General features: G+C 41.7%; 1 protein-coding gene across 2 annotated transcripts; it reads right to left on the reverse strand.

Annotated features, from left to right (window-relative positions):
* Window positions 1-16146: 16146 nt before the first annotated feature.
* On the reverse strand, window positions 16147-53645 carry MYL3 (myosin light chain 3). 2 transcript variants are annotated; one of them, XM_033011450.2, is made up of 8 exons: window positions 53590-53645; window positions 53042-53181; window positions 29788-29815; window positions 24472-24621; window positions 23121-23294; window positions 21299-21376; window positions 19758-19793; window positions 16147-16250 (listed from the first exon to the last, which is right to left on the reverse strand). In XM_033011450.2, exons 2-7 carry the CDS (start codon window positions 53162-53164, stop codon window positions 19765-19767), a joined length of 582 nt encoding a protein of 193 aa, XP_032867341.1. In that variant the 5' UTR covers window positions 53165-53181; window positions 53590-53645; the 3' UTR covers window positions 16147-16250; window positions 19758-19764. The 2 variants fall into 2 exon arrangements, with proteins under 2 accessions (XP_032867341.1, XP_032867350.1); XM_033011459.2 differs by lacking the exons at window positions 53042-53181; window positions 53590-53645 and adding an exon at window positions 42337-42397.
* Between the last annotated feature and the right edge of the window lie 18444 nt (window positions 53646-72089).

Genomic DNA, 72089 nt, shown 5'->3' on the forward strand with positions numbered 1-72089 from the left:
TGAGTTACCTGAAATTTGCCCTTGGCCCTTGCCATTAGTCCTGTGAGAATCAGGATCCTTGGCAGCATATATCTATGTTAAGGAAGTCAAACTGAGTCTTGGCGCTCAACTGTGATGGGAGGTTGGACGTCTGGTGCACAGGCATTCACAGGTAGACACCTAAATGTGGGCGTCTAGATGTGGATCTGGCTCTAAGACAAGTACCTAAGTTAGCAAACTAATCCTTCTGAGCCTCCTCTATAATTAATAGAGATTCTCTTAAGAGGGTAATTCAGAACAATTAATTAGATCCCTCCTCTGAATCACTCTTTGAAAGAACCTGTCTCTCTTCATTGATTATAGCGTGACATTAGGGTATCTAGACTCTTAATGCTGGCCCTAATTTAGACATCGGACTTTTTTGGGATCACTGCTACAGCAGTATATATCCCAAATGATGCACACGTGCTTAGGAAAATCTCTACCAGTTTCTTTCCCTGGGGAATGGAAAGTTCTGTTGTTATTTTAGTTTCATTCCCACCCACTGCAAGGATGGGATATAAAACTAAGTACATGTTTGGCTGTAGCCTTTGTGCTGTCCAAGACTGATCCAAACCTCATCAGTTTTTAAGGTAGATTTGTCCTGACTGGGGTGACACTTGAATCAGCCTACAAGATCAAAGATAAAAGGGAAGGCAGCCAAAGACAAATTTAGAAATATAATCAGCTAGCCATAGCTACATTCTTAATTAAATTGCTACAGGCCAACAGCCGCTCTTTAGGGAGTCTCTAAACTCTAACACATGCTCCTATATTACAGTAGTAAAACCAAGGAATAATTTTGCTCGACAATAGCTTTCCTGTGTGCATTGAAATGGCCTAATATACTTTCGTGCCTGAATTTAGTGGTTTGAGGGTAAATATATAACTGTGAGTTTTTCTTTTTTTTCCTTTTTTTTTTTTTTTCTCCTGGTCTTCCAACCATGATGTCAAAGTAAGGGAAAATATTTTGTAAAAACCCAAATTAACAAACCACAAGAAATCCATATGGTATTTCCCCTCATCCTCCCCACTGTCTAAGTCCTGCAGCTGTGAAATCCAAAGCATACCTTTTCTCCACAAATACACCTCTCTGGACGTCACTACCACAGACCTTAAACCAAAACTGATGGCACAGGCAGAGAAGGCAGCAATGACCTCTTTTAGAAGGAGCTACCTATAAAAAGGCTTGAAGTGTCCCATTCTTTCAAATTGTAAGGGATTACAGCAAGGGGAGATCAAGTGAGGGAAGGCCAAGGGAAGGGGTTCAGCATAACCCAGAAGATATAATTTAAGCTTTCTGAAGTGAGGCCCTACTTCTCAGAAAGTAGCTGGACATAACCTACTGATGGAAAGGAAAGAAAGAATATTTTATTTTTTCTTCGCTTCTGCACACAGCCTTTGCTTTTCTATGTTAAATCTTTATCTCAGCTCATGAGTTTCTTATTGTATTTTCTCCCCTTGTCCTGTTGAGAAGGAGGAGTGATAGAGCCACTTGGTGGGCACATGGTTGCCAGACATGGTCAATGACCACAACTGTGCAAAGCCTGACTCTGTCTTTTTGACTAGCTACTCATAGGTACCAGCAGGCTGCTGTTTGGTCCCCACAAAGCCCTGTCTTCTCCGGGCTGCACAAACCCAGTTCCCTCAGCTTCCTCCCACGGGACAAGTTCTCCAGTTCCCAACCGTCGTGGTGGCTCTCTACTGAGGTTGCTCCAGATTCAGTCTAAGTTTTGATCCAAAACAACAACCTATACTCACTCCATCTTTCACTTGATAGATACTTGTCCTACCCATAACATTTTTTTTCCAGAAAATACAAGAAAACTTAAGCCTGAGATACAGATGTCTAGTTAAAAAGCCTTCCTCCACTTACCTTGCTTTGCTACAGGTCCCTACGCTCCAGCCTTCTGAACTGTATCTGAATATCCCTTAGGCTAAGATGAACCAAGTTTAGGCAGACCACTTTTAGCTGTCTAAAGTTACTAATTACAAACCTCTCTCATAGTATCACAACCATCTATAAATACCTGGGAACAAGTATTCCATTGCATTGCTGCAATGAAGGTTTTAGCCTTCTTTAGAAGTTATGAAAATGCCTACAGGTAATGTCATCCTGCCATCCCATGGCAAACTGAAAATTCTGGGAACTTGCGCAAAAATACACTTAAAAGTCAATAGCATGCCAGCTGTAAATGGACTCTCAAATAAGCACTCAAATTCATGCCTGCCAATCTCTTTTCCTTACATGCTTTCCCACTCAACACCTTCTGTCAAAAGCAGAAAAGCTCAATGAAGGAAGGAGGTGAACTCCACCAAAGCAGCACACAGTACATTTGAATTCTCCCTTTTGAAACATCTGGTTATTTCATTAAGTGTTAAATAATAGAGGATTTGTACATCTCCCAGTCTCTCACATCTCTGAATGGCTTCCTTCCTATTGACAAATCTGCTTTTTCGCAGATCGTACTGAAATTTTATCTTAGTGTGATGTATATGCGTGTGTGTGTAAAATAGCTTTAGGCTACAGTAAGTGTTTTTAAAAAGCAGAGTAAAATAGGAGAGTTATTTCTGGAGAGAAGCCAAAAGAGACTGGCATGCTCAGATGCAGAGTTTTTTCAGAGGTCAAGTAGGTGAGTATTGGGTGGCCAAGGGCTGTGGAAAGGTCTCAACAACTAGGAGAGGTTCAGCAAACCAGTTCAGTGGCCAGTTCAGCTGTGTTGCTCTGCCTAGCTTGTGTGGTCATAGAGAAAAGAGAAGTAGTGACAATGAAGTCCCCTGTCGCTGCTGCCTCCATCACCCCAAGTCATACCAAGGATGTGGCCAGGTGGGCAGCACCACCAAAAATTGAGGGGAAGGCAATCGAAGAGGTCAGCATGAGCTAGGTGTAAATGGCTTCTGGCTGCTACCTGTGGCTTTCTGCAACAGAGATCCGCACCAGCTGCCAAACCCACCTGGCTTTTTTGGGGAAAAATATGCCCACATTAAGCTCTTAAATAGCTGCAGATGGTGAATGGAGCCCCAGTGTCTGCAGTGTCAACACATACAGCTGAGTTAGTTTCCCTTCTCCCTCCTTACAATCAGCAGTGGGGATTTTAGGGAATAATTCCTCTGACTTACCTTCAACACAGACTTTAGGACAAGAAGAACCATACTCCAGTTTATTAAACATACTGAACACATCTCTGATGACAATAAAAAGAATTCAGAGTATCTAGCTCGAGTGGAAATGTTGACTTTTAGTCACATAAATCCCATAACAAATACTTCATGACAGCTATTATATATTTCTGTCCTGCAGGAGTCTGTCCAAGGACGTTTATTCTGTGTTTTGCCATCCTGTAGCCGACATGAGAAATTAAATCTGCAGAGCATTATTAGAGGATATTATTCTTAGAAATTGCCACCTTTGTGTGAGGGGACATTCATTCCCATGCATGTGGCAGGCAGAGCTGTACCTCAGCGAGTCCTCAATACATCTCTGATTCAGCCAATTGTTTGCCAGATGCTGATTACAATCACTGTCCACATCTTTTATTATACAGATGCAGATAATCAGGAATCATATAAAAATTATCAAACCCCCTAAATCAACCCACGCCATACAGAAATGGGATGATGAGCACACCTGGAAAGAACATGGCAATAGAGGACAGGAATAAAAACTGGCTTTCAGCAACACACACTTGTGCTAGTTTCCCTTAGATTTTTGTCAATGTCTGCCCTTCAAGAAAGCCAGTAAGTAATCACCAGTTTCAATAGTACCAATTTACACTCGCAGCTAAGTCAATAATTGCATATATTTGGATTTTTATTTATATCAGTGAGATGAAACCTTCAGAAGGCTTCATAGGTAGGAAGGGACTCATGGCAAATGGTTCCTGACCCCACTTCAGATAACTACTCAATTCATGTTTAATTCAAACAAGTCTGTAATACAAATGGTTCCTCTGTCCACATGCAGAAGTCAAAAAATATCCCTCTTAACAAAATTCCTGTGTCAAATTCAGGATCCCTACAACCTCAAATCAAGAGCCTTAAAAAAGAACATGCACCGTAAGAAGGAAATAAAAGGCAGCCTGGATATTGGCAATGTCAGAAGTCCCTGTAGGGAGAAAAAATAACAGAAAGAAAATAAAACAGTGGGAAATTGTCTCCTGAGCTGAACCACTGTCAGTTCAGTAGCAGGAATTTCTACTTTTGTCCCTGTATTTGGATCAGACTCAAGCACAAGAAATAGCCTCGCCTTGGACAGCCTTTCATTTAACTGAGGTAAAAACTTTCCATCCTTCAGTGACAAACTATGGCACAGGCAGACTCAGTGTCATGCCCATGGCAAGGTGCTCTCTTTGCTCCACAGAGCCCTCAGGTATCTTCTCCCTTGATGCATGAGGCAGCCTGGAAGAAAGGATGCTCTGATGTCAAGTCCCACGCTGGAGCTCAGCCTACGAGTGGAGCTCTGTGGAGATGGTGCCCACCAGCACACATGTAGCTTCTTTGAAGCCCTTGAAGCTCCATCAGCCCAGTCAGCTGCACCTACTGCTTGGAAAAGATGGAGAAGGAAGGAGGGACACAAAGGTATAAAATTCTGGCTGTGGGAAAGGTGAGGGATGAGCCTGCCATGTGTGGTTTGGGTACTGTGGACGTGACTGGCAAGCCTTTGCAATTATTTGGCAAGCCAGGAGTAAGGTCTTGACCATAGGAGCTAAAGCATAAATTAGTGTGTGTGTGTCCCTGCATAGTGGAGGCTTTCCGAGGTTTCTGTGGCTGGGGAATATTTATTGGGTAAAAAGAAGGACAGAGGTAAGACTGGGATTGCAAGAAGCCCCTCCAAGTCTAAAACATTTGCCCATCCTTGGGAAAAATTTGTGCTTGTCTGTCTGGTTATATCCCCACATACTTATTTTTATCTTTTTTGTTTGTTTGTTTCTTTTTCTCCTGCAGGGTTTTGTGAGAGAGGTCACCCACTGGGGAGGGGAAGGAGGGAAAAGAAGGGTCTGTCTTTTGTTTATGCAGCATTCAAGGAGGCTAGGGGCATCTAGCCCTCTTGCAAAAAAACCCAACTAAAATGGAGCCAACATATCTTTAATGGTGGCACTGGGAGTGGGTGGTGGAACATTTTTGGGTGTCTTCAGAAGCTGTTGTCTTTGGCTATGCTGCCCTGTCTCTGGACACTTCCCGTCTTTCTGAGGTTTTGTTAGTTTATAGAGTATCTATGTTGGACTTGAGGTTCACCCGGGAAATTGGTTCTTGCTGTAGTCAGCAAAAGTGAAGACAATTAAAAAAAAGGACAATCTTAGGCTCCCTGCCCAACAACCCACCTCCTCATGAAGCCTCTAGAGCTCTGTTTCCCCAAAGAATTTTCTGGAATAGATGTGCTCTTAGGGATTACAGGCAATTTATTTCTGGCACTTTGTTTTAAAGAGCTTTCCAACCCTAAACTTGCAGACGTCCCACAGACCCAGTTCCCCCCTTTCTACCACACACCTCCTCTTTGGCAAGAAGGAAGCCTGAAATTTCCCTTTTACATTGCAGGCACCATTTTGTCCTTCGTTATAGCTCAGCCAGTGCAGGACCAGACCAAGTGTCTGCAAAATGGGAAAGATTTGAGGTGAGGGTCATGATTTGCTAAACACCGTGGCTGGGCTGAATGTCTCCTATAACCTGGTCTGCCACACTGTGTTTCAGACATCATGTCTTGCTCAGGATGTATCTTGGGCATCATATACCTGTGCTGGATCTCACCAGCCTTACCCTATGAGCAAGACTATGCCACAGGCTGTCACTCCTGCTTGTATAAATGCAAAGGTAGACACAGACCACTATACTGTGACTATCCAGCCTCAGGTACCTACAGAGAAATGCACATAAACAGACATAGCTGTCAAATCCTCTCCCTTCCCAAATATATTTTCGATCATGGATGGGATCCAGACACAGGCACAGACACACTTTGACAGAGACACATGCAAAATTGGATCTAAAGCCGTATGTAGTCTTATACAAGCAAGCATCTAACTCAGATAAGTACATGTTGTGTGAGTACTGGTGTCCCGAATAGATGTTTCTAGGTAATCTCATTTTATTGATGATAGCTATAAAGGGGTTTTCTAGAAACGAGGATATGTTCACTGAAAAGTTTGATGCTAGTGTACTAGATGTGATTAGAAACTAATCGCCCAAAGCTGCCCATCAAGAAATTCCATTTCTTTTTCACCTATCCCAGGATGGCAGCAGTAAATGCAGCCAGCTAGAGAAGTCTTCAATAAATTAATGTGGGAAAGGTCTGCCACGAATTGACAGGTACCTGGTACAATCCCTCCCTTCCCACAGGGAGATGACAGCAATGTCATTTCCATTTCCTCGTGGAATTATTCCTGGGAGCAAAGCGTCCTCTGAATTTGATTATGTTCTTTATCCTACACCTTTTCCCCGTGGGTTTTATGAGTAGGAGCAGCTCATTAGATCTCTGAGGTGATCTTAGTCAAAGCTGTTTTACACAAAACCATGTGGCTCAAATTATTCTTGTGTGTTCCCATAAATCATGGCTGTATTTTCATCCTCACAGACCTTTATTTAGCTTTTTAGATGGTTTCTGTATTTTAAGCTCTGTCCGGGAGCAGCATGAAATTGCCAACACAGCCTAGGGCACACACTTTGCCACCCACAAATCTGTATGCCATGAACCAAGTCTAACCTTGCAACTTCTTGAAACAGTATTTTTGGCCTCTGCTAGAAATATAAACCAGTCCCCTGTGGCACATATATTCAGTTATCTTCTGGGGTTTTACATTTCAAATCTTTGCTTTTATGGCTAAACTGGGCATTGGAGCAGAATTTGGCATCTTGATGTTATTTCTGTATTATTTATTAATGTTTACCTAATTGCATTTTTTGCAGTGCTTGTGTACCTAAAAACAGGGTTTGGACAGTAGTCAGTATTTCTTAAGTATTTACCCTGGCTCTGAAGCAGGCTCCAGCTTTGACCTTGGAAGGAATCACTTTAATCCATCACCCCTGTTCTAAATAGCAGCAATGGGAAGTTGGCTCCAATGTACGTATGTGTCAGTGCCTTATAGCAGAGGCTCCTAGGCCTCCAAACCCATTTATCATAATCACTATATCGTTAGCTATGGACGAAGAGTCTCTTTTAACAGAAACAGTCTGTTTCTTTAGGACAAGGAAAACTTCAGTGTGGTCGCAGGTGTCCTACAATTCCCTGAGCAGCCACAGCATCCTTCTAAATTCAGCAGCAATAATTCTTCCAATTATTCTCCTCCCAGAAAAAGCCCCCACAGTTGATGAAATAGGGCCAAACTGAGTTCATAACATGGGTGTCATACTAATATTGGTATTTATTAATTCTGGTTCTATCTGATATTACATTCACTGAAGACTGCAGTGCTGCAGAGGTATCATTATATACACATTTCTGCTTTACCTGTGCACTCACTGCCATCGTCTTTGACACTGCTGTGAATAAAGTCCTGTTATTTGCATTTGTAATGGGAGGGAAAAGCATTTAACATGATGTCAGATGCATCATCCCCTCTGTGCACATAGCCAAAGAGTTTACTATTTCCTAAATTCACTAGCTTGGTGCTTAATCTAGATTTCATTCATCTCTGAAACTCTGCATCTCTCAGGCTTACAGCAGGGGAGCTTTGATCAGGCCACTTCGCCACTGTGCAGAGACTACAGCAATAAAAAATAAGCAGGCTTGTCTGTGTAATTATCCTCACAGCTTCCACTGGCAGAGCTGCACCAGACAGCACTCACACCTCCTCGGGCTACCGAAAAACATGCATAAAGGGAAAACCAAACATAAACACAGCTCACTGCATCAGCTCATGAGTTGAATCAGCTCCCTTCAGCCCAGTGGTCGTGCTTATTCTGGAAGGTAAAATTCTCCATTATATCCCTTGCAGCAAGTGTGGAAACCAATCCCACTGCTGTCTGCAGGGTACTCAGAAACAAGAGGCTCTGGTCCCCGAGGGATAGCATCCTCCCCTAAGGGGTGGCATCAGAGCACTCTGGAGCAGGGAAGATATCCTCTGGGAATGCCTCTGAGCAGGGACCTTGGGCACATGGTTGGAGATGATGCAGTTTCCAGCCTGCCTTTTCGTGGTGACCTTTCTTCGGGTGATGAAATGCACAGCGGGCAACGCTCACACTTCGCTGATGAGAGGGACGTGGCAATGGGAGTCAGCTGTAATCTGGATGCAGGAGAGGTGCAAAGAAATGTGTCAGAAAGCAAAACTTCGCCCTATGAGGATGTTGATCACTTTTCACAGGCTTGAATTCATCCCCACTCTCCAAAACACAAATGTCAAATTACTCTACTGCTCCTTACTAACAATTTTGCCTCAGAAAGTCATGGAAATCTGGGATTCGCTTTGAAAAATTTCCCTCTGTAATTCTTCATCCAGTTTCTACACACCTTAACATTGCTTAAAATGGTATTTTTTTTGTCAATTACTCACTTTTCTGTTTGATGGTGTCATGAATCATTGGGCAAACATCGTAAATATGCATTGTGATGAAAACAATGGTTTTGAAAGAAACTAGACTGTAAATGGAACAGTGAAGAAATTGTCTTTTTGTTCTGTTTTGGTCCAGCATCAAGCACAGCCTGATCCCAGTCAATGGCTGTAATCTCCGGCAAGAACAATCATTATTAGGGATTTATAAATTAATAGCAATTAATCATGAGTAGTAGTTACTAATAGTGTCTCTGTTCATTCTGGGCTTTCCTCATCATGTTTGTGGTACTGGAATGTATTAATGAAATATTTTTCATTTTCTAGCTGTCTCCTACATGCAAACATCAGCTTTCTCTCTCCACTTTTTTTTTTTTTTTTTTTTCAAAATGCATCACTCCATTTGTTGGACAGTAAAAGAATGGACTCTTCTGGGCTTTTGGGGAATTGTGAATTTCTGAACAAAAGAAAAAAAAAATAATCTTCTAAGAGGACTTGCCAGAGGAAGAGATGTCTGCAGTCCACTGCCACGGTGTTTCTTTTACCTCCTGTTGTTCCACTCCCATCTGCTGCCTTTGGTGTCTGTGTCAGCATGTGTGTCCCAGATGACACAACCTGAAGGAAATTTTTGGGGACCTCCATAGTCCAACACTAAGATTGCTTCAGTACAACAGGGACTTGAAGATATGTTTGCCTGCAGATAGTTTATTAATAAGATATCAGTACTGCTGATGCTTCAGCAATACCCACATGTGATGGGTAGGATTCAGTCCCATTGGGTTGTCCCAGGGCTACTCAGTTTCTCCCAAGTGCCGTTTTTATACAAAGAATTACATCACTATTATAAAATTTGCCTCTTAAAACTGGGGATGTATGCAACCCCCTGAAAGGTCCAGTCTCCACTATAGAGGAAATGCTTCACCTGACCCAACCCCAAAATATCAAACAAACATGTACTCTATCCACAAGGCAAAAAAAATCAGCAGAACATCTTAGGAACCTCCAGGAGGTTGGTGGGGTTTTTTGATTTTTTTTTTTTTTTTTTGGTGAGAATATAGACAATATTATATATCTGGGATATCTGGGACCTTGGAGAAATCTTCATAAAGTTTACTCAGGGTCTGAATCTAGGCAGAAGTTTGTTTTGGATTGCTCTGCTATAGAGACAATAAATCATCTGTACAGACTAAACCTGGATTTTAGTTTCTAAATTCAGTACTTGGAAGGACTGAATATTTTTCCTTGCTGACTATGGCGGGTGCCCCAATCTCCATGTCTTTATTGTAAGTGTCTGAGTTAAATGAGGTCATTTCTGTTTCATTCACACACTGGTGTTGTAATAGTCTTTATGGGAATTTAGCATCCACAGCTATTTATGTGCTTTAGAAACATATCTGTACATACTTGGGAGAAAAGAGTGAACTAACCCCCCTACCATTAAAATCAGCAGTGACTTTTCAGGCTTGAGTACCCTGTGAGAATAAATAAATCCCACTAACTAACAGCACAGAGACATGAGATGGATTGAGGCAATCAAAAATATAACTATATTATTCTCTGCACACCATAAGCACTTCATTTCCCTTCAAGAAATACTCGATTCCCAAAGACAGGCTTTGCATGGATTTACTCTGTGACTGTTTATGGTTTCTTGAAACATCTCGGCACATTCCAAATATTTTGTTCCCATTATTTACCAACCCTCAGCATTTACAAATGACAGTGGAGAAGATTCAGCTGCAGCTTCTGCACCTCCAGAAGTTTTCTTTCTGCAGTTGCTTTGACTGAGGTAAAGAGCTTCTTAGAGCTTCTTTTTTTTTTTTTTTTTTTTTTTTTTCCCCTTGTTTTAAAGGTTTCTTTGGTGGGCGATGCACTAAAATACAGGCAGTCTGGCAGGAGTCAGACCTGACAAAACATCATCCAACAATGAGCTCCTCAAAACTAAAATATTCAGCAGAAACATCCCTCTTTAAGTTTTCAGGTTGCTCAACTCAAATGATATGAAAACTCTTATGTACCACAGCTGTGATTTTTCACACTGGTGGAAGTGATGATGGATTGAGGATACATCTGCCTAGATCAGGACAGGACACCCTGAGGCTGTTATGTTTTCTTAATTGGGAATTTGGTCCATTCTCTCAATGAGTGCATCCTCATGCAGTTAGAAGTTTTGAAATACAGTGCAAATGTGAAGAGATTTGGAAAGGGTTGCCAAAGGACTTTCAAGTAGTGTCTCTTTTTTTGAGTATTTGTGCATGTGAGTTTGTCTATGAGTGCACCTGGAAGAGGCTCACAAACTTACATGCACAGATTTTTCTTCCAGACCAACCCTGAGTGTGAAACTGTGATACTCTCACTCTGTCTGGTGTGCATGACACCGAGTGTGCGGAGTTTCTATTCTTACACCTGCTTCACAGAAGCTACAGAACAATACTAACGATGTTTTATTTCTGGCAAGCCAGCATGAAATTCGAATGGAAGACAACGGTGATGCCCCATAAGTCTACCTAAACCATGTGAAGTTCTTCAGAAGTTCTGAGCTGGTTTGAAGACAGTGAGTTTACACTGGAGAAGTACTTTGTGTTGCACGACCATGGGTTTTGGGGTTGTTTGTTTGTTTGTTTGGTTGGTTGGTTGGTTGTTTTTTTTTTTTTTTAAAATCTGCTACTAGGCTCCCAAAATCCTAGTATCATCAAACTTGAAACTTCATTCCAGAAACGTCAAACCACATTTTGAGAGATTCTGTGTGAGCCTGTGCTATGTGTTTGTGTGCTTTCTCCTATGCAACCATTGAGTCTTCCTGCTGGGAACAGAAGCACAACTTCAAATTCTGGTGCTGTCCCAAATGACACACAGTTGCTTCAATTCAGTATAGGTCTACCTCCACACATATATACTTTTCTTTCTTCATTTCTCCTGTCTTTTATCTTTGGCATGCATCATAACTCTCCCGTGGCACTTTTATTACAGGAAAGTGAAGGAATTCATGGAACAGCTAGTTCAGAAACACAGGCACTTTTGGATTTATAAATGAAAACATTCATTTTGCTGTTCTGCTCAGCTTTTGACACATTTCAACAACTTAACCAGATAAATGGGAGAAGAAGGATAGATGAACACAAGCTACATAAGAAACTTTAGGGAATCCAAAGAATTTCTATGTTAAATAAAAGTGGGAAAAAGTAACTATGTTGAATCACAAGGCGTTTGGTGAATTCATAACACACATTTTCTATATCGTGCGGTGTGGTTACTTCTCTGCATAAACACTCATGTATGTATTTAAGATCAGTGTCATATAATCAGATACTAATTCTACCAGTAGATATGAATTCACAGATATTTTCACATTAGTACTCTGCTAAAAACACTGCTGCTACAATCTGATAAAGACACCATTTTTAACTTGGTGGGGAGGGAAAGAGTGAAGTACTATGCAGGCAAGATGTATGAAGTGGCAGTCTGTCTGTGAGGAAATTTGTTGAGCTTACGAGTTGAATAAGATGAATCTCATCCATAAAAACTCAAAATAACACTTACAGAAGATATGCATATTTCTGAGCAACAGCTAGAGCATGAGGCAATAGCCTAGAATATTGTAAAAGACAAGGCACACCACCTTTTAAGCCACTGAATTGAGTTCAACTAACCTATTCCTGAAGCAGTTATTTAGGGTCATTTTATTCTCAGTGAAAAGAAAACCAGCATTTCTAAGGGGCAATTAATCTCATCATAAGACCAAAAGCTATGAAAAATCACATGGGTCAGCTAAGAAAAATGAATCCTGAAACCAGTTCTGGGAAAAACTGTAGAATCTCTAGAGAATTGCATAATGCAGGAAATTCATGCTTAAAATCAGGTGTAATTTTGACAACAGGTTTGGCTGGAAAGAAAAAAAATTCTGCTTACAGAGGAAAATGTTACAAATGTAAAAATGTTTAGTTTGAAAATTATGTAGATGGATGCATTTTAATTTTTCAGTCCAAAGAAGTAATTACTTAGTTGAGGGTAAAAAAAAAAGCCTTTATAGTGATGAATACATAAAAGAATGAGCTGGAACATATCACTAGGGGGCAAAATATTTTTAATTGACCTCCAAATTAAATTATTGATGTACTTACTTGTTTATTTGCTTGTGGACATCACTGAAAAAATATTACAGTATTCACTTTCCTTTTGGCTTCCAGATCAAAAAAAAACCACACTTCACCCCCTGCTCTAATCCGGGTTTGGGTGGGTTTAAGGAGAGGGTAATGAAATGCCAGCCAATATCCTTGCTCCATCTGAAACCCCTTCTGCATGACTCGGTGTCGCAATGCAAGTTACTGCTGGAATGTACTATGTAATTCTGGCAAGAAGTCAATAGACTCAAACTCCTCAAATAACCAAAGCATGGTACTAAGAAATCAGCAGAGCAGGCAGCAGCCCAGACAGCCAGTCCATTAGCAGCTTAACCACAGCAGATGTAAAGTCACCAACAAAACTCCCTACAGAGTCTCCCAAAGAGCCAGATGCTACTGCTATAAAAAGATCTTCTAGAAACTTGGCATGTCTCCTGCCCACATTTTTTTTTTAAGGAAACATTCTCTAGATAGGAGGTTACTTTTTTTTTTTTTTTTTTTTTTTTCAATTTGGGGTTAAGGGTAAGGGAAAGGAGGAGGGAAAGGGAAGGGGGAGATATTGCTTATTTATTCCAGTTTACTTGTGAGTGAATCTTGTGCTCATGAAAACAAAATTCAGCGACAGCGTGTCCTGAGATGCAGAAGGCAACAGGCACAATTCCAGCCTTCCACAATTCTCCCACGCACAGATTTGTTTATGCACCTTGGGCTGACCTGTGGATCCTTCCTCAAAGAACCCTGCCAATGCACTGGGGGTGAAACACCGGCTGTTACCTTCTTCTGTTCTACTTCACTGGGTCACTGGTGAGCCCAGTTTGCCCCATGTGCCACACTCTTGCCTTGCTCTCTTGGCTGGTGCACATCAACTCAGGTGGTTGTGTTTGGCCTGTTGGTCTTTGCCTCTCATGTTGCTCCCTCAAAGGACTACCAGCCCTCCAAGTTTTCCTCAAATATCTGTGAGACTCATGTAAGTCCCAGCTGCTGGATTCATGTGATGAGGGTGTTTCAGCTGTGATTTTAGTAACAGCAACAACAAAATTAATAACAAAAACAGTAATAAAGTGTAATCCTTATGGTACAGATACCATCTGTGCCAATAAGGTAGCTACTGAAGCCTAGGACAGATGGAGACACCACCTCTATAGATATCTGCACTTAGATGGGTGAATGTCACCTGTTTGCCCAGATGAAAAGCTCACCTGCATCTATGGATGAGGACAGATGTTATCTGAGGAATATATGGTGATATTCTGCAAGATTTAGATAGAGTACCTCAAAGTAACCCCTTACTGGGAGTCTGAGTAGCAGCAGGGTGGTGGCTTTGTGTTTATCAGTTGAGGAAGAAAGAAGCTGATGGCCCACTGGAGAGATTGCCTTTTCTCCTCCACCTAAGACGTGTCTGATGTGGTAGCTAAATATCTCTGAAAAGAAGTCAGAACAAACAACCATGCTTTGATCTTGAGGGAAATTTGGACAGGTCTAGCCCTAGACAACGCTAGGTAGGACTCACTGCATGATGCCAATAGCCCAATTTAGAGATGAGTTTTGGTGACAGAACCACAGGGGATGGAGGACAAAGCAAAGGTAGTCAGATGGTACCTGCTAGCAGAGTGTTTCAGTATGAAGCCCTCACCGTGCTCCTCAGTTGTATGAGTCCTAGAGCTCAAGGGGTCTTTAACCTAGAGATACCCTTGTAAGAGTATTGCAGAAGACAGGAGACATTCCCAAGTGATTCATGTCACCAGCAACAAAGAGAGGAAGAGATACATTGTCCAACTACTGTACATCTTTGATTCAAAAAAGTATTAGGCTGTCATTAACGTCTAAATATATATTTAGAAGAGAGTGAAGACAAGATGCCTATGAAATGGTTTGTTCCTATACAAACTAGGTACTAGGAAATCACAGGAGCTGAAGTTGAGAATGGAAGTGGACACCCACAAAAGGAGCCCTGAGAAAGAGATGGACCACTGGTGGTGCCTATCTCTGGTTTCCATCTCTGTCAGACTAGAGAAGTCCGAGTTGCTGATCTCAAGGTCTTATCAATGGCCTGTTCGACACATGGCTCTCTTCAGGACTGATGCTTCAGAGGTGGTTTCTTCAAAACCATAGATTGATGGTGACAATTTTTTTTTTTTTTTTTTTTTTCCATTTGCACCTTTGCGTACAGTTAACCCAGGCTGGATATAAGATATTCCTGTCATTACTAGCACCTTTCTACTCCTCGCTCTGCACTAGCTTTTTGAATTTCCTTTAGCATTTTATTGCTATTGACATCAGCTTGGTACTGCATTTAGTTCTCTAACTGCTGATTTTCTATAATGGCTATTCAATGATACCTTTTGTTACAGCTCATATACTCATGTAATGTGATAGTTTGTGTTCTCTTGTTCATAGCAGTTCTTCTCCGTAGCAATGACCTATTCAGCCATTACTATGAAGTTTGTATCCTGGCATTCCAGTGCTCCACTGATTATCTTTCCTCCACTAAGTTTCCAAGTTGACTGTTTTAACAATACCTCTTGTTTAAATGCAGTGTTGCATATTCAGATTTTTTGGTATTTCCGGACAAACTGTATCAGCTTCTAGCTTCTCCTCTTTCTGCCCCCAAAGGATATATATGTATTTTTTTTTTCTTTCTTTTTAAATTATTATTATTGCCCAGAAAATGAGCCAACTTAATCCATGTGCTTTTTTACACTTCTCAACTTTCTTTTGCCTCTACTGAGTTTTTTCCCAACAGCGTTTATTTCCTATCTCCCCTTCCCTCACACAGACACAGAAACAATGATGAAGCCAGGTGACAAAGAATCCCATGTTTTACTGCTAAAAGCTACAGGACCAAGATATGTATATTAGAACAATTTCATGTTTGCATTGGGAAAGACTTTTTACTTGTTTTGCAGGTCAGACGGTTAGAATGGGAAAGCATCCTTGTGGAGAAGAGATGCATTTTAGCAAACACTGTGTACACTTGTGTTTTGCTTTGGTTTTCTCTTACCTCTTACATGTTGATGGTGGTATCTTCCAAAGCTCAGAAACATGTGAACAAGGTTGTGTTTGTTGCAGTTGCTGGGCATTCTAATTTTACTGTTTTTTTCTGAAGACTAGGAGTGTTTCTTGTATACATGAGCTTTATACAACTGCTATAGTTTCTTTTCTCCCTTACTCTCTTATATCTATTTTTTTTTTTTTTTTTACAAATGCAATAAACACAAACAGAAAGATCTAGTTGTTTTGGAAGGAAGAGGGGAGGGAAGGATATGGCTACATGAAAAATATACTTTTTGATTGATTTAGTCATGAGAAAAAATCATCCCTTTTTTCTCCCCTCTCACTTAACAATTTTGTATTGCGGTTTATATTGTGTACAGAAAAAAAAATGACAATGCCCAGGTATTCATCTTTCAGATTCCAGTTTCTTCAGTTTTCTAAGTGTATTGAATCTCCACAGAGGCCACCCTCTTCCCATGAAGAAAGAGAAAACAAACAAATAAACATTTATCCAAATAACTTTAAGGACAGCACATTTTGTAGCTCTGTAATGGGAATCCAGGCTGAAAAATGAGAAGACATTCCATTACGTTGAAATCCAAGGCCAACATCTGGAGTTCTCGGCGCCTATCTTGTCCTAAAAATAAAGTTATTTTGAAGCATTAGAAGAAGAAAGAAGAAACAAACAATGCCACCAGAAATCAGCCTCAGTTGTCCTCATGCATCTGTACTCAGCTTATTGGCAGCAAGGGCTGCAGCTGAGTGTCTCTGCACTATGTAGATGCTAACTGACATCAAAGAGCAATCCCACAACAGGACAAAACATCCTTAGTCAGTCCCAACCCCACAGTCTTACACTCAGTGTGTAAATGATGGACAAAACATGGAAAGCAGTGATATGGGGAGGCAACATAGCCATGTCAGACATGAAGCCAGTGCAAAGACTCAGCTTTCCAGAAAAACAGTCCCATTCCTGAGCCACTAGACTGTTTCTCCTACTTCTGTTATCCCTCTATTATCTGTAACCAGTCTTCAATCTGCAACATTTGAGCACGGGGATTTCTCTTAGCTAAAGTCTAGATTTCAGGCAGGATTCAGTTCCTGAACCATAAGCATCTGATGCAATTTGAGAGGCCAGAGGCATTCAGAACATTCCCCTACAGGTGGCAAATATGACATAGTGTTTGTAGAAGATTTGTCCTTCTCAGAGTTGGCAGCTGGATTCCCTGCATCCATGTCCCCTCTTTGGATGACATGAATCATTCTACATGCTCCATCTAACTAAACCTCCTTTAGGTCTGAAAACAGAGATATCTTGTTTTCACATAGACACTTACTTGTAGGCATCTTGATTTCATGCAAACTGAGGAAGACTACGTCAGCCAGTGAAATACTGATGTCATATTCTAGGATTTCACCTACAGCTACACGAGTTCAAGCCACAAGGTTCAATTCACTTCCCCACACCTCAGCACCTAAAGCCACTTGAGATGTCCTAGAGTACCCTGCCTTGTTGACAACTGCCAGAAAACACTAGCCATTGCACCCCGTCTGTAAGGACATGGATATATGAGACACCCAGAACATCTCAAATAACACCATGAACCTACAGGTGGGACATCAAATTGAGCCTCTGCATACACACTATGGACTGTCCCTCCAGCTGTACTTCTCTACTACTTGAACTTATATATTTAAAGCTAAATAGGGTGGGTTTCTAACACAAGGTTAGTGTTGGAGAAGTAGGTATCTGAACAAGTCTGACAACATCCTACTTACTCCCAAAGATGTTCATTCCCAGTATTTTGGGCTGTTTGATTGGCTCCCATGAGTAGATATGCACCCAAGAGACAAGGCATGAGATAAGGTTGACTCTGTTCAGACACATTCAGTCACATGGCAAGGGGAGAGTTGTGTGCATTGCCTTCACAGGGGGTCCATGTAGTCCACTGCACATATCCCACAGCCCTGCTCCACACTGCAGCGATCACTGAACCACAAGTAGGGTATAGCGCTTTCCAGCTATGTGAGAAAGCTTAATGCATTCTGCTTCCCGTGTCTTTCCTGATGAACAGTGGAAAGAGTACATGTGCAGCCAATCTGGGAGTGTTCTCTACAGCAATGCCTACTGTGAAGGAAGACTAGCTGGCTATAACCCTGCAGAACGCTCGACCTGGATGAGCTGAAAAAAAACAGTGGAAGGGTCACTAATTGAAGATCTAATTGATTACTCTGTGTTATAAATAGCATGCAGCACCTAGGGACAAGCCAGTGGAGGGGCTGTATGCAAGAAAAGTCAATACAGAGTAGTCATAACAACTGTGCTCAGAAAATAAAGAACAAGAAAAGGAAAGACACGGTTCTGCTCTCACATTGGGATACAACTCTATCTTTCCTCCAGCATATGGGAATGGGCAAGTAACAAGAGCACTATTTTATTTTTGGACTCAGATCCAGATTCCCTCTGAGTGCAAATCCAGTGTTTTGGGATTTGTTTGTTATATGCTCTATGGCAAAGGGCCATCACCCTTTTAGGGGCAAAGACTGCATTTGTCTTTCCCTAAACCTTCCAATAGCAACAACAGGGAGTGGAAGATGTCACCACTGAATGATGCCAATCATGGTTCATTGGCAAATCAGTGGCACATTGGTCATCTGTGAGTCAGGAGCTCTCAGCAACCTTTCCAAAACCACCACAGCAAAGACACTCTTGCTGGCCCCTACGCTGCATCTCCCAGCCCTGTGCAAGCTTTACAGCCCACCACTGATCATTTGTCTTCTTCGGTGGCTGACGTTGCTTTAGGTGACTAGAATGACTTTTGCCATTGGAATGGGAATTTCCCACAGCAGTGGGTTTAGGGTAAGATTAAGGATTGAAACATCTCTAAGTAACAAGTAAGGATCACACTAGCTGTGCGATTACCCACTGTCGCCGTGGGCCAATCCAAATCTTTGGAATCCAAAACAGGGAGCCAGTGTTGGAAAACTGAGTGTGTGTCCAGAGAAGATAAATGCCTTTAAGAAAGAAAACTGGACCGTAATAAGGAAAGAAACCCAGTCATCTTTTTTTTGGCCAGTTTACATTTTGTTCAATTAAGTCTTGGAACAAAAGTCCCCAAAACCTGGACGTGACTCTTGCTTAACTCCCTTCCTGGGGTGCCAGTAAACATAATCAAAAGTCACCACACAACAGACAGGTCTCAGTGGGCATGGGATAATGTCAGCTCCAAATGCAAAACAAAGCCAGGCCTGGTCAAGACAAAGTAGAAAAATAAACCAGAGCAGAAAAAACAACAAACCCAAACCAACCAGAACAAATCTGAAAGAAGCCACTGCTTTTCCCAGTTTATCAAATACTTTGCAGAATAGATCGAGTTGGTTAACTCTCAGGTCAGACCTTCCCCAAGAGCTGAACAGAGATAAATAATGGTGAGTGTCAGCGGGCACCTTTTCCAGGAATACAAAAATAAATGATAATCAGGATATACTGGAAATAAAGTCCAGCTCATTGGCAATGGTGAGACAGAGATACCGTTAATGGTAATGTGGTTTGGAGAACATTTCTGAATAAAGCCAGAAGTGCTAGACAAAGTTCATGTATTTTCTTGGAAAACCACCCCATTTGCCAGGAGGTGTTGGGAGCCAGATTTATGGAAGGCCAGTAATTATCCTCCTAGTGTAGGTTCAGTGTCATAAGTATGTGTTACTTCTTATCTACTTTTCCCTGTATATTTTGCCCATTCTTTCTCTAGTCAGCTCAGTTCTATCTCCTTGCCTTTTTTAAGGAGAAATCTAGGAGCAGGGCCTTGTAAGTGGACATGAAAAATATGCATCCTTTGAAATATCCAGTCAATCACAAAAAAATGAGCACTTGTTCTTGGGAAATCAAATCCTTTTACAATATATTATGTTGGACTTCTAAAATAAAGGCATCCAGATTTACTAAACAATTGCAGAAAGGTGACTGATTTTCTGTGCACTTCATAGGATGAAGATGCCATTTTACTCATTTTGGTCCTACTTCCTTGTACAGCATGCTGAAAATATTAATTCTCTTTGACTAGTCACCTATACATTCTTCAACCTTATCTCAGATGCCAAAACCAAAATAATAGGATATGCAAGCAGGACAGAAGAGACTCACCTGGCGTTCAGTTAGCCATGATATGTTTCACAAAAGCTGGAAACAAGAGAAAGAGAAGAGTCATTTATCAATTCCCTTTTACTGAACTCAGTAACATCATTGTTGTCTTAACTTGGTTGTTATTTAAATTCGCTCTTCTTGCTTCCTCTGATGCAGTGAAGATCACACAACTTTGTACATAAGATTCCAGATACCAGGTGCTAAATGCTTTGTAAGTCCTTAATATACATACAGTGCAGTGTAGCCAGAAGTCTAGGTAGTCAGTGGAAATTAATACACACTTCAGTCAATCCATAGCTTGCTTAATCCCTTACCCCTGGCTGCCATATGGAACTGTCTTTCCAAAGTATACAGCCATGAGAAACTCTAGGACTTCATCTTGCAAGGCTGTCAAAACTTCAGCACATTTGTACTAAGTGAGAGGGCACTGAAGGTGCCTCTGGAGTGAACCTCCAGAATCCACAGGTCACCAAGTCAGGTAGTGTGACTCTATCTCTCTGGTGAACTCAGGTTTACAAACAAGCAAAGTATCTCAAAGTCAAACTAAGCTTTCATTTCAAAATGTTTTGGGTTCCTTTTTTCTCCATTTAAAAAAACATTTGTCATATATATATAATTTTGAAATTCAAAAGGAAAAGGAAAAATACATTTTGCACTAAGGGGATATTTTTTCCTTCCCAATAATGCCCCCATGCTATGAATTTCTCTGAATTCAACATAAGTTCATGAGTCATTTCCATTGACCAAATCTACAGACTTCTACCAATAAGCTACTTGTAAGAAATGTTTCCCTGAGCTCAGATCACTGGTATTTGTAAACAAAAGGAGACCACCAACCCAAATACTCATAAAAGGCTCAGTGAATATGACAGACCAGTTAAATCACCGAGATGACACAATGGTCAGTCCCCAGCTAACAATAAGGAGGACTCAACTGTGTACAAAAGTGCATGTTCATGATCCCTACTAGGTTACTGTGGTTTTATTGAACAGCCTGAAGCAGTAGGCTTGCAAAATGCAGGAGAGAACCACGGCCCATGTACTCATGACCAAACCTTTTTATTCTAGATTTCTACAATAGCAATAAAATAAAATGGTAGGTCTTTGGAAGGTCTTGTAGGATTCTTAGGACACCAGAGAGAATGCTAAAGATAACATTTTTTTTTGCTGAGTCTTTGAAGGAAAACTTAGTGATTTTCTGTAAGGAAGTCTGGAAAGGGATGCGTATCTCTTTTTGCCAAGACAAGGAACTGTGAGAACAGGTAGAAAAAGCAATGTAAATTTTTTTTTCAAAAAGACAAACAAAAGAAGAATATACAACCCTGCTTCCTGAAAGGGCCATGACCATTCAGCTATGGAAAACACAAGTAACCCTCAACAGATAGAGTATATCAGATAAATTATAGATTTTGAATTGGTCTAAAATTTGGAAAAACATACATCCTGCTCCAGATCTTCCACAGATTTAAACTTTCTCAAGATAATTACAACAAATCCCTCAAGCACATGAGCACTGCTCAGACTGCAGTGGTCATACCTACCTTCATAGTTGATACAGCCATTGGCATCTTCCTGACCAGCCATTAACTTATCAACTTCCTCTTCAGTCAACCTCTCACCTGGGTGGAAAGCAGAATACCTGTTCAATACCTGAGCCCTTTTTTAAGAATTTACGAAGCACAATTCAAAGAACCAAATACAAAAGAGAGTGAGAGGGAAGAGGGGGGGATTTTTCTCTTCAGTTTAATTTGTGGCACTAACTGCTAAGAGAGCTACTTTTGTACTTGCAAACTAAGAAAATTTGATCTGAAAACCATAAATATGGAATGAATATGGAAACCCACATGATATCATGTTGTCATACTCATTCTTCTAATAAAATAAAATAAAATGAAATAAACCAAAATAAAATACAATTAAATTAAAATAATAAAATAAAATAAAATAAAATAAAATAAAATAAAATAAAATAAAATAAAATAAAATAAAATAAAATAAAATAAAATAAAATAAAATAAAATAAAATAAAATAAAATAAAATAAAATGTATTGGGTGTGGCCTGCTGTTCATGTTGTTCCACTTTTCCATCACTGAGTTCTGGCACACAGGGACAAGTCCTCAGATGGCATGAACCTGTGAAAATTCTACTAATTTTTTGAAAATTGAACAGAAAAGCATGCTAATTTACAGAATAATTAGCTGTGCCTAGGATTTGACCAGTATTTAGAGATGCAAAAGCAGGCTAATTTACAGAATAATTGGCTGTGCCTAGGAATTGACCAGTATTTAGAGGTGTCACTCTAAAGAGAACTGTTAATTTTTAAGATTGAAATACTTCCTATCAGTGCTTGAAAATCAGACATTGCCACATTGTTCTGGGTTACTGGAAACAGAAGGGTAAACGCAAAAGTAGTTCTTGTAGTACTATGAGACTCACAGAACTGCCCACAATGGTTTCTTTGTCCCAGGTAAGGTTAGACAGGGCACCAGTCCTGACTCTGGATTTTTTTTTTTTTGTCATCACTTAATTTGGTCCCCAAGCTAATCCAATAGCATCAGTGATAAAAAGGAAACTAGTATTGCTTTCTTTTCTTATTCCATGTGTCATAAATAGACACAGATATGACATTGAATGAAAAGCCCTGGGTAGAAAAAGTTTGGCTTCTTGTGTTGATATCCCAGGTCAAAACCTATCATTGGAACCCCTTTGGTTTAAACCAAATCTCTTTTGTAAAGGTTCATCCTTTTTTAAAAAATAGTGGACAAACACTACTGGAAAAATCTGATCTTGAGAAATGCTTAATGGATTCAGATTATAACATGTCAGTGCCTTCTAATCCAAATAGGAAACCTGTCATTAATATATATCCAAACTTTCTGTCCTGCCCTCGTTCTGCTGTCATCACTCTCTGTGAAAAAAATTGAGAGGATAGACAATTATTGATCCCTCCTTTAAAAACAGGGGCTTTACTTTTCAGAGAAATTTCTGCTAAACAGATGACTGATAAAGAAGTGTTTCCTCTTGAAACTTTTCTTCAGGGTGCAGAAAAATTGAGACAAATATTGAAGGAATAGATGGGGTTTCCTATTTTTGGATAACTTCATGGTGATAGAAATAGAATATTTACTGGAGAAATAAAACACTAGAACAAAGAAGAAAGGAAGGATGGAAGGAGGAAAGATAAATATTGGATCTGTATGTAGGCCAGTGATTCTTAGCTTCATTATTAAAGAACTTTTTAAAGTCTTTATAATAGCTGAAGTCTTCCAAGTCATTTTCTCTATAAAGACTACCCTTAATGATACAAGCTGTATGGGAAAGACCTCAGTGATGAAACTGCAGGAAGAAAGTTTCCCCTTACCCAATGTAGCTAAAACGTGGCGGAGTTCAGCCCCCATCACAGTTCCATTTCCCTCCTTGTCGAACACGCGCAGACCCTCCACAAAGTCCTCATAGGTGCCCGTGTCTTTTGTCTTGGCAATATGCTGGAGCATGGGCAGGAAGGTCTCAAAGTCGATCATCTTGGAGTTCATTTCTACAAAAACACAGATGGAAATGAAAGTTTTGGTGGATTCTGGGAGAGAAGAGGCCTAACCATGGGGCATCCACCATGGGTAGGTGATGAGGGTAGAAGAACTGTGGTAATAAATGCCAGCTAAAGGGGAGAGAAGAGCATAAAAATATCACAAATGTAGATGGAAGAATGGATAGTCAGAGTGGGAAAGAGGTCTAGCAAAGAAAGAAATATGAGTTTTTAATAGAGAGATAGAGAGATAGATAGATAGATAGATAGAGAGAGAGAGAGAGAGAGAGAGAGAAAGGTAGGTATGTCCTTGTATCTGACATAAAATAAACACCAAGGAAAAAATATACTTAGGCTCCCAAGGCTGTTTCATGAGACAGAAAAGTATGAAATTGAGCAAAAGACAGTAGGAGAAGCTCATTCCTAATACAAAATCAGCTTTTCTTTGCAGCCCCATAATGCAGAGATGTTTAAAGTCGTACTGCGAAAGGAGCTTCAGAGCAAATAGGCAGGACCAGGTCTGTCTGTCCCATTTCCCTGATCCTTTGCCTTTCAAATGCATTAGAGAGCATTTTGTTCCCATATGACTCCTTGTCCTACCTTGCCATATCCTCACATCTCCTAGTTGTTGAACAAGGCATTCATTCTCAGTTCCTCTTCAGTGGAAAGAAAAGACAGAGAAGTAATCTAGAAAATGTCTGCATGTATATACAGTCTGAGAGAAATTTCCTTTGTTCTGAAGAGATCTCCAGTGTACGGTGAATACTGGAGGGAGATATGACTGCAATCGTTACAGACCTTCTAACACAGACTTTTGTAGAACAATCTGTGCCTTCACAATCAGTCTATCCCTTTGTTTCTTTGGATGTCTTCAAAATGTCTGCATTTTTAGTAAACACATGTGAATGCTTGTCATCAAAGCAATTTTAAAAAACAAAAACTTGTCATTGTAAAACACACTGACGCACAGGGCCATTAAATTAACTCATTTTCCTAAATCTGAGACAATTATATTGACTGCAAGATCACTTTTTTCCTCGTTTACTTTTCTGTTAGTGATTTGTAGAGGCTGTTCCATATCCTTTGTTCTTTCACAATTAATCTTTCCATCAGAAAATGGAGTCCTCATCTGCTTCACGAGTAATTCTTGGAGTGATCTTTTTTCAAAACAAGCACAGAGAACACCCACCTTCTGGTTTGGGTCTGCCAAGCACTTTCATGACCTCAGCCTGAGTTGGATTCTGCCCCAAAGCTCTCAGGACATCTCCACATTGTGCATATGTGATTTTCATCTCAGATTTAGGAGTCCGGTCGAAGAGTGAGAATGCTTCCTTAAATTCTGCAAGACAAAAATGTAAAAACAAATGCAAGTCACACTCCCTCAGATAAAGTCAAAGCAAGCCTAGACCTTCCCCCTAGCTAACTTTGCCTGACCCTTTTATTTTGCAGTTTGGGAACAAGTTTGATGAGCTTCATTGTTGCTGTTATCTGCAATGTTTGTGTTCCTCCTCCCCTGCAGTTTTCAGTTCAGTCAGGGAATGGAATCAGAAAGGTCAAATGCTCTTCTCGTGGTATTTCTGTCACAGCTAACATAGGGAAGTGCAGAAAACCTTTTAGAAATGGTTGACCTTGAGAGCTTTCCAGCTCATCGGGAGCACTCAGGATGGCACAGAATTCAACAGCAGTTCTGCCCATTAGTTAACTGGATATTGTATTCAACACTATAGAGAGAGCGCTAAGACAACCCTCTGAGTAGCAGGTACCAAGATATGCCACGATAACCTACTGGAATCATCACACAACAAGCAGTCTATTGGTGGAGATACCAAAGGCATATGGAAAACCTTACAATTGATCAGCTGTTGTATTTAACAGTGTCAAGGAGCACATCTAGAAGAACCCTCTGATTTTTCTTTTTTCTAGCACCCAGCTCAATTGCATCTGGAGAAGTAAGGTTTGGCATGCCATCAGCTACCAACAGCAGGCCAGATGTCATGTGTGGAGATGAAACCATTCCCTCCAGTGGTTTCACAGCTGCCTACTTTCCCTTGTGCATCTATGCAGATCCCTTCCCCTTACAAGACAGACAGCTTTCCTCCACTACATATATCCTCACGTTTTTTCTTTACTTCTGGATGAAGAGGGAGTCCCTTACCACTACGAGCAGCCATATCTTGAAAAGATCATTCCCACGGGAGTGAAACCCACTTCTACTACTAATTACATGCAGACATGGTCTTTAGGGACATGGTTTAGTGGCGGACTTGGCAGTGTTAGGTTAACAGTTTGACTCGATGATCTTACAGATCTTTCCCAATCTAAATGATTCTATGATTCTGATTAATGGGGTCCATGCAGGATCCCAGGGTAGACTTCCCCAGACACACTAATTAATCAGGTTCATATCTCCCTGCTGGAGTTTCAGACACATTTCAGAGACGGAGGAACATCTCAGGGTGCAAGCAACAGTAATAGGACTTATCCTATTTGTGTTTACTGAGCACACTGCATAGACCACGGTCTACGAGTGATCACAAATATCCCTTTGGCTTTAAAGCTGTGAATCCATAAATCTGCCCCTTGTCCTGTTGTTGCTTTTCTCTGTATGTTTCCCTCCCACTCCCCAAAGACAGTGAGGCTGTCTTTTTTTTCCCCCACTTCCTGACTCATTCAACCACTCAGCCATACACCCTGCATGCCAGATTTTCTCCATCCTTTTCTTCTCAATTCCTTCTCCCCAACATCATTTGGCATCCCTCTTTTTTTTCTCTCTTCTCCTTTGCTTATTTCTCTCTCTCCTTCCTCCTTCTAGTGTTGCTGGGTTTGCCTCCCCTCCTTTCTCCCTCCCTTTTTGTTTTTATCATTTCATTCATACCTTACTCATTTCCTTCTTCATCCAACACTTTCAAACAATGACGCATTTTCTCATTTTGGACTAATTAATATTCTTCTTGTTTTCTTTGCATTCTCCTTTTTGCTCTCTCTTTCTCTCCCTGACTCTCCTGGATCTTTGCCTCCGTCACCAGCCGGAGCCCAGGCCCCATTGGCAGCCCTCATTCCAGCAGAGGGCAATAGTGGATTTTCATGGGCTCCTTGCTGAGAGTGGAAGGGGGCCAGAGCCCCACTCCTAGCTCCATCCTCTCCTGGGGGTCTCAGCAGCTGAGATGGATGAGAAATACACCTACCTCCCTGAGCTGCTCATCCACCTGCCTCTTACCTATTCCCCGAGACCAACTACCTGAGCACCCTTCGCACCATTTCTGAAAGGTTCACAATTCATCATAGTTACTGGCAGCTCACTTTTTTTTTTTTTTTTTTTTAATTTAAAATCAAATGTAACCGCCTCTCACCAGAGCATTGGCCTGTGGGTTTGGAAATCCCATTTTGTCAATATACAGAGGCAGATTTCTTTTTTTGTTGTTGTTTGTTTGCATTTGCTGGCTTAATTCAAGTTTCCATCAAAGCAATGAAACCAGCATGGCTATGGTCTCCTTTGTCCTCCGACTAGCCATTAAACCACTGGCAGAAACAGTGTATATTTTCATATGCCTAATTGCTACTTATATTCTCATATTGAATAGCTCATATTCTTCTTTTTTCAGCAATTTAGGAGTCTGAAGAGGCAAGGAATCCAGTTTCATAAATACACATTGCCACAAGTAATGAATTTCACTCGCAGCTGAGGCAGGAGGACATATAACGATGGGTGTGTTACACATGACTTCACCCACAGACAGTTCTTCTCCTTCAAAGAGTAACATTTTGGGGGCTAACATAATAATGAATCCTTGCAGGAGAGTAAACCTGGTGCAGCAAGGTCTTTTCCCTAGCAAGAGGAAGAGGTTCAGAGTATCCTAGAAGATAGACCTGGAAAATACCCTGAGATGCTGCATTGTCTGTTTCTCCTCCACTACCTCAATTCAGAATCAGCTTCCAGAAAACCAGTTGGGGTCAATGGTGACAGACTAACAGCCATTAATATCTAACACATAAGATAGACTTCCTATTATTGATTTAGTTTCAACTGACAAATGGGAAAGCACCTACTCTCACTGAGACACCTAGGTCTTCATCTGGTCAACAAAAAGAGAAAGGGGGGTGGGGGGGATTATTATACATTAGAGGTCTATATTTTAATAAACATGTATAAAGGTATGACAGGTGACCTTGACCTCTTGATGGCTTCTTGAAAGAGGAAATTTGACAAAATTAACAGTGCAGCACAGAGCTGAAAATGAACCCAGAACAAAGCAAGTGTAACTGAAACCCAGAAGAAAGGGAGAGCTGGCAATCTTGGAAGTTTCAGAGAGTGAGGAGAGAATGGGAAGGAGAAAACAAATAAAAAAGACGCATTCTAGAGCTCCTGTGAGTCTCAAGTCATGCCAACAGTCAGTATAACAATTATAAATCATATCAAGTGGTGCTTGCTTTCTTATCGGTGCTTTTAACACAAAATAAAACAGTCCCAAGAACTGAAATACTGATTGTCCACTTTCTTAAACTGGCAGCACACTTCTTAACAAGTTTTTGACATGTGCAAACTAATATAGATGACAACGCATGCCAGGGACAATCCAGGGACAACTGTAGACTATGCTGTAGATATAATTCTACATCTGAAGCATCTCAGCTGTACCTAGGAGTAAATATCTATCTAGCAACTATCAATCTGTCTGCCTGTTCACCTATGAACCTAAGAATCTTTTAAAGGTCAGGTGAAGGAGAAGAGACTAAAAAAAAAAAAAAAAAACAAAACAAAACAAAACAAAACAATAATACTACAAGAGGCGAGGAGGAATGGAACTGAGGAGCTGAGTGATGAGCCGTGGTCAGTCCCCAGGTGATGTTCAGGCCATCAGGCACTCCTTTCAGCAACTCACGGCAGAACCTATGGACCAACTGCGGGATTAACCTTACGTGCATTTAGTGTTTCTCCCCAGTGTTAGCACACAGTATAACTCTGTTATGCTGCTGCAGCTGATGTGGAGCTCTCATAGCCTTTGTCACACAGATTTTATCTGCTTCCTGCCCCATGGCTTTCCCTTTGATATTTCAAGGACATCCTATTCACAAGTCCTGGTTTCCCAGCTTTTTGCTGTGTATACAGTGAGTACAGCTAGACCAAAAGGGAACAGAGGCCGCTGTAAAGAAAGAAGATGCAACTTTCTGTTTCTAGGGATGGTGTGCATCTAGACCTGATATCTTTTGTAGAAGCCCTGAAGTTGCTGCAAATTTGCCATTTCCCAGCTATTCCCATGGGCTAATGGCCAGACAAGCTTCCCATTTTTTTTTCAGAATAGGGCTTTTCTTTTCCCATTCTCTGATATAGCCTCTAGATCGAGTTCTCCTCAGGGAGAGAGACGATAAGGCATAGAAACTAGGTGGGTCCTGACCAATGCCCAAAACATAAACTGATGAGAGATGCAGCTGTTGTGTGCTGCTGTAATAATTCAAAGGTTTGATGCTCAGAATTGTGACCCTTGTATGGTTCTCTCATGACTTTGGGACTGGAAAATGGGTAGGTACCCAGAGATTAGCAGTTGCCTCCAATCATAGGTTACTCTTGACCTGTTGTTAGAAAATAGAAACTAAAACCTTTAAGGGGGGCTTGAAAATCCCAAGGTTATGTTGGAAGTCTATGGCAAAGCCTCAATCACTAAGGCATTATTGCATTTGGTTCCAGATCAGGAAATCCTTCCTTCTGTATCTCTCTTGTCTGAATCAGCCTGTCTGGTTACTCTGTGATTTCTTTTCATCTAATTAACTCATTTTCTGATAGCATCTTTCACAGGATCTACCAAGTTCTGCCAAGTGTTTAGAGACCAAAGCATAATTCTGCCAGATGTTTGCCTTCATCTATGAATTACCCCTTTAAGTAAAAATCAGGATGGTAGCTGAGGAAAAAGGGGACAGCTGCAGTGGTAGTGTTCCCAGAACTTCATACGTGAGGTTTCAGTATCAATTTCTTGGGCTGGGACAAGGGTTTCAGAAACTAATGCTGATACTGTGCTGTGAAAGAAAAAAAATGCCATCGTTGTCATTATTCGCTGGTTTCTGGACAGCTGTCATAAAACTGTAGCACATTAAATTCTGATTGAATACAGGGAAAAGTTCTTAAAAGCAGATTTGGGAGGCTTTCTCTTGTGAGGACTGATAGATTGCTACTGAGTTTTCTTAAAGAAAGACTACATATTTGGTCTAAGGATTAGGGGAGGGAGTGTTGGTGGTTTTTTTTTCTTTTTTGGTATTGCCTCATTGGCAGAGAAGATGATGTTTTCTTTAATGAAATAAGAACCTAATCTACATAGTGCATGACTTTCCCCCTTTTCTCTTGATCAACTCAACAGAGGATTTGGAGGAGGGATGGAGCAGGAGCAAAGCTATGAATTAAAGCACAGCCTTCTCAACAGAGCACCAATATCACATCCGTGTTCACCCCAGCACTTGCCAGCACCTCCTAGTGATGGTATTTACTATGTACAGAAGAGAAACACGTCTTCCTCACCTTCAATCTGATCAGGGGTGAACTCAACCTGGAAAAGACAAAGAACAAAAGCCAGATAAAAACGGAAAACTGAAGCAAAGAAGACTGTGTTAGTCTCTGTGTTATGGTTCTGGATGTTTGTGAGGTCCATGAAAGAGACTGACTCATAAATCCAAGAAAATTATTTTATAGAGCCTGTAGATTGTTCTTCTTTGTTCCTCTGTCTTCCATTATCAACCAGTCCCGCCTTTAGGACCTCTGCCCCCACCACATGCTTACAGATGCCCTTTTTCCATTATTCTGCTGCTGCTGTGTTCATGCTATAGTCTTTTTTTCCCTATCCCAAATGACTCCCCAGAGGGAGGATGATGTCCCCCTCCAGCCATAATTATGGTAGTGCCATAGTAAATCCCAGGCTACTTCACTGAAAAGGTTTTATATGTGGAGAGATAGGTATCTACACTCCATGGTCTTTCCCAGAAGAAAAACTATGGGGTATCAAGTGAAGCTGCTGTGAATCGGAGTCAGAGGAAAGTGAAGGAAGTAGTTCTTTGCTCTTACAGCTGAATTGTGGAAAGCTAGTCATGGGATAATGTGAATGCTCACAGTCTACATGTGTGTAACGGTCATGGGACCATTTCCTGGAAAAGAAATCCATTTCTGTACAATACAAAATGTGCAGAAATACTTAGCTTAAGAAGTCTCTGCTGGAGATTTAGGAGAGTGTTTCTGGGAAGTTTTGACCAGGTCTTGTACCTTTTCCTAAAGCATCCTTTAATAACCACTGCTGTACTATATTGGACAACTCTCTGGACCTTGCTCTGATCCTGCCATCTCTTTTTTTTTTCTCATCACAGAATCGTAGAGCCATGGAATCAAAAAAATGGTTTAGGTTGGAAGAGACCTTAAAGATCATCCAGTCCCAACCCCCCTACCATGGACAGGGATATCTTCAACTAGACCAGGTTGCTCAAAGCCCTGTCCAACCTGGTCTTGAACCCTTCCAGGGAGGGGGAAACCACAGCTTCTCTAAGCAACCTGTTCTAGTGTCTCACCACCTTCACAGCAAAGATTTTTTTCCTACTATCTAATCCAAATCTACCCTCACTTCATATTTCCTCATGTTTCTTAATTTTTAGGGTTGTCCCGCTCCCTATTTTTACATGGCACTGCCCTCTAGCAGCTCTAGACTCTAAAAATGCTCCAAGATTCCCACAGGCTGCTTCTGAGATCAAAGGCAAAAGAAGGAAACACAGTGTCAGGATGTGAGGTCCAAGCTTCTGAATGAACAAGCACAGATCAGCAATGTGAATTTACATCAGAATTTACACCTCCTTCTCGCAGAAAACCAACAGGGTGGGTGTCTCTGCTGATGGGGACATTCCTGCAGTGCAGGAAGACTGGCAGATCGCCTTCATGGTGAATACATAAATAAAGAGAAACCATATTTTAGTATGCATGAACATGCAAATGCGTACATGCTAAGCATGCTTGGGACAAATCTAACAGTACATGAATACACATCTTTGGAAGCATTCTTCTGTGGATATGTATGACCTTTTCCCCCTCCCCAACATATGTACAAGCCCACACTTTTTGGGTCAGATTTTCCTTATGAAGCTGACCACCTCTCATTGTTGGCAAAGCAGCCAAGTGGAAGAAAATTATAGTGAGAATCTCAAACGCAAGCTTGCCGTTTCCTTGATTCAAGGTGAAACGCAATGTGACACATCCCTTCGTCACCTACTTGGGATTTTCATAATATTAAATGGTGGAGCTGTTGTAACTCCCCAGCCGTCCAGCCAGGCTGTCTGTGACATGGCAGAGCATGACAACACCAGCATCTTTATTCCACCTAGGTCTCTCTGGAGAGCTCCTAGATGCTTTTTTTGTCTCAGATACCCCAAGCAGCACAAGGAGCTCTAACATTCACAGGACAATATGAGGGTCTACAGGGCAGATACAGGCAGCTCCAACCTCTTATTTCCTATCAGTGTCCTGCCTATCTGTCCCCACCATAGTGTCTCTGAGCATCTTCTGGCTTAGGAGGACGAAGAACCAGAACAACTCTGGTGGATTTGGAAGGTGGGACTCGACACTAATCCTGCAATTGTTGAAAATCAGGCCACTATTTTTGTGTCTGTGTGGCTCAATCCTTATCTGAACTAGCTCAGTCAGGGGATAACCACTTTGTTGGCAATTCTCAGACATAATTTAGCTTGAATGAAATCCAATTAATAAAATAGTTGCCTAAGTGGCAGCCAGGAGGCTGTCTGGAAGGAAGCATTTAAGGAATGCAAGTAAGGAGCCCCTAAAAGAATAGCAATGCTCTTCCCTTTTCTAATACATGGAGGGGTCCAAACACATCTATGTCATGAAGATTACAATCATGTAGATTGAGTCTTATCCCAAATCCACATGCCTTTGTTTAATTAGAAACAAATACCCATAGGAGAACACATTTATACAGGTGCATTGTCAGCAGCAACCTTATGCCCAATGTGTCTAATTATATCAAGCTTTGAGAATTTGACTGAAGATAATTGCATATTGAGTTTATTCAGGCATCAATAGCCAGTGTGGGTGAAATAAGGCCAGAGCTGCTGGCAACTCATATTTAAATCGCTATGATGGATGGCTCCTGGGGAAGAATCCATCTCAGCTACATTTAGATATAGAAATTCAGAAATGTCAGTGACCCTACATTTGCTTTATACAAGTAGAGGGGAATGGGCACTTCTAGGGTGTGACTTGACTTGATTTAGGTCTATACATAGGAAGAAGATGAGTTATGCTCTTCTCTTCACTGAGTGGTTCAATCAGTTCTACAATGACGTTAAAGAGTGTGGGCAACTAACACACATGTAAACGTCCTTTTCTGATCTGGTGAGCCCCACTCAGAAGGACCTAGCCCTTTGGCAGACTGTAGACCAGGAGAAACTGAGCCAGAATGAAAAGGATGACTGCAAATTCCCACAGCTGGATCAAAGGGAAGGTTTGAGCTGAAGGGCTGAGCGTGCCTCACCACTAATCAGGGCTCCTATAAAAATACCAGCCAGAGCTGGAGGACCATATGTGATGGCTGGCCAGGCAGTGGCAGATAGTTTGACCAAACCTACCACCCAGGCACGGCTTCCTCTCAGAAAAGCTGCAGAGATGTGTGGGTGGCGGCAGCTGCTGCTATTTTCTCCCCTCTCAGCACATACCACGGTGGAGTTGTAAGGAAAGGCAAGTCATCATTTACCCAGCCACAAGGTATCGTTGAAGATGGATGGAACAAACCCTGGGTTATGTTTAGACTGAAGACGGTTGGGGTTTTGTTTTCCCTCCCCTCTCACTCAGAATGGTGTGGAGCACACAAAGCTAAAGCCATCTTGGAGCAAGAGCAAGGTGGAGCTGACTGTGAGGACAACAGAGTTGCTGCCCCAGAGAACCCAGTCAGGAGGGGTCCAGAGGACAGGCTGTAAAAATGGGGTCAGGCTAAGGCAAGCAGTGGGCAGAGGTGTCCAAATCCATTGCAACCACAGGCAGTGACCCCACACCCGTGCTCTGAGTCAAATCTACTTCTGCTGCTCTACTGCAGTGAGCATCTAAGGGAGTGGAAGCCCCCAGGCACTCACATCACCACACACCAGCATCACTCCACACTTCACTGAGCTCGGGAAGCAGAGCAGACCTCAGCACCCAAAGCTGGAGGCTGCAAAACTTACTCACAGGCTTAATGTGAAACTGCTTTTCCAGATATGGCTTTAGATTCTCCAGTTTCTTGCAAGTAGACTAGGATGATTTCCCTTAGGGTTTTGTTTATTTGTTTGTTTGTCTAAATATACTGGCACTTCAGAATAATTGAGTTTCCCCTGGCATTTTTTCTGTTGGCAACTGAGGTTTTAAAGCAAGGACCTTCCTATGAGGGACAAGAATCCACAGCACCGAGGCTCACAGTGGTGGCATTTGGTACAAATCCAACTGAGAGACAGAGCTGCTGACAGCCGATCTCTCTCCACTCGTCTCCTGCCCTGATGTGTGTCCGTGCTACATGTTCTTTGAAGACATCAGATGTCTGAATTAAATCCTTTCCATAACAAATGGGAAGTGTTACGTCAGTCTCTCTACTGTTTTAGCAATCTTGACTTCAGGGGGTCATCACAAGGTCACTGGTGACATCGACTGTAGCCCCAATAACTACTGTCTTTTCTTAAACAATATCATTGAGCTGTTTTTGTCCCAGAGACACCAGGAGGGATGCGTGCACCTCTTGGCTTTGTTAATGTCATTCATAGCTTCAAATCTCAGGGAATTTTTTAATAAACCCACAGTATCTCAATCAAGCACACAACTCTGTGCATGATAAGTCAGACATAACTAAGTCTGAAATAAGTCCTATTAATAAAACTGTTGCTAACCAGCAGTCAAAAGTTTATCTGGGGGGAAGTATTTCGACAATGAAAAGAAGGAGCCCCTCCAGAAAATAAACAATATTCTTCTTGTTTCATACTATTCTGAGGAATCTTAATACAAACAGCAAGGTTTTCACTTAGCCATGGCAGGGCTACTTTTGGAGAAGGTGAAGGTTTGTTGTTTTGTTTTGTTGTTTTTTTTTTTTTTTTTTTTTTTTAATTGTGCTCTTAGGAGACCAATTTAAGAGGCAGAAATACAGCAGATGGAAAGAGGCCCGGAAGGCCATCAAGATCAGTATCAGTGTGTTGAGGTTACATTTGTATTTCACAAGCATAGGTTTTTTTCCACTAAGACCTTTTTAAACCTATTAATACACATCAAACCCATCATCCCCCCCTCCCATCACTTTCTGTGCAGAGTAATTATGATGTACATAAACTCCTCCGCTGTCCATGGGCAAACCTTAACACGTGGTCGTCTCATACAGCTCCATCCCTTACTGGTGTTTGATAGTCACTCCTGATCTCTCATCAACTCTGCTTTCTGAAAGCCTTTTGGTACATCTATATTCAGCTCCCAGGGTTGCCCTAAGGACTCTCCTCATTATTTCTACTCAGCTCATGGTCTCATGGGAGGTAAGGTACAGTACAGCACACAGACAGTTGACTAGTATATGGGCTGTGACACATGACAGTACAAGATGCCCCACCTGGTCTTCATGGGGAACAGATAAAATATAGTGAATATATTTCAGAATAGAAACAAACCCATAAAACTCTACTGATATGCTGTTTTCAGTTTTATGTTTGGTACTCAATGTTTTCAGAAGAAAAATTGTTTCAAGTTGGACTGAAATGACAGGTCATTTTGAAATGGCAGAAAATATATTGTTTGGGAGTCAGGTAGAGAACTGAACTGTTGACCTTTTACAATACATAACTATACTGTTAATGAAAGTGAAGTGAAAATAGGAAATAACCATTATTTTCAGCTGAATTGGTGAAGCCTTTCATTAAAAAGATGTCTTTCAAGATGAGGAAAATGAGGCAGTCTTTGTCAAGGTCATGAAGAGGGTTCTGCTACATAAGGAAATATAATTTTTTCTCCAGTCTGCACTCTTTTCCACCCAAAGATGGTTACCTTGATTTTTTCTTTTATTTAGGTTTCCCAAGAACTGAAAAATTAAAGCAGTATATCATCACTGATCCTACTATAACTTCACCAGACGTTACAGCTTCCAGGTATCTACTTCATTTTGGAATAAGCCTGGATGAGGTCTTCCATGTTGTGGCTTTTGATTCACCTGGTCCCTTGAGAAGTGGATACAAAAGCCTTGTGTGAAGGAGCAGTATCTGGTTTGGGGTTAGGAAGCAATTGTTTGGATCTCAGAGTCATTCCATGGGATGTTTTCAGTTGGCAACAGAACTGGAGAGGGGGAGAGCTGAAGTAGATGATGGATGGGAGAAAAGGGTGTGAAGGACTATGGGGAGATTGAGAACTGGATTTGGGGAACTCATGAGGTTCCTACCCCAAGGAAAGAAACACAACACAATCCTGAACCTCAGTACCTCCGACTAAATCTGCTATTGTGCTCTGAATCCTCATTGAGTGAGGAACCACAGCCTGGTAAGTCTCCAGGGCACAGGTTCAGCTTTGCACTTTGCAGGAAGCTTGTCCAAGCATGTGGCGACTCAGCGCAGCCTCACCTTTGGTGCTGTTGCTCTTCATCCTCAGCCTGAGCTGGAGCACAGAGTGGCAGTCCCCTGGCAGGGATTCACATCCCCTTGCTTCTTGTTTTCTTGTAAACACCTCCTCGGGTTTAAGGAGCAATGTGCTTTTCAATCACTCTGCTTTTCCAACTCTGGTAGTAGACTATAAATTGATAGCTCCCTTTCTTGGATGGGGAACGTGTTGCCACAACTTTCTGGAGTGAAAAGGGAAATTCCAGAGCCTCGACAGGAGAATGACACAGCCGCTTTGGAGAACTGAGAAGGCTTCTGGCAACGGCCAGCACCAGAAATATAAAACACTTTGTAGACTGACTGTTCTCCCTGTAGCAACATGGTTTTGGATTCTCCAACCATTTATTGACGTCTGGCTTCCCGCCTTCTCTGCAACTCCCCCCTTCACCAGCCTCACCAGCAGATGTTTGTTCAGATGTTAGCAACCGTGGAAGAAATTATAAAACTTAAAAAATACCCTCTGTTAAATCCTGGGGTGTAGGAGAGGTCAGACGTTGCCTGTGCTGTCTGCTTGAAGTAGACACTGGCTCATGGGTTGGGTCTTTGATGGAGAAGAGAAGAACCCCAGGGATACAACTTGTGGACCACATTGCAACACTTCCCAGGGGCTTCAGGTCCTCAAACCTCCTGGTAAGTGGGTGCTAAGAAAGAAGAAGGTCTATATCTAAACCCACATGCATGGGGACAGGTGGGTTCTGCTATTCCACACATAATTATGGGGCAGCATTGTACTCGTGTCCCTTGCAATATGATCGTCTTAAGATGGAAGGTCTCAAATAAGACAGGGAAAATTAGTTGACAGATAATACATTTGGTAGCTATGATATGTTGGAAAGTGCCCAGGAAAAGTGAAACACTTCTGTATTTAATTTGTTAAACAGCTTAAAATAAGAAAAAAAAACCCGAGGCAATATTATTATTATCATTATAATTATTATTATCATTATTATTATTATTATTGTTGTTGTTGTTGTTGTTGTTATTACTACTACTACTACTACTACTACTACTACTACTACTACTACTACTACTACTACACTTATTATTTTGACATAAAAGCCCTTTCCTTTGTCTTTCATTTCCAAAATCAAATGTTTTGTCTTGTAAATCTTGTAAATACTATCAACCTCTTCTTCTCTTTTTTTCTTAATTTAAAATTCAAATATTTTTATATTGAAATGGCACATTTAATGTAAAATTGACTTAAAGAAACCCACTCTCCCACATTAGATCACTCTGAACCTTACCAAAACAATTCTTTTTAGGCTGAACACATCCCTTTCATGTTGCCAAAAAAGAATTTTTGTGGATTTTTTGTGTGTTGCTGAAACCTCCTCCTGAAAATTCAAGCTGGTTTCTTTTAATATTTTAATTCCCTCACCAATCCTAAAAACAACCACCCTTTGCTGAACTAATTTTGCTCTCAGATGACACAGTTGTGTAACTCCTCTACGTTGCCGATTGACGTGTCAGTCATGCTAGTAGTGAATGGGACCATGTGAGGCATTAAGTTGGCCTATGTGAAATGATCTGGATGGGTCTCAGGCAAGGTGTAGCAGAAAGGCATCTATAAAGCAAAAATCTCCTGGAAGCAAAAGAGTGGGTTTTGGATGTGGAAGATGAATCTATTGCTCATACTCAGCAAGGCCCCCCAAGAAACAAAATACCTTGGCAAAGTACCTCAACCGGCAGCACCAACCACCGCAACAATCCACCGTTGCTCCAAGGAATTAGTCTGACAAAATTTTGCAGCCCAGCGACACATAAAAAAGAGCCTCAGTGTCCTGGGTAGAAAATATTAAGGTTTTCCCACATATACTCTGACATAAATTCACACTGTGGGGTTCACACAGCAACACGATGCAAACATCCCACTCTCCCAACTCTGTCCCAAAAGTGTTGTCTTCCTCCATCATCGGCATTGCAGCCATCACCACCCCAAACCCAACCAGGGACGGAGTGATGCCAACCACCAGAAAATCCAGTCCATCCTCGTGCACTTGCAGCTCCTGCAAAATCAAACAGTAGCTGCACCCCTTTAAAATGTTACACCCTTTGCCCTGCAACTGTCTTGAAAAATAAAACCAAAAAAAAACCCCCAAAAAACAAAACAGGATTAAGCTGCCAAAGAATCACCACGATAACGTGCTGGCAAGAGGGAGAGCTCTGCTTTTGTTTCACGAAGCTGGCAGGCACGGCACACATGCCGCTCCCAAAATAATCACACTATAACCCAGCCCCAGTTTCAAAAGGGCCAAAACTTCCCCGTAGAAAATTCACGAGCACAAACTAATATCTGCCATACTTCATACTCTGGGGGTTGGTTTTGGTAGGTTTGGTGGGGTTTTTTTTGAATTATTTTCTGAAGCGGGACGTTATTCAATGAGAGCTGGAAAACAGCGTGCTCTGATCTCGCTATCTCAACCGCAGCCGTACTGGATGTTCCTGCCCGTCCCCAACATCACCAGGGAGTTCAAGTCCGAAAAGCCGATGATGGTCAAGAGGAGAGAAATTTTAAATCTTGCCCTTTTATTGAGATTTCAAATTCCGATAGAAAAAAGAAAGGAGAAAACCCCTCTCTGCCTCTAGCATAAGTTTTTCCTTTCAGTTCAGCCTGCTGGGGTCCTTTGCTTGATTTAGAGGTTTATTTATTTACGTAGAAAGAAGCCAAATCTGAAGTTTCCTACAACCGCAATTGGAGCTGACATTTCAGAGTTTTGTTTTGTTTCCTTTTTTTTTTTTTTTTTTCTTTTGGTCTGCTTACAATGGTGTCAATGTCCAAAACCTGATCACATTCACAAGTGCCCTGACCCGTGACAGTTTTCTCCAGGCTTTGCAGCAGAGCCTGCAAGGTGACACTGAAAAACAAGTTTCTCCAAAGACCCACAGGGTCTGTGCCTGTCCAGCAGCCTCGGTCCCCAGTGTCCTTTCCAGCTTCCGCCATCACACACAAAGATATTGGAGGTGGATCCGGCCACCGTGTTTATAAAGTGCTGTCACCAAGCAGTGTGGCATTCGATGACATTTCATTTCTAGACACAGGGGGGTGCATTTTTTTGGGGGGGAGGTTCTTTTTGTAACCATTAAATCAAAGAAAGAGAACATTTTTACCCCCTGCCAGGCTGTGACTATTACCTACTAGTCATCAGTAACCACAAAAACAGAAAAGTTTGAGCTATTTTCCTTACCAACACTTTATCTTTTTTTTTCTTGTTTTTTATTTCTTTTTTTTTTTTTTTTTCTTTTTTTGCCCCCAAGCACTCAGCAGTTATTGTCAGGCTGTTCTTAACCATAGCTGGGTTCTCAATGATGCCTTTTTTTATTTCCTTGCTCCCCGATGCTGTTTTTTTAAGGCTGGGTGGGTTAAAAATTGATTTGTTTTTCTAAGATCGTTCACAGGAGCAGACTTTTTGCAGGAGATTTTTTCAGTCGCGTCTGCCCGGTGGCTGCGATGTTCCGCTCCTTCCCAGAAAACACAATCGATGGATTGTCACTGTTTCTATTCTGGGTTTTGGATGTGTAAGTTCGCTGGAGCAGAGCAGCTTTTGCAGGCTGGAGGTTGGGTTGGCTCCTACTGGATTCCACTGTCCTTCCCAGAGTAATCCTGGCAGGATGGGCTGGGGGGGTTCAGCTCTCCTGTACCTATTGGAGGGCTGGGAGGGGGGCACTGGCCCCCAAGTTGGCCATCCAGGCACCTTGCATAGCTACAATGTGTGCTTACACATGCACCAGGCTTTTGGATAAAGAAAACAAACTGCATGGGGATGAATGCATGGGTGTAAATATTTGCTCGTCTATATATATATATATATGTCTGTATTGATTCATACTTACATATGTCTATCCATAAATGCACACGCACATTTCTCTCCTACACCTGTCTAAGCACACATGCACATACTATGTATTTTTACACTTATATACTTGCTACATATATATATATATATATATATATATATATATATATATATATATATATATATATATATATATATATCAGAATGGTTTGGGTTGGAAGGGATTTTAAAGATCATTCGGTTCCAATCCCCTCATCACAAGCAGGGCCCCCTTCCCCCAGCCCAGGGGGCTCCCAGCCCCGTCCAACCTGGCCTTGAACCCTTCCAGGGAGGGGGCACCCACAGCTGCTCTGGGCACCCGGGGCCAGCACCTCACCCCCCGCACAGGGAACAATTTCTTCCTAATATATATTGCAATTGCAAGTCACACTGACAATCATGCACACACATTAAACCCCAAGGCAGTCAGAGAAACCAGAAGTGAGAGATGATGGTTTAGAAAGGACCAATATAAATCTGTCCTGATGTTTTGAAATCTAGAGGTTAGGATCTTTTGGATCTAGAGCACAGATCTTTGGAAAAGTAACATGCAGGTATTCAGCTGGGATAAATGAGTACGGATTCATGGATGGCTGGAGGGGGCTATGCTGACTGGCCCGTTCCTGGGAATCAGTCTGTGACGTGGACAGCATTCACGAGCAAAAGTCTCTAAAGCTCTCCTGATCCCTGTTATTAGCAGCAGTCACACCCAGTTCCTCGGCTATGGCTGGGATTCTGGGAAGCAGCTATCTCATCAAAGAGAACTGGGCTGCAAGCTGACCGCACACCCTGAGCATAGCACTACGATTTCAATTTAAATTTAGATGAGTCCCTGTCATCTGCTTTATTAGGATTCAGATTGCAGATAGGGCAGGGAAGGGAACAATACCATGTAAGATGCATGTGTAAAATGAGACAAGAAATTAAAGTCAAGAAGGAAATTTGTTTAGGAGAGGAAAAAAACCCAACATTCTGAAGATTATATTGGCATTGCCCCTCTACTAGTATTACATCCATTTCCTCTCCCATACTTCTTTCCACTCCTTTTCACTGGCCAGCATGTGATATTTTTATACATATATATATGTATATATGAAATATTGTTATGATATATGCTTTGATGTAGCTTTGTTGTTGCTGTTTTTAATAATACCTGGTCTTTAACCAATCCTTTTGCCACTTGGAATCCTGACAACAAAGTCTAAGCAGACAGATCAGTCCCTGGGCTGGGGGGAGGAGAGAAGACAGAGGTGGAGGAGCTCACTACCAGTCTAACATCAGAAAACTCTAAACTTTGAGACTATTCAGAGCCACTACAGCTTTAGGAGAGGCTGGGATGATTTTAGACTCAAAGTTCCAGGGCCTGTGCAGCGAGGTTGTCAGTTCTCATCAGCTGGAGCCATGTGCACAGTGTGGCAGCAGGAACTCTTCCCCTGCTCCTGGTCTTGGGGCAGACCTGACTGGTTACCCTGCTTTGGGTCACTCCCGGGCAGGTATCCACTGCACCCTTCTACCTGAAAATCACTGTAGATACATTCTACCTCTTCCTGCTGCCAAGGGCTACTGCTCCATATCAGCTTTTAGGTTGTTATATCATCCCTCTGCTTCTAACACATCAAATCCCTTCATGAAAGCCCATCTCAGAGCTATAATGATCACTGTACCCATTTTTCTTCTGGAGCATGTAAGTGCAGAGATAGGTCTTTACCCAAGTTGACTGCTCCCAAGATCACTGCTGGGGCTTGCACAGAGGAGCTGAAGGGCTCTTTCACTTGGGAACGCGTTTTATAAAGAGATGCACTGCCCTTGGCTGAACAGGGCAAGGACTTGGTGACAGCTTGGTAAGCAGCCTGCCTCTGGGAAGGGATGGGGTGCAGGGCCAGGAGGGAAGGCAGCACATCATCCAGCTCTGAGTCACATCCCCATCCAACCTACAACCTGTGTTCCCAGTGGAGAACACCCATTAAAGCCTTTTTTTTCCATCCTGTCAGCACAGACACCGGGGAAAAGAGCACCCAGGCACCTCTGCCCAAACACTAACATCTTTGTAAAAGTTAGGGGAAACCCAAAGTTTCTGTTTCTATTAAGAGCCACCATTCATCTCCATCCCCATCCCTCCTATAGCTACTCTCAACATTTTTTCCCCTTCTCCAAGTTAATATTTAACTGGTTTACAAGAGGAATAAATACTCTGTCGCTACAGTCCAGCTTTCCAGCAACTTGGGAAAAGTTAGCACTTTGGCCAGGGCCTTCTGCATGCTCTGAGCTGTGCATTTAATTTAAATTTAATAGTTATTGCACGTTACACAAATGGTGATTAAAACCATATTGATTGAGGTTTAACAGCTATGTGAGAAATGCAGATCTTATTACAGAGCTGCTCCGTATCCAGAGTGTGCTTTTAATAACTCCCTGCTCATCAAGGGGCAGATTGGAGAGAGGAAAAGGAAAAGGGAAGGCTGGAGGGATAATGGTAAGGCTGAGGGCTGGGCAGCTCTAGCTCGCTTCCCTCCTCAGACACACACCCCCATCTCACAAGATCTCCACGTTGATATGTTGCTTACTTCCCCATCTATAAATCAAAGAAAACCTACCTTACACACAACTACAGACATGCAAACAAGCCTACAGAGGCCCCATCCACACCACGTGCTGGAGAAGCAGACAAACATGTTCGCTGAGATCTCAGAAGATAAATTTCCATGGCAGGATGTATTGCTACAAGGGCCTTCTAGAACAGGACCTGCTGCAGAGCCACTTGAAAACCCCAGAAATGATCAAAACAGGGCTTATTTCTTATTCTCTCATCCACGCCCCCCTTTTTGAAAAGCTACAAAGTTCATTTGGTGACAAAGCAGAAATAAACAACCTCTTGTGTCCTAGTTTGAGATAATGACTGAAAAGAGAAAACAAACTGGGAAAATAATAACTTCATTGAAATCACCCTGCCGATAGCAGCGCAAACCCTTTTGAACCAACTCTTTGCTTTTGCACAGTTGTTTGCTTTGCACAATTTGGAGGATTTCAGTGTTCCACGTGGAAGTGAAAAACAGCCTGGGAAACAATGCGGCAAGACAACGGGTGTATAAATATCAGGAAGGACAGATAAAGATGTGAAACGTGCAGGGTACAAGGGGAAGTGTAGAGGGAGATGGAAAATCCCCTTAGCAATGCTTGCAGAAAATCTTACTTTCAATGATTTCACATGACTCAGTACAGCTGGGCTACCCTTGGGCAGGGTTTAACCAGTGCCATAGCCTTTTCTTGTATATTAAGAAAATAAAGTTAATGGCTTTTAAGGCCCTCTACAGAAATCATCTCCTTTCCATGACCGATGAAGAAAAGCCACATTCAGAAAATCCCACTGCACTCCTCCCTCTCAGCAATCCAGATGATACAGACTCAGAAAGCTTCACATTTTGCTTTAAATGCTCCAAGGTCTGAGGATTCAGTAATGCTGCAACTCTGAGTTATTTCAAATAAAAACGAACATATGAAACTTGACAGGTTTTCATCTCTACCTCCCTCAGACCAAGCTGAGATGTTTACAGGTTTGGTTTTGTACATGACTGTGCCACAGACATCAGACATTGCAGAAAAGTTATTTTTTGGCAGCTGTATAAAAAAAGAATTGTAAAAGGAAACTGCCTAGAAAAATGATTTTTAAAAAAATAATTATACTACTACGTATTTTAGGGTGCCACTGAGCAATTTCCAAATTTTGAGGGAAAAAGTAATTTTAATTAAGAATGAAAACAGGTTTGGGTTTGTGTTCTACTTGATGACAGTTTTAGTTGGAAATGAGGGAGAAAAATTGTTCCAGATTGGTCAAAATGTTCTCTTTTGCCCAACTGAAGTAATTTCAACCATTAAAAATTTCTGGTTGTTTTTTTATATAAGAAGAAAAGAACCCTCCAAAATTAATGGCTGCTTCACTTCAAAAAAAATCTAAACAGGGAATTAACTAGAAAAAGCTGAAACTGGTAATTTTCTTTATCCTTTGCAGATTCTTCTGGAAAACTCTTTTCAAAATCTGTGTGTATTTTCAAAACATTCTGGTACCACCAAACTGCACTTTTCAAGTCTCCCCGAAAAGTATTTTTACGAGAAACGTCACCCAGCTCGGAGAACAAGAGAGATATACAAAGATAGCCAGACTTTCACTGGCCTAGAAAATTCATCTGGAAACCTTCTTTGATTTCCAGTACTGTTCGGTTTTGGCCCTAAGAATGAGTGGAATATACCACAAAGAAACCCGTTTGCTGTGTTTTAATGCAAGCTTGCTCAAGATCTTACTATTTCTCTGCCATTCTGCATCCTGGCCTGCATCTCTTGGGGATCATCGGGTTGGGGATACCCCCCAGCCCCAGGGACTTGAGTCATCCCACATCCCCTCTTCTGATGAAACATTCCCCTGGGTGAAGGTTATAGGTTGTCTCCTCATGCTGAAATAACTTCTACACTTTCAGGCACCGAGGCATTTCTGTCAAGCAAGATTCCAAATTCACATCAACCCGGGGGCGTCCGCTCTGAAGGAAGGGGCAGGAGGGAGAAATGTGCTCTCTCCACTATTAAAAGCTGCCCCACAGCCTGGCTGGAAACATCTTGTGCTTCCAGGCTGACATGGAGTGTGATAAATAAAGAGAGAATAAAAGAGTAGAGCTGCTTTTAGAAGCGTGCTATGGCAGCATGACATTTTAATTATGCTTTTCTCTGGGGTCCATCCAGAAGCACTGAAGCAAATTGCTAAAGGGGCATTATAAGCTTGACCATGAGCTGATTTTTATGTGCAAGGCAGCGTGTCTCAGCTACCAATTTCTGAGAATTACCTGCAGTAGCTCCATACAACAGCCTCTCATGGTAGGGAGGCTTTGGAGAGGGAATGGAGACTGTGGTGACAGCCTTGACAGCATCCTCCAGCTGAGCTTCCCCTCCCCGTGCACTCTTGTGTGTGTGCAACGTGTGCAATGCCAGACCTCTGCACACCCCTGCTCCCCAGGGGTCATGAGACAGGGTGGGAGAAAGCACCGTTTATGGAGGAGAAGTGCCATGCCTCAGATTTTAGATGTCCTGAATTGGGAGGGGGGATCCCTCCAGGAGAATGATCCTTTTCCAGCTCCTACTCAAAGCCCTTTCTGACCACCGCGACTTGACATCCTCAAGTCAGGTTTTGCCTAGGAAAGGCCACAGGCTCCTGTATTTGGATTCCCCCCCAGCTTCGTGGGGATGACAGGTGGGGAGGATGCAGGATTTTCTTTCAGATGTGGTAGAGATTGCTCAGGTCCAGGATCCTGCAAATCTGTTCTTCTCCGTGGTGAGCCCAGAGCCAGGATTTTGGAGGAGGTCCGTCTTTTCCTTTTGAGCAGGGCCTCAGGCAGAACTCTAACATTCAGCAGCCAATGTCTATACTGTGGAAAAGTCCCCAGACTGGTGGAAATCCAAACCAGTGGAGCTATACAACACCATACAAACCAGATAGTTTTACTGGTCTGTATCCAGGCACAGTTCAACTCTGTCAGTGCTCTACTCGTGAGCACCAAACATGTGCAGTTCTCCTTAGCCGGGGCACAAAAATGAGCTGCCAGGGCTCTCCACTGCATCCAGATCATGTCTCAAGTGTGTCTGTACTTCAGCAAGCCTGTCTTCTCTACCACTGCTTTATTTGATCTACCTTAGATGCTCGTCTTCAGGTGAAATGAATGAACTTCTGAAAGTGCCTGTTTCTCTTTAGCAGCTGTAATGGGAGCCTGAAGAGACTAGCTCAGCTTTGCATATCTAACCTGTAGATGCCTGAAATACAGCAGGTGAAGCCCACTTATTTGCCTTCCTTTATTTCTTTGTCATTAGGCCCAAAATGCTTTTCCCTGACCCCAATCTTTGGGCTCAGTAGAGCTCATGTGAATCAAAATCTGCATATAGCATGTCAGATTAGATGAATAAACAGCCTTAAGATCTTTAAAACATGTACTCGCCACACTCAGTGACATGAAATGGTGATAGAATATGCAGGAGCCTTTGGCCTTTTTCACTCATCCTCATATTTCTATTTGGTGTAGGCTGAGCAGGGCAGAGGACTCTGGTTATCCTGGTTGATGGATTCCACCTGAAATGAGAAATTCCAACTGAATGGAATTTCTCCTATTTTATTATTTTCTGACTCTTTTCCTGTGCCCTCCCCAAGGGTATCAGGGCACTTTGGTTCATTAGCTTTCTAGTGCAAGAGGACAGTGTGTTGCATGTTATTTAGTCGTGGAAACTTTAAAATAATGCAGTCCAAACCTTCAGTGACTTTCTGCATTTATCTGGATAATCTAAGACCCTGTGCTTGAGATAGTAACCCAAATGGTGCAGCCAGAGGTTTCAGGGTGGAGCTTCTTCTTCGTCACTATACCCAGCTGAGATAGACATCTCATCTTAACTAAATATCTAGGTCCCCTCCCTAGAAACCAGGCTGGGCTTTTTCCACTTTCAAATATACATCCCATACTAAGAAATACATCCGGTATTTAAAACAGACAGCATCTGAAGTATTCCTCTGGAGTTATGGGAGTGTGTCCCATTGTTATGCTGAAAAGGGTGTTGTTTCTATGCATCTGAAGATATTTTGCCAGATCAATGCAATTTATGAGCGCATACCTAAGGGGCGTTCATCACTTGTTAAATTAAAAATAAATCACAATCAGCTTACAAATGTTCACACACCTTGACAGAGCACCAGTCCATAGCAAGAATGGTGAGTCAGAGGCAAATCCCATAAAATGCAAAGGGAAAAATTTCTTCCTGAATCCCACGAGCTGGCAATGGGGGTCTCTTGTCTCTTCTAAACTTTCAGTTGTTTTTGCCTGGGGCATCCTCAAGACTCACTACTCAAATTTCTCTGTGTTTGAAAGGGTCAGGAAGAAACCACTGAGAAAGAAAGAGGCCCAGCATGGGCTAGGTTTAGGCTGGCAGGTGTCTGCGCACTTCAGAAACCTTCAAATATGCGAGCACAGGAGGGAAATTGCTCTCTAAAAGTATTTCTACTGAGATGCACTGTAGGCCAATAATAATAACGGTGATGACAATGGGAATATGTAGCACCTAGAAGGAATGAAACCAAGGGAAAAAAATAGGGTAGAGAGAGAAAGATGAGAGGGTGTTGGGAGGTTGAATGCATATGGTGACCACCTTCAGCTGTCTTGATGCCTGATTTTGGGAGGCTCAGGTATACACATGTAAAGAGTTCCCACGTCATTCAACAAGGAAGACTTGGCCACACTCTCAATGAAATCAAACATCCTGACAAGTTTCAAAGTGAGCAGAGACCCACATCCCCCTCCACATCTTACTAAAGCATAACATGATTTCTTCTTCCAAGCTGGATGTGACATTTGTACACTGCATGGGATATCCAAACAGGATTTTTCATAATCAGACAAGCCCTTTGCAGTTTGGATGTCTTTAGTATGTCCCCGGTCATTATCCACTCAGAGACCCAAAGAAGTGGTCCGCACGCTGAGTACTGTGCTGCCCTGAGTGGGTGTCTGGGGGACGGTTCTGTACCACTTTCTACCCCACACATTGTTGACATAGCTGTGCTCTTCTGGTGTAAAGCAGATGAGGGAAACAGATTGCTGAAGGGCTTTGAAGAAACCTCCTCCCATTGTTTCTGCACCAGAGGGAGGGGGTCCATTAATATGCTGAGATTCAAATCAGACCCACGCTGGGATGTCCTAACCTTGGCCCAGCAAATGGATTTTCCTCCCCTCTCTTTCCTAAGCAACCCCTGTTGTATCACGCTTTCTACAGGTTTATGTTGCAGAGGATTTTCCAATCCTGCTACCACCCAGCTACGGGGTTATCTGCTGCTGAGCCTCTCATGCCACAAGAGATGTGCGCTCATGAGCTCATACTCTCATTTTGTCACATATCCAGATAAAATACTTCTTCTGCACACTCAGAATCTCTCTCGAGTGGGCCAACTCCTCAGCTTTTTTATTCACAAAGAAGCCTTTTTTCTTATAAAACCCTTCACCCCTACAGAATGTCCTCACCCCCTTCTTACAGAAGTCAGGGATGCAGCTAAATTCCTCTCTTTGAGTAAGAGGTACATTCAAAACCTCTCACACAGCTACAGAACTTCAGGAAATCAGGGCACACACCCCATGGCTATTGATTGCGCACACAAACTCCTTACAAATGTGACCACAAAGCCTCTGTCTCACACACATAGCTCTTCACACACAAAGGCACAAAGGCACTTCACCCTCTCTTGTACACATATTCATTACTCCCATAAACTGGATTTCTTTAATATAGCCACATGTTTAATAGAGCACATGTTTAACAGAGCACTTTTTACTCTCATGCAGACTAATGCAACACATTTACCCAACAAACAAAATCATTTTTATCCACAAAAGAACTCCTTTTCCACTCCCCCATCTAAGCCCTTCCCAAAGGTACATCCACTGTTAACTCACATACATTTCTCCCATGCCCAAACTCACTCCGAAATAATCATTTCAGTCACTTCAGCCCCAAATAAATTCTTCAGCAAGGCACTAAAAACCGCTTTGACAAGCCCACCTCACAGGGTGCCTGGTGTTGAAATGGGATTTTTTTTTTTTTTTTTTTTTTTTCCCCCATGAAAATCAATCCCTCTCCTCCAGGAGACGTTGGCTTCCCTCCTGCCCAGGGTGCAGCCCCCCCTGACCTCTGCCCATCCCCACTGCACCCTGCACGTCTGCCCAGCTGCCACCCTGCCACCGCACCGTGGCACGCTCTGTGCTTTGCAGCTAATCAAGCAAATCCAGTGGGATCTCATCTTTATTGGTGCTGCACATATTTCCCTCCTGGAATCCTGCTCCCATCCCTCATGCTCTTACATCTTTTCTTGCAGAGAAAAGGGGAAGAAGCTTTTATTTTTTTAGCATCCCTGCAGATGTTCAGAAGCCTGCAGGGCTTTTCAGCGAGAACAGGTTTCACATGGCTTCAAGATCACAGTGCTCCACAAAAATAAACGATGACTGTTTTTTCCCCAGGCACCTGTATTACTGCATGCTGCTGCAATAAGCATATCAAGTGATGACAAGGGAAAATGTGGTTATTAAGGATAACTCTATATGGTAAGCCGTGTCCCTTCTACATCCCTACATGCACCAGCTGTGTATGCATGGCCTTTTTGTACGCAGGACTCACTGGACTTTGAGCACACGTCATCTTAGCTAATTTTAGCCGCTGAAATGTTGGCACCCAAATACTTGTCTCATCTCATCTCCCCCCTATCAACAGCATCTCCCAAGGGTGATTCAGTCCATCCCAATATAGGTGTTTAGCACTGCTGAAAGGGACAAACCTCTAGGGAGTTTCTCCCTGCTGATTATAAGTAATCTGTTTAAGATCAATGATCAGCTTTCCAATGATTAAAGCTAGATGAACCAGTCCCACTTTCGGTGTCCATAACAATAAGAGATTAATTCTGTTCTGCATCAGCCTTACTATTCTTCAGAAGAGCAGAATATATTTTTGGCAAAAAGTGCCCCCTGCTACAAGACAGCATTCTGATGTGAAGGAATTACTTATACAGAAAAGACAATCTTGCTACAAAATCTCTTCAGCACAATCTGTTCTCCAAAGTAAAGATGTTCAAGGGCCATTCTAGAGAAACACTTTCTTAAACAGACTTCCTCATGGACTTAGCCAAATCGTTACAGAAAAACAAAGAAACAAAAAAACCCCAAACCTCTTTTCTATGAGTTGCAAGCAACATTCAATCCTACCCAATTTACTTCGAAAATTTCTAAGTATTGGATCAAAACCTGTGGGAATGTATGAGTAAAACTTTAGAATAGCTGTATTTATTTAAGGAGATGTATCGTACATTTAGGCCACTGTAACTGACGCACAGGAGAGAGCCAAAACAGACTGAAACCATGAAACAACAAGAGAAATAAAATGGGAAAATCTAATATGATTCTGGAGTGCAAAATAATACTTTTAGACCATTATCATGACAGAAGACTATTACAGTCAGGAAAATTGAATGAAGTACTTTACCACAGAAATATTTTCGTTTTGAAGCTTTTTAGGGTGTAAAAAAAAAGTTTAAAAATTCCAAATAAAAAGTTGTGCAATAGGTCTGAGAATATTGACAATTTAAGACATTCCCATCAAAAGATGTATTTTGATCATTTTTAGCATTTTGTTTTGATACAAGGTTGTTTTCCTTCCCTTTTTTTTAACTACAGTTTATCTTCTGCATGAAAACAAGAACCAGTTTCATCCTGGAATGCAGAAATGGGATGTTTGGAGAATTTCAAAACTCATTAAAGCATTTTTTTAGATGTTGTACAATGATCTAGGGAGGTATACTGATCTACACCAGATGGCCTGAGCTCCACCAGAGCTAGGTTTATGAAGCAGGAAGCAGTGTATTTGCCAGACCCAGCCCCTGTACACAAATAGTTCCAATTTGGACAAAAGCATTTTTGATGAAAAACATTTAATTCAAAAATTCCCAAGAAAGCTTCTCTAGAGAATATTGTCTACCCTTCGTATGAGTTTTGGAAAAAAAAAACAGCCAACCAACAAAACAGACCCAAACCATGCATCTGCTGATGTTTTCCCTAGTCCAGTTTTGTACATAGTAGATAGTGGAATGGTCTCTGCAAAGATAAAGAAATGTTATCACAAGAGTACTAGATTTACTTAATTTTTTGGAAGCCAATATATATATTTTTAGCACTTTAAAAAACATAATAAGAGACTGTAAATACAAATTGTGCTGGAGGAAAAAATAATAATTTGCATGAATAAGTGCGCAGAGTCAGTAAGTTTAAAAAAAAAATGCAGAAATGAATTGGTTTCAAATCCTATTTGGATGAAAATGTATTTGATGATCCTGAAACTGTGTTGACTACAAAGATGCATGTCTGTTTTTTGAGTAGTGCCGGTTTGAGGTTTGGGTTTGGTTTTTTTTTTTTTTAATTACAACTCATCTCTCCACTGGACTTATCTGCCCTTCATACCACAGTGTCATAGTATCCTAGCTGAGTGTTTCCACAATGTCACGGTATCTTGGCTGAAGCTATCTGTGCCCTCAAAGAGAAGTTATTGCAAGGGCCCCTCCTCCTTTTACAGTGCAGGAATGTTAAGTACAGAGAGCTGAATCCCACCACGTACCACTTGACCAAGGTCATGGTGGAAGTTCTGCTCAGAGCACAACACTAACTCTGGTCTCATTACTTTAAAAACTAGCCCCAAACCTAATTCCTTGTAATTTGACATCTTCTTGATATAATTACAAATGATTGGGTTTTTTTTACCAGTATTTAAACTGCGAAATTTTCAAGGTCTTTATGATTCAAGGCAGGACAAATTCACTTTCAGTGCTTCCTTTGTTAGGAATCCCCAGCTGCAAGAGTCAGTCCCGTGTGGACAAAGCAAAAGTTTTCGGCAGCCTGTGATTTACAAGCTACCCATGAGACCTGTTGTGATGCACTCAGGAGGCATTCCAAAGAGACAGAGTAACATAGTCTCTTTCTTACATAGTTTATCGATTTTCCTGAGGGAGAAACTATTTTTTTAGCTATTGAGAGAGGGTCCCAGAGACATTCATCCCTCACCTCAGCTCTGAGGAGCTGGTGTCATGGCAGGCAGTGGGGCTCTGTACATTCTCCTCTTTGGCATTATCTAGCCTTGTCTTGTGTCCTCTGGCTCACTTTAAACACAGGTGATCACCAGGATTCCCCTGTTGGTTGCTTAATTTCTTGTAAGAAACAGGAAAGAACCTGGCTGCTTTAAACTAATTAACAAAATAATGCTGATTTATACCCAGCCACTGCCTTACCCAAATCCCCATGAGAAAGGAGCCTGTGAGATGCTGCAAATCCTCTTCTTTTCCTCATGGGCAATGCTTTTTCCTGAAGGACAGTTCCCAAAGGACAATGCCTTGCAAAGAAATCCTGCTGTGTCTTGCAGTGTCTATCCATCATGAGGCATTTACTGTGCAAACAATATGGGAAAGCAGTTCCTAAGGGTGTGTGCAGGCGTCTCTGACAGTGCCTGTGAATGTGTGTGGTGCAGAAGAAGAAAAGTGGAACTAGTCATTTTTAGATCTTTATTTGCTTATTGCATTTTTATAAGTCAAGAGGTCATGCTTTGATAGTCCATTTCATGGTCGTTTCCATAGGAATATATAATTTCTTTCTCCTTATCATTCTCTGAGATAAATTTATTTTGAAATAAAAGAGACACTCTCAGATATCTGCTGAAGGGTCAATTCCCATGGAAAATAAAAAAAAAAAAAAAAAAAAACAACATCTGAAAGGGAGACAGATCTCCAGTATCATTTCAGTGGAATTACCTACTTCATGGATTTAAAACCTTGAGCGTTTCCTAAACATTGGCACTTCCCTGACAATGGGATGGTTCCCTGAAAGGGCAGTGTGATACCTGTTAGGCATCTCAGGATTGGTGACCCCAAATTCTCTAATACTTATTTCTGCAACAGCCTTGAAAACATAATCTTGTCCTCACTCACTTGAGCAAGACTTCAGCATACCCTGCTGAGATCAGCAGTGACTCTTTCCAGCAGAGATTTCTCTAAACAAGAAGGAGGAGGAGAAGACTAATGCCCTTTGGAGGAATCTTTGGGGCAGAACATGAAAGCAGCAGGTCATTCAGAGAATCTGGATTTTTGCTCAAGTTTCTCTCTGCTTTCCAAAGCATGCACATAAGCACACAGTTCCTTTGCCATTCAACTGGGCTTTAGTGGAAAACCACAGGAGGTGTCACTGGCTCACTTTAAGGAAGTACTAGGCCGGTGATGTCTACCCAAGTGATACATTTCAGACAGTGAGAAATTATTTCAAACCATGCTCCAAGCCCACTCCAAGCCTACAACCTCTCCTTGACTGCTGGTTAGTCAGTGACCAGCCCTGAATACAGTCAAACCTTCTTGGCATCTACCTGCAATATTTCCTGCAGAGGAGCAATGAGTTTCCCACTGAGGTAAATGAAGCTTGTATGCAAGAAAACTTGCTACTTTGGGAATAAGACAGGACAGGCAGTGCTGAACATCCTCAGATAAAATAAGATTCATGTTTTAGCTTCTCTGTTTAGCAGAGCTCCCAGTGACTTTTCTCCCACTCTTACTCTACCTGTCGCAATTGCCTTTGGTGCTGCCTTTCTGCTCAAAACCAAGAGCTACTTTTGGAGAACGTCATCTCGCAGCATTGAATACACCACCACCAGAACCACCACCAACCCAAGCCCCACCAGCATGCTTTCTTCCAGGCCATGTTAAAAGATACATACTTTGATAGAAGCTGGGTTAAATTCAACTTCTTTTCTGGGTTCTGGTTCTGCTGGTTTAGGAGCTGGTTTGGGTTCTTCCTTCTTAGGTTCGGCCTTCTTAGGTTCGGGCTTCTTTGGAGGCATGTTAGATTGCTGGTGGGCTGCTTTAGAAAGAGAGAGAAGGAGACAGACAGACAGACAGGAAAGAGGTGGCTGCTGCAGGATAAATCACCAGCGTGCACAGGTCTTTATCCCTGTCCAGTCTCTTGAAGTCACACATTGTGTCACTCTCAGACCTGTCACATGCCAGAGCTTACAATAGGGCCACTGCTATAAAAGGACAAGACATTTACCCGGCTATTTTAGAGCCATCGGATACGGCATTGTTATGAATTAGCACTTAAATGGAAGGAGAGTTTGGGGGTTTTAGGGCTGAGGCTGGCGTTGAGTCAAAAGTTATTGATGTGTGTGTAAATGCATGTGCTTGTAGGTGTACAAGGGGGAGGCTGGGTTACGACCCAGGTCCCATCAATGGGTTTTATCCTCCTCTGGGCCATGCTGACACTCACCTTCCCAGCAAACTTGCTGCAGTGTCTCTCTTTCAGGCTGGACGGCACCCCTGGCCTTTGTTGAGTTGCCGTTCGTTAAAGACAGGCACAGATTTATATTTAGACTTGAGGATAGAGCTATATGGGACCATCAACATTTCAGCAGACGCAGGGGAGTATTCATGCCTCACATTACATGCTGGTCTTCTCCTGGGAAGGTGCAAAGAATCAGCATTGTTTATAGCAGAATGCATCTAACAAGCAGGGAAACACACACACACACACACATATTTCTGGGTTAGAAATGGGTGTCTGTAAGTACATCCTCATGGCTGAGATTTTCCAGACCATTTTAGGGACTTGGATACCAAATTCCTGTTGAAATAACTAAGATAAGGGAATTCATTTGAAGCTTTTCTAATCCCAGCCTTGCTTTGATTTAAATAACCCCCATTCAAAGCAAAACGGAGTTAACAATTTTCAGGTCTGCATTTGCTTATGTCATTTTTCTAAATTGGGAAGTCACCCTCTGAGATATGATTGCTTCCACGTTGCCTAGATCAATTTTTTTTCTTTTTTTTCCCAAAACCCATCATCCCCTATAACAAGACAACCACCCACCAAATCAGAATATATTTGAAAAGGGGATTTATGCTGGCCTTTCAAATAAATATCAGTTGAATCATAAAGCTCTTTGGTTTACTTATTGTGCCACACTGATAATCTACCGTTCAACCCCCTTTGAGACCTGCTTTTCCTGACACTGTTATCAGCCTGACCCCCCACCCCCATGCATCCTCTCTGCACTCCTCAGTTCCCTGGGTGGCTTTGCTGGAAGAGCATTTGTGTTTTATCTTGCCCAGTTGCTCCCAAATGGTGGGACATCCATTACTGGCAGGACACAAGCAGCTTTGAAATGCAACATGAATGCTACACAGAAAGCTGGCCACCCTCATTAAACTGCTGTCTCCAACACGGCTTCAGTGAGTGAAAATAGTTGGGGTTCTGGGTCCTACCTAAATGAGAGCCTGCTTTCCCATTCCAGTTTTGAGGCAATGACACAGTAGTTATTACAGTAATAAATAGATCACTGCAATAGCTTGATTATCACAGTAATGTTTATTTGTGCTTTTGGGATAATGGGAAGCAAATCTCATCCCTCTAATCAAAGAGGGCACTTCAAGAACACTCTCTATCAAGAGCCCTGAGCTGCTCCTGACCAAGCTGGTGAGATATTTTGGTGTTTCCGTGTTTCAGGGACAGCCTGGAGAGCTGCATTTTTCCCTGCAGCATGTCACCTTCCAGGAAACTCCATTCTGGTCAAATCTGATTGTAGAGAAGGGATGTGTCTCCCTAGGAAGCTGTGCAGAGATCTATCTACTCACTCTGACCAGACCAGACCCTGGTCCTGCCAATTCTCTTCAGTTCACAAAAGCCACAAGACCCACTCTGAATGGAGCCCACCAGTCCCAACCCGTGTTTGTGTGGTCAGAAGTTCGTGGGGAAGAAGTTTCTGACAGCAGCTTACCAATATATTGATGTACTCATTAAATCAGTGCAGCCAGGAGAGCAGTTCAGCTTCCCTAAGGTAGAAGCCTACCTCTGGTCCCTGGGCTGCAGCGTGGGATTTGTTTGCATTGGAGATGCAACGAAGATACAACAGAGATGCACTAGATGATCCCACCTGGCCTTCAGCTGCCATTCAGAATGGCCTCAGTCTCCCATAGGGTCTGTACCATAACTGCATATATGCCAGCTCCATACATGTCCCAGATACCATAGAGAAATGGCTCTAGAAACACTCTATGTTGGTAAAATTAATCCCATCCCCTGTGAATTATTAAACTACAGGACACCCACACAGTTCTGGAGAGGCCACTGGAGGCAGAGGCATCTCAGATGACACCAGATACTTGTATTTAAGTCACTGAGTGAAGACATAGATACCCACAGCTGAAAGAGATGCATCACCCTCACATTGAATATATGGACTAGGTCACTGTTGCCTGTGATGGGAGCAGAGCCCTATAGTCCACATAAAGATATTTACATTGTAGACACATAAATTAAGTGAGATTAACCCTACCCGGGATGAATTCCATCTTCTGAGATTTTCTTCAAGTTACAGAGCCTCAGACTACATGTTTTTCTGCAGGTTTCTATTTCTCATTTGCCCATTTTCTGTCCAGGGCAAACAAGAATTAAGTGCAGAAAGTGTCTGATGTAACTTGCTGACCAGAATAAACGATCCCTGCAAACTTTGCAAGCTGTAGATACTTTTGCAAAGAAATAACTGAAATCATGCATTGTTTTCATGTCCTGTAAAAAGTTTTGCTGCCTTGATTTTTGCATTGAAATGAGTTGTGGCTGGAGAATTGTAAGAGCTTTCTACAGACCCGAAGAAATACCAGGGAGTACTTTCACCATGTTCCCTCAGTACAGACTTCTCAACTGACATCGCAGGAGCCAGCACAAACCCAGGAAATTCTGAGTTCTGCTAATTCAAAGCAACAAAACTGCAGTGTAAATTAGCTTGTGCTCTGAAACCTGCCATAACCATAAGGACAGCAGCTCAGCAAGCACCAGCCTAAACACATAAGTGTGTTTCACCCAACATTGAAAAAAGCCACCAGTTCTTATTGCTGAACTGAAAAGAGCACTGGAAAATATCAGGCAATTCAGATTCCAGTAGCAGCTCAACAGCAGCTTGGGAACTTGTCATTTCCACCTCTGCGAGATAAGAAGAGACCATAATAACAAGGAGAGTCATATTTCACTTTCTCTTCTGAATGCCACAAATCAGCCATGGTTGTGGGGTTTGGTGGTGGTTGTGGGTTTTTTCCCCTCCTCTGTTCTTTAATAAAAAGACATTAGAGAAATAGTAGCAAAGATGATCCAGAAAGGTGGCTGAAAGTTCACCTCACTGTGATTCTCTGACAAAATTCAGTAGTCATACTGTCATATTAGTCATACTGTCATACACAGATTAGCTCAATATGGGGTTTTTTTCATGATAAAGTATATTCACTATACAATTAGCTTGACACAGTTCACAGAAAAGATCATTTGCATTTCTGTCAAAAGCAAAATGGTTTCAGTATCCAGCCACTTTTTGTAAATTGTCAGTTCTGCTTGGAGGAGAGGCTTCTGGCCGTGCCAAAAAATCCCGCTTCGGGATGTTATTCAGTCTCCCTCATGTCTGTTACTCTTCTAGACACATGGCACATTCCCTCCTGATTTCTATTTAGATTATTTATGTACACCTATTGATGACCAAAATGCCCCAAAAGATCAGCCCTTTCTCACAGCTTCAGGTGTTTCTTCACTTTGCTTTTTCATCACAGCATAGTGTAGGTGGCAGTCAATAGCCCCATCTCTGTGATTACTGCATATATGTATGCTTATCTTTATTTAAATATATAATGTCAATGCAAAACAAGGAGCTACATTATGAGTCTTAAGTACCTGTAGGGCTGGCTAACCACTGCTGGGTGGATGTCTTGGATCAATTCCATGGATTAAAGATACTCCAATGCCCTGTAAATCCTTCTGCAAACAGCCGAATCAATGCAGCTAATCTTGCCCTAAATCCCCCATTCATCTCTTCCATGAGGATCCCTGGAGTCCCAGCAGATGCAAAAAAAACCTGACCAAAAAAACCCTGACTATTAATAGGTTTTGAAGGGCATGGGGTGGGGGGGACTGCTCTTCAATTTTTCAGTCATGCTCACAACAGATGTTAGCAGCAGATCTCAGTGCCAAAAAGCTATTCCAGTATCACCCTAGGGTCTTACATGAGAGGCTGTGCTAACTGTGAATTTTCTAAAATTCTCTTCATAATTGGGGTATGATAAGTTTCTCCTGAGAGATGGACTGGGATCATCTTCAAAAAGAACAGAGCTCATCAAGAGATTTCCCACAGGAAAAAAAAAAAAAGTATTTAAGAACAAGAAAAATAGAATATAAGTGAAAACAAAGTTATTCTGTCCATAATTCGAATCATTTAAATTTGGGAATACTGCCACAGTGCTTTATGATTCTCTGGTCTTTGATAAGTCTGTCTCTCCAGTTTTACTGGAACCATAGAAGGGCCCAGGTTGGAAGGGACCTCAAAAAATCATCTGGTCCAACCTTTCATAAGAAAGGGAGCCTAGATGAGATTATCTAGTAATATTATTCCATTTTCTGCAATTTGCCACACTGCCCTTCAGACCAAGTAGAGGAGATTATATAAAGATAGCAAATCACCTCTTTCTGAGGAAATGCAGACCTGGGAAAAGTTAATAATTTTCATGAAATATTGTTGTGGGATATCTGAATTTAACTATTTGGGGCCAAAACATATCAGTTTTCAGATATTTGACTTCTCAACAGAATAACATCCCTCTTCCCAAGTAGGTTGGGGTTTTTTCCTGTTAAAAGAAAAAATATTATTAATATTTGAGTTTAAACTTCAATTCTCTCTTCAAAAACAACCATTGATGGAAACTGTCCAGACATCTTTAAATGAGAGGTTGAGAGCACGTCAAAGATGTTCTCTCTCCATCTAAAAGTGGTTGTGCAATTTTTCCCAGTAAAGAATTCTGTCCTTAGAGTTGTAAGATGGCCACAGCTTGAATGTCTTCCCCAGAGAACAGAGAAAAAGTGTTTTTAGAAGATTTGCAACCAGAAGACGATTTATTTTTCTGCTTCTTCAGTCCCCAGCACAGCAGATGTCTTGTCAGCTGTTGGACGAAGAAAGCAAGCTCCAAACCACATCTGCTCATATGCTACTCAACCTCTGTACTTTAATATAACCAAGTTATAAACAGAAAGTCAGATATTTTCAAATGGCAATGGCATTTCAAAAATAGTTAATAAAAAAAAAAAAAAAAAAAAAAAAGAAAAGAAAAAAGAAAACCAGACAGGGAGCTTCTAAGAAATGTCAATTTCTCTCCCTGTTTTTTGTCAGCTGTAGAGCCTGTCAGTTTTTCCATCCATGCCTTAACACCTGAGTGGTTATAACCAGACAAGAAGATAGTGGAAGGAAGAACAGAAGGTGTTGTATCTGCATGGAGAGAGAGGGATGTGGTAGGTCAACTGAGACAGTATTTATCTGATGGGAAGCTGTTATGACCAAAGATGGAGAAAGACAGAAAAAAAGGTAAAAATTTGAGTTTTCTCTGAGTCTACTGTTTCCAATTTCCATAGGATGAATGGTCTGATCAATATTACCACTGCTCCATGTAAGAACATCAGCTCAAAAGAAGAGCAAATGCCTGCCTTTGGACCAGCTCTTCAGCTGCTATAAATCAGTGAGTTCCACTAACTTCAAGGGAACTATGCTGATTTATACCAGCTGTGGATATGGACCAGAATAGTAGATTGTCTGGCAGTAACCATCATTTACTTTCTGACTATTGAGATCAGGAGAACACATGTTTGCTGTTCATCGGGCTGGGGCGGGGCACGGAAAAAAAAATAAAAGAAATCAGAAAAGCTGAATCTATATAGAAATCATAACACTGATGATAACATACAGCAAAGCAGCACTGGTGACACAAAACTTGGTGGGAATGTGCTCTTGCTACATGTGGGATTTACTAGAAAATGAGTTTATAACAGATCCTGAGACTATTTAGGTACCACAGGATGAAGAACGGAGATTAAATACTTTGTGCATTACAACCTTGGCAAACTTTTAAAGTCCTGCTGCAAAGCCAGTAGAAGTCTGCAAAAATCAACAGGATCCTTTACTTGTTTGTTGAAAGGAAAAAGTGTTAGATGTCAATAAAAAGCACTAATTAACAACTACTTTGCAGACTTCATGTTAGCCTACTTCTGTTAAGTATAGACTTTTATTTTATTCAGAAAAACATCTACTTCCTATTAGAAACATAAGGAGACAGTGATGTCGTTTAACTTTAGCATAGGTGAAATGTCTAGCTTTTAGATGACCAATCAGATATGCCTTTTCTTTGTCAAAATTAAGAAACACTCCCAGAGGTATTTTTTTCCAATTTTTGGTCTTTATAACAGGTAGGGTGAATATCCTTCTAGACTTTTCTTTTTCTGTATATGTTGGCAAAGGAAGTCCCAGCTGTTCACATTGGAGGCTTAACTTTCAGATGCTTAACATGAGGAAATTCCACATTTTCATACTCGTACAACCCATTTCATCCCCACTAGGATATTTCAATTTTATTTTCAGGAAAGGAATAAAATCACACATTCCTTTATTTCCAGAAAGAACATACCAACCCCTAGCCTCCATCCATCATAGGTTTTTATGCCTTTATCCCTGGGACTCAACAGAGACTGAGATCTCTTCTCCTTTGAATACTTATAGGCTACGAGTAAGTCAGCTCAAGATCTTCCCAGGGACAAAGTAAAATGATCAACCTCAGAGACCGACAGGTTGACAACAGATTACTACCCATACCCTGATCACTGGTTGCTTAGCAGGCAAGTAAATACTCCTTTTCAGAGTGACCTTGCAGATCCTAGGGCAGATGCTGAAGGCAAAAATAGTCGATGCATGCTGATTTATCCAAATGTCCCCACTACCATCACTATTTCATCATTACCTCGTGTTTTCATCTTGAGAAAGCCCATTATATGGTAAATGAGATACACACGGCTGGTTTGAATAGGGCTGTGGCATTTTGCTCTCCTCCTTTCCGCTCTTCCTCTCTCTTTTTTGGTACTGGATGAGATCAGCAGCTCATATGGCACTGCAACTATTTTTACAGCTTTTGACTGTCCCCACTTGTACTGCAATGTGGCTGCTGTACATTTCAAAGCTGAATATTTCATGTTGTTACTAAACCACTACCAGAGACAGCTGTAATGCAAAGGGTAGGCAAAAGTGGATTTCTTCCTTTCTTCCAAGCTGTGTTGTTTTCAGTGGCATTAACTGAAAAGCAATTTCAGGGACTGTAAGTATCAGCTGTCCTTTTCTAGCAACCTGAAGTGAATTAGTGAATTCATAGAGATCTACCTTTATACTAGGAAAATGACCCAAAAGCAGCCAGTGATTGACATAGGAGGGAAAAAAAAAAAAAAAAAAAAAAAAAAAAAAAAAGGCAATTTATCTGGAATCACAGCAAAGTCTGAGAAGAGAACATCTCAGGATGTCCTGGACACAGAAGATAATTAATCATACAGCCTCCTTAATGGGATCATCTATAAGAAGTTGAACATCCCACTCCTCTCTTCATATTCATATGCAAGCAAATCTATAACAGAAATTCTTGCCACTTAAACTAAACCAATGTATCACACACTGGAGGAAATAAGGTTGGTATTTTGGCAAGCATCTTCACCCAGACTCATCATCAAACGCTGACAAGTAGAAGAATCACAGTGGCAGGTCAGACCTCCTAAAGTAAAGTCTGTTCTGAAGTCCTCCAGAAACTGAATTTTTCCAGTTCCCTTCAGAGTCTGTGCACTGGCCACTGTTAAATACCTCATGTAATTAAGGCTCTTGCCTTCAAAGTCAAAAAAATCTCTAGTCAGGGCCTGCAATTGAGTCTTCTTATTTGAAGACACCAAAAGGCAGCATATTAATATGAAAGCCAAATTTGCTCCCACACTGGATCTACAAGTCATCCTTCCCTCTTTCCTCCCTCCCTTTAAATACACACATTCTTTTGTATTATTGTCCATTCAGATTCCCTTTTAGGAACTAATAGAAAAACTGCCATGGAAATGGCAATTTATCACATTCTCTCGGAAATCTGTCTTGCTTGCTTTTCAAAGACATCTATATCACCCCACTTACCAGACAAGAAGCCTGGAAGACTAATCAGGATGGCTAATTATATATTAAATAAGTTCCAGCCAAACAAAACTGTATTTCAAGCTGTGGAGTTGTGGTAACTGCTGTAACTGTGGTAACTGGCAACCTTGGGTTTAGCAAAGGTCTCAGACTGACTGTGAAACTCCCTCTTTTCTTTCCAGTGTTCTCAGAGAGATGCGCAAGAGACATCCATGAATTTTCTGGGGAGCTGTCACTACTTCAGTCGTTACCGAAGCCCAACCCCAGAGTCCTTCAGAGGAAGTTCCCAGGACATACACGACTATAACATTAAACATAGCTTTGGGAAGCTTGGAGCTTATGTTATCTGCTGATAATGATGGGAGGTGGAGGCGGAAATCCCACATCACGAGAAAGCCTCCAACAAGTCAGGCCTCTCTTGGAACTTTCTGTTCAACCATAAAAATAGCTGTACCTGGTTTATCTCATTTCTGCTTCCTATAGGCCTGTCATGGCTTGAGCCCAGTGGGCAACTGAACACCACACAGCCGCTCATTCACTCCTCCCTCAGGAATGAGAAGGAGAAAAATACATAAAAGGCGTGGGAATCAAGATAAGGACTGACTACCCATTATGGTCATGGGCAAAAGACAAACTTTATTGGGGAAGAAAAACAACATCAATTTAATTCAGTCACCAGCACCACCACTTAACAAACAAAGTGGGACAGTGAGAATCATTACCACATCCTAAAAACACCTTTCCTGACCCTCTCTTCTTCCTGGGCTCAGCTTTGCTCCCCATTTCTCTACCTCGTCCCCCTCAGCGGTGCAGGGGGATGGGGAGTTGTAGTTGTGGTCAGTTCATCACCCATTGTCTCTGCCGTCCCTTCCTCCTCAGAGGGAGAACTCCTCACACTCTTCCCTTGCTCCAGCATGGGGTCCCTCCCATGGAAGACAGTCCTTCGTGAACTTTCTATCATGTGAGTCCTTCCCAGGGGATGCATTCTTCCTGAGCTGCTTCAACGTGGGTCCCACACTGCATGTTGCAGTCCTCCCAGTCCCCAACTATAACAGCAGGGGCTTCCCTCAGAGTCCTGACCTCCTTCAGGTGCAGATGCCTGCTTCGGTGCAGGGTCCTCCATGAGCTGCAGGTCAACATCTGCTCCACAGTGGACTTCATGGGTGGCAGGGGGGGTGGCCCTGCTGTCTCACTATAGGATGGTACAGGGGGGCTCTCTGTTCCAATTCACCTTCCCCCCTTCCTCCTCCTTCCTTCCACTGACCTTGGTGTTCACATAGGTGTTCTCCTCACAAGTCCCCAAATCCCCTCTCAGGTTCCTCTTCTTAAACACATTATCGCAGAGGCACAGCCACCATTGCTAATTGGCTTGGTCTTGGTGTAGAGGTGGGTCCAACTTGGAGCCAGGGGAGCTTCGAGAAATTTCTCACAGGGGGTTATTGCTGTAGTCCCCTCCCCTGCTACCAAAAACCCCACCACTCACACAAAAACCAACACAAGGCAAAATCCCACATGGAGATAAACACTTACAACTTCAAATGAACCATAAACACTCATGATGTGACCCTGTTACTCATCTCTCAATTCCTTTTTTATTACCAGAGAAATTGAAAATTCTGGGCCATTACCATAAAGGCAACTTTTGCAGTGATGATCAAAGCAATTTAAACCTTGCTATCATATTTCATTATTGTTTAAATCACAGGACTATCCTGAGGTCCCATCAGAAACCACAATTCTAGCTTGTCAGTTACAGACATGGAGAAAAAAAAAATTTAAAAAGTTGTAAAATATAGAAATAAAAATATAAAAATTTAGAATATATACAAGTAACAGGAGGAGAAACACTGAATGGGGAGTGTTAGCCTGTATCTTTTTTTTTGTAGTGGGAGGATAAATGATTTGACCAAGGTCAAACAGGGAGTCTGTAACAGAATTAGGAAACACATAAATTTCTCATGACGTTTCCACACTGCTGTACATCAGGAATACAATTCCTGCGGAAGGCACACGGTGTATGTGATGGGAACATGCTCACGAAACCTTACACAGCAGTGTTTTAACAGTAAATAATTTACTTGGTGTTGATGCCTTTTTTTTTTTTTTTTTTTTTTTTTTTTTTAAATAAGTAGAAGGGATACCAAAAGGCAACACGGAGTCTTTTCTTGTGATGTCACAGGTATAACATTAATGTCACTTCCCAAAATACTCATCTTCTTTTTTCATGCAGTGGAATTTCTGGCCTGGTTGTGAAACTCAACCCCGCCATGCGAAGGGCTGTAACCCAATCTGAATCAACAGCTTGGGAACAATAGTCACATAGAGTCGGCTGGCAGAGGAACGCCAGGAATGTCCTGGGCTGAAGGACTCAAGGGGTAGATCCTCTCTGGGTTCCTGAACCTCTGGGGACCCTCAACCAGGCACTACTTGGTTGAAGAAGCCACAGAGGTGTGAGAAGAGAGCTGGGCTCCGGCAGCCAAGTTAGCATTCAAGGATGGGCAAAGCACATGGAGATCCAGATATGCCCATGGATCAGTTTGTGATATACAGACACAATTCATCGGGCAAACAGGGAATAAGATCCCACACTAACCACCCAGCATTCCTATGCAGGACTTGCCCTGGGCTGTATTTCTAGTTATGTTTCTTTCTCTGCCTTAATCTTCATCTTATCCTCATATTTTTTATCTCTTTGTTGAGCAGCTGGCATATATCTGAAGGAGCTTGAGAGCAGTTTTATAAAGGTGTCCACTAAATGCATATTTTTGGTCTTGACTTCTAATTGAACTTTAATCTTCAAAAATTACACTTTTCTCCTTTTTGATTTGGACAGGTATCTAATGACTGAAGACTGCAAGAGCTCTCTGACTGGTTAGCTGAGCCACTGCTAACATTCACTGAATTTCATTTCAGATAAGAGAGGCACAGATTTGGGGACCTGGAATGCTGTTTGCCATTGAGTCAGTTCTATTTAATATGCATCTTTCCCTGGCAAGGCTGCTACATATCACTGACTGTCAAGTGCTAATTTAGGCTGAAGATTTTTACTTCGACATTGTGCTCTGCCGATGACGGAGAGGGCTATTAATGGGTGCCCTTCCACATGGAGAAAACCTCTACAAGACTCTTTTCCCCTTTCACTATAATCCTCACACGTTTGTACAAATTGGCTTGAGTATGTTGGCCTACTAGGCATCTGCCAAGCATGCTCATCTGACTTTGCCAGAGACCAAAATGACACTACTCCGTGGTGGGAAGACAAGTGTAGGTGGATTGTATGTTGCAAGCATCTTATGACTGGGTCATTAGAAGACACGTGGGAAATAGGATTGAAGGTTCTGGTCTTAGGTTTTCTTACTCCTTCTGTTTAAAGAGATGCCAAGGTTGTCTGGTCCTTATGGGGTTACGTTTTTTGTGTAGGATACATTAGATGGCCAAACTTTCCCACTAAGACATAGCCTACTACAAGCATATCTAGTGAGCAAATGTCAAAATTAAAACAAGCAGGCCCACCCCTACAGAGAACATCCCAGATCCCTGCAGCAAATGTTGATGTAAATTAATAAAAAGACATAAAATAGATAATACTCTGGTGCTGCCCAGTTTCAGTTACAAGAGTTTCTCCAGAGATTATATTACACAGAAGGCCAAAGTTATTTTGAGGTAAGGACATGGGAAGTACAACATTGAACCTGCACTTTGCCAAGTGTCCTCTGTGCTGTGATACCCCCAGGGGATATCAGTCTACTATAGAAGTAACTGAGTCATGTCTTGTGAGTGTTATCTGCAGGATATCCTGCACACAGCACACAGCAAGGCAATCCCTTCTGCCCCCCAAAATAGCAATTTATTACTAGTGGTTATCACTTGACAGCAGTTGAAGATGCACTGGGTATCCCTGTCAAGATCCCAAATGGGTGTCTGAGAGCACATCGAAACTTAACATACACTGTGACTAAGCTCACAAGTGGACCTTGGACTCCAGCTCACGGGATAAGAGACATGTGATCCCCAGTATCTCAGGCCAGTCACATCTTGGTTTTACAGCACACCGCAAGGACGTAATAGAAGAGGACAATTCCTGGAAAGAATGACTCCAATTCATACTTGTTGACGTCAACAAACCAGAGATATGCCTGATCATTTTAAAGTATTTCCCAAAACCCAAAAGTGGTTCTGTAAGAATGTTCTGAGGTTCTGATATCAAAGCATATTTACTCACTGTCTGGCTTGTTACACTGGCTTATCTGGAGCAGAACTATCTATATGTTTTTGTGCTTGTATTGCCACGTGCATACCTATGAATATGTCTAGACTACTGTGTAAATACATAAACATATAACAGGAAGTGAAAAATACAATTTAATTCAATGAATCTGTCGAGGAAATTTTACATTTATGAAGATATGTATATATGAATTTGTGTATATCAGACTTATGTAATCATATTATGTGCATAATCAAAATATGAAAGCATTAATAACATTGTCATTTAAAAATATATATATTCAGAATCTGCCTGCTAATTTTTCTCTTGACTGATCAGAGGGTTTTATGCTCCTTCCGTATTTTCTGACAGGAGCACTGGTTAGACACAAGATTCCTGAAATTCCTGGCACAGAAAGCTTGGTAGAAAGGTCTACGGTCCTTCTGGCATTGTAAAGGGGGTCTGGAATTTGATAAGGGAGAATCATAATAATACAGAGAGATTTGTCTGCTAGCTGGGGTGATGATTATTTTTTAGTGTTCAGCTCAGACCCATGATGTCAACCTTGCAGCAGATCCTACACTGGGCAGGGAGAGACCTATTTGGTGAACAAGTCTCGGTCCCACAGGCATGAGTAAAAAGATGGATGCTGTGATTGGTTCAGGTATCCTCCAGTGTAAGTGCAGTCATGATAAATTGTTCACTGTATCTTCAAGAGATAAGCAACTATGATTATTTTCTGGGATTCACTTAACCATGCAAAGTAAACCTAATGAAATGAATGTAGAGTACAGCATAGAAGTGGACACTGTTACATCCCATCTCCCATCCTCAGCTGGTAAAAACATCTGTAGAGAAAGAGAATCAACTACAACTTCTTATAGATATTAATTTTATGAACCTTTTTCAGCCAGTGTCAGCCTGCTGGACATCATTCCCTGTACACAGCCAACCAAATGTAGGAAAACTACAGAAAAAGAGTTTTAAGAATTAAAAACAAGTCAGATAGAGGACCTGCCAGGTAGGTTCTCCAAGTCTGGTACAGTTTGATTTTTTCCAATTTATGACACATTAAATGACAGCTGCAGAAGGAACAGTCATATTCACAACATCACTGCAAAATCTGAAAAAAAGCAGCATGTCAACCTTGCTTACATCTGGCCTGCCGAGAGGGAAAGATTAAGTGCAATCTGATGACAGCATTGTTCTCCCCATTCTCATAAAACACGGAGTCTAACAGATTTTCCCTTCTGGTTCATCAACTGTGAAATGCATGGTTTCACAAAACATCAGATCCCCAGCCACCACTCACAAGGTGTTAGAAGTGATGGGCCTTGCTTGGATCCCATGGTAATAGAAGCCATATGACCATCTGACTTGTCACAACACCAGCTCAGAAGCTGATTTAAAGGGAGGGAAGAAAAGAAAGGGCTTCCAGTTGTGTAAATCCTTGTCTGATGAGTCCTGGTTGGTAAGGGGTGAGCGTCTACTCCTGTGAAGTGGGGATGGTCACGTGCTATGCAGCCCACCCATCTCACCCAAACAGCAACTCATCAAATCCTGTAGACAGATAGAGACACAGAAGTAGATTTGTTTGTATGGAGAGGGGAAGGCGGGCTTCCTCCAGATGCTGCCAAACAACACAGATCCAAATAATCTGAACTATGAGGACAGACCGAATGAACTGAGGTTGTTTGGGCTAAAAAGGAATGAGATCGGGGAGAGGGGAAGAGAAGGCAAGAACTGATAAACTTCAAGAACATGAAAAAATGCTTTAGAGCATAAAAAACTACTCTGTTCTCAATGTCTGTGATAATCAAGAGCTTAAGTTGCGGGATAGTTAATCCTGCTGCTTAAGTGTTAGGAGAAACTCTGTTAAAATAAATGCTGTGTGCTGGAATCTGTCTTATGGAAAACTTTTGCCTGCTGGAAAGCTTTAAGGTGAGTTTAAATAAACTTTTGTCAGGAAAAGCATAGATGTAATTGTTCCTGCCTTGGGACTGGAGTGTCTTTCAGGGTCTGCCAGGATGTTGGGATTCCCACTAGGAATCAGAACTAATCCCACCCTCTCAATCACACAGGCATGATAATTTGCTGCTTTAGTTTCCAGTCACAACCCTACAACAAATAAAGCTTGACAGCTCTATTGGCTATGGCCAGTTCATTGGTATATCATGCCCTTAAGTTCAATTTGCCATCCTCTTTTATCCAGATCTTGTTCTCATTAGCTGATCAACAACATGCTTGTTCTTGCTTGTTTAGAAATTCTTTACGGCCATATGGATTAAACAGAAGAAAAAAAGAAGCGTCAAAACCCAAATAAATATCACTAAATATAGTCAGGGCCAGCTGGTTTTAATTAGAATTGTCTCAAAGCAGCCATGCCAAAAGCACTCTAAGCAGAGTCTTATGGCATGATCTGTTGATCTGCCAACATCTTTCAGGGGTTTACTGTATCCCCTGCAGTGAAATCGTGCCCCTGTGTAATACAATGATGGTGCATTCCAGACATATTTTTCAGCTGAGAGGCAGTGTTTTGGATGCAGCAGGAGCAATTGCTGTCATCTGATCCTAGGGCTCTGTTTTGCATTGAAGGCCTCACGCTGAAACCTAGATGGGCTCACTGACCAAGGTGACCTCATGGGAAGGAGCCATGGCCATGGAGAATCTCCCAGCCTGTTGGTGAGGATTATGTGTGTGGGGGTGAGCCAATCTTGGGACTTGCCTTGAGGTTCTTCCAGGCTCTTCCATATTCTGACCGCTCCAGTAATCATGTAGACCACTGGGGACAGCATGTCTGTGAATGGTACCAATTATACAGTCAGGTAATCTGACAGTGGTCCAGGTTCCCTAGGAAGTTTTCATACACATGGGATCCAGCTCTTGCTGAACAGCCTTCCTGACCAGGATAGCTATTAATAAATTAATATTACTATCAGGCTATAACAATATGACAAGGCCCACGAGCCAGAATGACTCTGCTACCAGCATGTCTTCTCTGTCCTAGCAGAGACAAAGAGGACTAGAAGGAGCCAGATGATTCTAGAGTAAGGTTTTTTCACTAATCGCTTGGAAAAGCAGAGGAAGGAAAGGAGACTGAATCATCACAGGGCAAGCCAGGCAGGTATTAGGGTATTAGACTTTTTGTTACTGGGCCTAGGAATATTCAGTCTCAGCTTCTTCCACAAACAGAGAAAGATGGTAGATGGGGAAATGGTCTGCCATACCCACCACTGGTCCATCACCTCAGAAGACTGTCTTAGAGGTAGCCCCATTCCTCCTTGAAGTATGCATGTTGATTTGATTAATCCTCAAGATTTCTCCCAGCTCTGATTTGATGTGGGTTTACTGGTGGTTTCTCAAATGGTCCAATCCAAGGCCTGCTGAAGTCAAAGGAGCATTTCTCTATCAAGCCAAGCACAGAAAGTAGATAGCTGTTATACTTAGGTCACATAGCTCTGCCTTTCTGAAAGGGATTTGAGATATCTCCGTATTGAAAGGGCTGCAGTCTCATGTCAGACCACATTTCCTCATAGCCCTTCCTATACTGAACAATTGCTCATGCACACATCTCGGTTCTTATATTTCATCACACAGTCAGAGAAAATTCACTGCTAATAGGGGAAAAGATCACTGGATAGCCTTCACATCCTGGGGACAGACCAGAGGTTCAGCTGTCAGTGGACAGAGGACCTCTCACAGACCATACCTTCTGGATAAAAATGTTAGTGCATTCAGCTGTCTGTCTCTGCTCACCAGCTTGAAGTTTGATACTCCAGCAGCCTGCTAGTGCACAGGATGTTGTTGACATCATTGTGTACTCCAGGCGAAGTCATTAAGGTTTGCTGATGAAGGTTTGGTTTTATATATATATAGCTGGTGTGGTTTCAGCCTCCTCACAATGTCTGTTCTTCCTTGTCCCCAGAAGAAACCTCAAGCCCTTGCAGCCAGCAGAATTGGGGTAAGTGGAACACTTTTTAATCCACTTCAGCACAAAGGTAGGTAACCTTGTGGTGAAAGGTAACACCCATACCAACAGTTCCACAAGCAAACTGCAAAGACAGTTAACCTCAAAGAATGTTCTGTAGCAAACAGTCAGAAGGGGATAGGAGGTGGAAATGGGTCGAGTATGAAATTTTTCAGTCTTTGTGATGGATGGTCAAAGAGAGACGAATCAGTCTCTGACTCCATCTGTCCCCTCTCCTTGCTCTCCTGGAAACTCCTTCAGCACCGCCCAATTTGTCATAGGATTTACCCACTTACATAGTTGCAAAAGCCACTTTCTTCCACTTCTGAGTATCATTTTGGCTCATATTACATCAAGTAAAAGGCAGATCATTGCACATACGTGAACACAGAAGGAAAAGTCATGATGTGTAATCAAAATGTGTTTATAAGACCTCATCTTTCCCCCAAAGAATGACAAAATCAAGTTATTCTGTTTAGGTTTATTTTAGGCAGTACTTCCTGAGAGTGTTCTTCCAACAGGAAACTCTTTGTTAGCGTTACTTGACATATGGGAGAAAACTGGATGGGACCTGTCAAATAGCAAAGCTACTAGAGTCCCCTTTTGCTCCATTAAGCCTGATCCTAATCTTATTTATAAATCTTCATCCTAAAAAGGCTTCATTTTCTTGCCTATGCCAAAAAAAAAGCAAATGCAGAATTAACAAAACATTTGAAAAACTAACCTCTTCTCTGCAATTGCAGAGTTGATTGAATTCTCAGAAAATCATCTCACTCGTCTCCTCTGCCAAGATAGGACTGAGTTCACCTGTCAGTCCCAGCAGGGATGTGCCTGAAATCTGCAGAGATGAGAAATTCTCTGTCTTCCCAAGTAATGCATAGATTTCCTTCCCCAAGTTGTTACACAAATTTTGGTGGGGTTTTTTTGTTTGTTTGTTTTTGTATGGATGCCTAAACTGATTCATCCTTGTTGTAATTTAACCCTCTGACTATTTGGCCTATCTGGATTGGACACTGAGAACTTGAAAATAACTTTTTAGCCCTTTCTTCACTATGTTCTTTTTGCACTGCAGATTCTTTTCATTTTTCTTGGGAACTTTCAACTACTTCAATTTTATACAACACTGAGCCATGTGGAGAATTGCTTCCATTTATGTAGTACTGTAACACTACGAAATATTAATATTGCTAATAATATTTTTTTTCATCTACAGATTTGATTATTACTAGTTTGAAGTTGAAAAGAAAATGCAAGTGAGGAAATTACTGTATTTGCATGCGCTCCAAGCTTTGCCCTGTAAAGCAGAATTCCTTTGCTCAATGCACCGTGCTTGACAACTGAAATAAATTGATGAGGTCTGTCACAGGTATCTTATTAAGCTGAGGCAACCAGACCATTTATAATTGTCCAATCAGATGTCAGAACTACACCTATCAACTTCATAATAAATGTCCCCAAAAGGGAGGGAGAAAGAAGTGAAGTAAAATAAAAGGAATTTATGCTAACAACATAGTGTTCCTCTCTGCTTCCTCCTGCAACTCTGCCCCATGCAGTGAAAATCTTAGCTGTGTGTTGAACATTAATTTTTCAAATGCAGTGGTAATAGGAAAACTCTTCATCTGGTGCATATGAACAGAGTCAGAAATGGATGTTTGCCATGTAGCCAAATTTTGCCCATCAGTTTATTCATATGTTTCATAAACAAAAAGGAAGTCTATGTTAGGGTGCTGGGGGAGATGCTATAAAGTTTTTATTGCAACTTGTTTTTGTAAGTCTTGTCTAGCAAATCCATGTGGTTTCCCTCAAATTTTCAGTAATAAACATTTAACAGCATGTTCCACCTTCCCACTTATATAGGCAATTTTGTTGGGTGAGTGAAAGAAATTGCTCAGAAGGAACAAGGATTGCTGTGTTGCAGTGTGACAACTACAGAGAGCCTGAGAGCCTCAGGCTTGTTGCCTCTGTGGGATGACCTGTGAATCTTTGTCCTGAGACTGAGAGTGATCCTGGGTTTTTCTATAAAGCAATAGGTATTTCTTGTCAAGAAATGTCAGATGGTTCCAACTTCTGTCAAATCATGGTAGAACTTATTTCCTATGAGTACAAACCCATGGATGTGAGGTTTACTAGTTAAAAAGAAAATCCCTAAAAATAGTGTTTTGGCCTCCTTGGGTCAAGCAAAATCTTGAAAGAAGCAGGAAGACCTTTCAGAGGTCATCACTGTCTCCTTCAAGACCTACATAATAAAATTTCACCTTGTTGTTCAACCCTAAGTACGGCACCATGGAATACTGCTTCCTCTACTGTGTACCTACTCTTCCTCCAACAGGTAAAAAAGATATCACAGATTAATCAGATTCTGTAGAAACCATTTCATGTCAACATGGCCAAACCTTTCTTGTCCACTATGAAGAGAGTTGTGTGGAAAATGGTGAACTGAAGCAGTGGACTGGACAGTTCAAAGAACAAAGGAGCCCTTCTGTATATCCTTGGTGGAGAGACTCAAAGAGTATCACACGGGACCACTGCGCTGGACATGAGGACCAAATTACCAGTCAACAGCAGACCATGTGTAGTCTAAAAAACAC

This window comes from Tyto alba, unplaced genomic scaffold (assembly GCF_018691265.1).
Source record: "Tyto alba isolate M040663 unplaced genomic scaffold, T.alba_DEE_v4.0 Super-Scaffold_38, whole genome shotgun sequence".
Lineage (NCBI taxonomy): Eukaryota > Metazoa > Chordata > Aves > Strigiformes > Tytonidae > Tyto > Tyto alba.

Bases quoted from the DNA above. Each gene is read 5' to 3' on its own strand.
- MYL3 (XM_033011450.2), bottom strand. From the start codon at position 53,164: ATGCCTCCAAAGAAGCCCGAACCTAAGAAGGCCGAACCTAAGAAGGAA. The intron at 29,816-53,041 runs GTATGTATCTTT...TGTCTTTTCCAG, and splicing joins TTAACCCAGCTTCTATCAAA to GTTGAGTTCACCCCTGATCA. The intron at 21,377-23,120 runs GTAAGGGGAAAC...CTTTCCACCCAG, and splicing joins CCACGTTTTAGCTACATTGG to GTGAGAGGTTGACTGAAGAG.